The sequence below is a fragment of the Grampus griseus genome, assembly GCF_964374135.1.
Source record: "Grampus griseus genome assembly, chromosome: 1".
Taxonomy (NCBI): domain Eukaryota; kingdom Metazoa; phylum Chordata; class Mammalia; order Artiodactyla; family Delphinidae; genus Grampus; species Grampus griseus.
The window spans coordinates 99,689,788-99,750,735 of NC_139017.1; the positions used below are offsets into that span (position 1 = coordinate 99,689,788).

Consider the following 60,948-nt stretch of genomic DNA (forward strand, 5'->3'; position numbering starts at 1 on the left):
TGCTTTACAGAGTTAGCATCACAAACCTTATCCCCAGCACGCAGTTATCAGTTTCTTCAGTTTTATTCTGTCAGTAAATATTTATTGACCATCTTCCACATGCCAAGACTTCTTTTACTGAGATCACCTGTGTATTTTTATTGGATCCCCAGTTATAGTTTTTGATTCTTTAGTAGAGTTCTAATGGTGTCCCCAATTGGTATTCGACTGTGACTGGATGTCTTATGACCCAAGAAGTAGATAGGTATACTAGGCTTTATTTTAGTCCCAAGTAAACAGTATTATCAGAGGCATGGGTTTCCTAATTTACTGGAGGTTATAGCTAATTTACATTTTTAATCTAATTTTTAAAAATCCACTTTTTAAAATCCATGAAGCTCCTAAAGTACAGTAAGGTGCTAGTCATAATTTTTAAAGAATTAGTTTTCAGATGTACACTAATTTTTCCATACACATTCCAGTGTTCACTGGAAATAATGATGCAAAAAACTCACTGATATATGAAATAATTACAGGATAGACTGCTTTCAAAAAGTGAGAATTCAAGCCAATATACTCAATAACCCCTCCTCCCTGTCATACTAACTCGGAACCAATAGCGTAATTCGTAAAATAAGGAAAAGCAAATCTTTGTTTAACCTAGAGGAATAAATAAATAGAGGCAAATGTTAGCTGAGGGGTTACAGCAGCCTACTGTTCCCTTTCTCAAAGATCATCCCACCTTAAAAAATTTGTCCCAGGCCTCCTAGAAGAGAGCAGTGGGCGGCCCCTTTGTCAAGTGTGTGAGTCCAGGTGGGGAACAGGAACCAGCTGGGGAATGCCCTCCCGCTCAAGGGCTGCCAGAGATGAGATGCACACAGGCCTTTCCAGAAACATTATGTAAGATCCTGGAGGCAGAAAGGAAACCATTGCTCTGTCTTTCCTGTTGGGAAATCTATTCTCCACTTTATTAAACTCCTTAAAATAAGGGAACAGGGAATCAGTCTTCCTTCAACTGCCCCTTTATACTTCACCACCTAACCCAAATCGATCTCTCATTTTCTTTCTCTACTCCTTCCATTTGCAGATCATTTTAAAATCAGAAACTCTGGGGCTTCCCTGATGGCACGGTGGTTGAGAGTCCGCCTGCCGATGCAGGGGACGCGGGTTCGTGCCCCGGTCCGGGAAGATCCCACATGCCGCGGAGCGGCTGGGCCTGTGAGCCATGGCCGCTGAGCCTGCGCGTCCGGAGCCTGTGCTCCGCAAGAAGAGAGGCCACAGCGGTGAGAGGCCCGCGTACCGCAAAAAAAAAAAAAAAAAATCAGAAACTCTGTATACACCAATATACATAAAACCCAGTTAGTGGAGGTGGGTTGCAAGCAACAGAAAAGGGGAAAGAAAGGAGAAAATCCAAGATTATAGCTCAAAAAGATTTCAAGCCTCACCTGTTACAACCCCATTTCTTTCCAGGTGAAAAATCCAAGTCAAGTGACTTGTCTAAGATTATGCCACGTGACTGTTCCCATATAGTGGTATTACTGGGTATAGGACAAACAAAACAGTTTTAAGGATCAAACAAAAGCCTAATTGGCTCTACAGGCACCTATTTATACCAGCCTCCTTCATGTTGTAAAGTATGCTAGTGGGTGTACACACTGAATCCAGACAGAGCAAACATTCGGTTATCACTTATCCCCTTTGACCTCTCACTTCTCATTTGCACAAGTAAATCCAGAGTTAATGGTCTTCTGAGATAATCGTGTTTATGGTATTTTGGTCTAGTGTCCTAAAACGTCTCCCTTCATAGAAATTGCTTTCATTCACTCAACAAAAGTTACTGGAAGCTCACTGTGCACCAGCCCTAGATAGTATGAAGAAAGAGCATTCTTTTGCTCTCTTGCTTATCTGCTCACCACTTTGTCACTGTGCAGTCATGATGCAGGAACCATATTTCTTCCCCAAATCCAATAAATTTGTCTATCAGCTTTTTCATACAAAGAGGTTTAAAATGGTTTAAATATCCCTTTAAGTCCATCCTCTCTGGTAAATTAACAATACTGGTTTAGTTACCCCTCTATGTTCCTCTGTGTTTCGGTGTTCTAGCTTCTTTCTTTCTGTGAATTCCTCTGACTGCCCTCTGAGCTGGCCCTGTTTGAATGGCATGACATTGAGTTCCAAATTAATGGAATTCCACAGAGCACATGAAGGCTCACTGGGAACATTTAACAAAATGAAGTGTCTTGATGAGCTCTTCAGATTCCTCAGAGTCCAATGACTGAAGAGGTTCTGGAATGGAGAACTGAATGTGGCTTAGAAACATAAGGTAGATGCTAATATGACTATGAAAATTAGCATAGGCCCACATACCTAGGACTGAAAGAGATTAAGCTGGGCCTAAAACATAGTTGGTCACTTTATGAGAAAGCAAACTGTTGAATAAAAAATGGAAAATGTGAACAAGTTTTAAAAGGTAATATTTCCAGTGGCTAAGATATGGTTCATCTAAATAGTCAATAAGTATTAGCTGTTATTACTATTTCTCTTCTGAACATTTCAACTTACTGCTTATTAGTGTGATTAAAAATATTATACAATGACTCTAATAAGTCTGTAAAAATTTGCTTTAATTACCATGTTAGATATAATTTTACTTTTAGAAATAATAATGCATTTTATGTTAAAAAAAATTTTTTTTAAATCTATTCTTGCCTCCCCTGCTTCTCAGACCTTATATTAAATTTAGTTAGGATAGGGTCAGAAACCAAAGCAAACAGTCTGTTAGCTAGCTGCATTCTACTGACACTAGGAAAGTCCTACTGTTATGAGAAGTCAACTACAAGTCGATCAGCCTAAAGATTGCGTGAAACAATCCATCTTTTTCAAAATCATCAGAACGCTCTGGAATACCTGAGAAGTATTTCTCTAAGAAATATAAATCAGTAGATTTAATCACACATTCAATGAACATTAATTTTGCACAAAATATCATGCATGTTGCTCTGAGAGAAGTTAGGAAGTACCATGCGGGTGCCTATCCTCATGGAGCTTGCTGTCATAAAGAGTTCACTTCTTCAGAAGGTTTTGATTACACACTTCTTCCAGACTATTCTGAATAAAGATGAGGAGAGCCTTTTTTTTTTTTTCTAAACTGTAAGAAACCTTTGGTTGAATCACTGTCGTATACCGTAGCTTAAAGAATATATTTTCCTTCGTGCATTTTGATATTTGAGAACAATGAATTCAAAAATTATTGGGGGGGCTTCCCTGGTGGCGCAGTGGTTGAGAGTCCGCCTGCCGACGCAGGGGACAGGAGTTCGTGCCCCGGTCCGGGAGGATCCCACATGCCGCGGAGCGGCTGGGCCCGTGAGCCATGGCTGCTGAGCCTGCGCATCCGGAGCATGTGCTCCGCAACGGGAGAGGCCACAACAGTGAGAGACAGGCCCGCGTACCGGAAAAAAAAAATTATTGGGTAAGGTAGGTCTGTAACTGACCACCTAGGGAAACTATGCAAAATCCCTTCAAAATTCCCATCAGGAGTAGAAGAGAAGTGGATTCAGATACAGCACTCTGAAACCTTCCCAAGCTTTCTCTACTGGAATTCTAATTAGTAAGACCCCTTTAAGCAATTTTAAAGTTGCTTAATTTAAATATAGGAAATGTTTCCTTGAGCTCTATAATAACTTTGGCAGAACTGATCCTATTTCTTGAGATTAAACAGAAGAAAATTCTTTCCTCAGGAAATTGAACCACACACAATAAGATCATTCATTAGAATGTTCATATAAATTCAAAATATGCCACAGGAAGAGTGTCTTCTTCATAAAAAGTAACACCCTAGAAATGCTAAGGAGGGCCATGACTGGTTTTTAGTCTTGAGTTTTGGCCTTTGTGTGTTACAAGTTCTCCAGGAAGAATTACTGAGGTGATAACTCATTTTGACAATGAAACCAAGTACAGGATAACTAAAAAAAATGAAATCCTTTTTCCTAAATAAAAAATATCTTTCAGTATTATTTGCTTCGTCAAAGTTTGCTTCTATTCATGCAATAAAGCTGTACCTTCTGTAACCTCATCTACTCCACTTTGTACCACTTAAGACTTAGCAAAAGGAAAATCTCAGAAACTTTGTACCAAAACCTGCTACTCAAAAGTCCGACTGGTAAGGGGACTGCGGAGGCTATGCTTCTAAAATTTTTTTACTGTCCAAGAGCACAAAGAGGAACACTCTTCAGTTTCTTGCCACCCTTCTGTAAATTTACGTCACCTCACTAAATTTTTTTTTTTTTTTTTTGCGGTACACGGGCCTCTCACCGTTGTGGCCTCTCCCGTTGCGGAGCACAGGCTACGGACACGCAGGCTCAGCGGCCATGGCTCACGGGCCCAGCCGCTCCGCGGCATGTGGGATCTTCCCGGACCGGGGCACGAACCCGTGTCCCCTGCATCGGCAGGCGGACTCTCAACCACTGCGCCACCAGGGAAGCCCACCTCACTAAATCTGAGAGCTAACTAGCGTTCTGACAGTGTTGTTGAGACTTGCGTGTCAGACTTAGAAATGTTATTGTGGAGGCTTACTTGGATGGTGAGATTTCAGAAGCCTATTTCCCTGCTAAACACATGTATTATAGAGTGATGGATAACAGAGATTCAAAGGATTGCAGTGAGAGATCAAGTAGTTCACCTGTAACATCTATCGCATTGACAGCCGACTTTATTGAAGTTTCACCATATTAACTGCCTCTCTGGACTGGCTTAGCCGGCTAGGTGATTATCAATTTATCGCCAGTCAAAACACAAATTGAAAAAAAAAACAAAAACAACACAAATTGCTTCAGGTACAGTGTCTGTGGCATAATCATGTACCTTGAATCCGATCAAACTGAAATGATCCTACTAGGACGATTCTTGTAAGAGCAAGGACGAAACATCAGTTAGGAACTTCTCTGATGAAACTGTGTCTAATTTGTGGTTTGATAGAACATTTTTCCTAGTTCCTAGATCAAGAATGCACCACTCCAAAAGGAAATGAAGTCAAAGCCTGAGAGGTAGAATGGGGAGAATATTAGAGGCTATTCACTCCCTCTTCCTGAGCTTTGCTGACTCTAACCACCCCTCAAGTCCACTCCAGAGACAGCAAGTAAAAAACTGACCAGTTCTTGAAATAGACTTGCACCTTGAAACTTCACCTAGCACTGTGGGAACTGACTGAATTACATGTAGGAAATGATCTGAGCTAACCATAGACCAACACTGAGATGCTTACATTACCTCTTTGACTCTGTTTTCAATATAGCAAGAGCTTTTAATTCTACCCTATTTCCTGATCCTATCCTCTAACAAGGTTTAATCTTTCTCCACATTTTGAGTTCTACCAGTAGCCACTCCAATTAATATTTGTTAAATGCAGTAACAGAAGGAGATGATTTTGGCCTTAGGCAAAAATTAATACCTACACTAGCAAACACTTAATGGACACTTTCTATGTGTTGGGTACTAGTTTAAGTACTTTTTATATATTAACTCATTTAATCTTCTTAACTATGCTGTGAGGAAAGTACTATTATTTACCCTGTGCTATCAATGAGAAAATTGATGAACAGAAATATTATAAAACTTGCCCAAGATTATCCAGCCTGCAAGTTGAACCCAGGCAGATGACTCTAGAACCTTAAAAATTCTGAAACCCAGACTTTTCAGTCATATACTGATTGGACTGAGTTGTTCTGTTCCTATTCTAGCTGCCTACCATTTTATAAAATGTATTTTCCTCTAGAGAAAAATAGCGTCATCCAGAGCCTCTACAATTTTTCATGCAAAATGTCTGGCATTCAATAAAAAAATTACCAGATATACCAAGAAATCAGATCAAAAAGAAAAGAAAGAAAGAAAGTAAAAATAGGCCAGGGACTTCCCTGGTGGCGCAGTGGTTGGGAGTCCGCCTGCCGATGCAGGGGATACGGGTTCGAGCCCTGGTCCGGGAAGATCCCACATGCCACGGAGCAGCTGAGCCCGTGCGCCACAGCTGCTGAGCCTGCGCTCTATAGCCGGTGCTCTACAGCAAGAGAAACCACTGCAATGAGGGGCCCGCGCACCGCAAAAAAGAGTAGCCCCCACTCTGGCAACTGGAGAAAGCCCGCGTGCAGCGGCGAAGACCCAACGCAGCCAAAAATAAATAAATAAATTTATTAAAAAAAAATAGGCCATAGATGATCCAGAAACATGGATTAATATGTTTTTAAAAAATAGATGAAAAGATACCCTTACCAGAGAAATAGAATCCATAAGAAGAGAATCAAGTGGAAATTCTAAAACTGAAAAATACAGTAATTAAAACTAAGAACTCAACAGATGAGCTTACTAGCAGATTAAACACAAATAAGAACAGGATTAGTACTGTAAGATACTAAATACTAGTATTCTCTGTTGGCAGAGAATATTCAGACCAAAGGACAAAAAAAAAAAAAAAGAAGGAAATATAGAAAAAAGTGAAAGAGACACATGGGAGACGGCAAAGTTCTAAGTGTAACTGGAGCTCCAGAAGTACAGAAATAGATTAGAGGAGAAATGGAGGCAAAAGCATTGTTCGAATAGGTAATGTCTGAGAAATTTCCAAACAGATGAACAATATCAAATCCCAAGAAGGATACAGACATTACTAGTCTCATCATAGTAAAACTGCCAAATGACAAAGACAAAGAATAAGCCATAAGAACAGCCAGACAAAAAAGCATAGTACCTTCAAAGAAACTACAACAATGATAACTAAGTTCTCAACAGAAACCATAGGAGCCAGAAGAAAACAGAATGATATCATGAAGTGCTGGAAGAAATTATTGACGACTTAGAAGTCTATACACAATGAAAATATCCTTCAAACATAAAGGCATCAAAAAAAGTTTGTTGTCAGCAGATCCCTATTAAAAGAAATGCTGAAGGAGTTTAGACAAGATGAAAATGATCCCAGATGGAAAGACAGAAATGCAGGAAAGAATGAAGAGCAACAGGAGTCAAATATATAAATGACAATAATAACATGTGGTGAAGTTTACATACATATAAAATTAAAATAAATGTATGACAGCAGTATAAATCTGCTGTCAGATTTATGCTGTCAGTATAAATAAATCAAACAGCAGAAAGGGATAAATGGATTTAATGTGTTCTTAAATCCTAGCATTGTCTGGGAAGTGGTAAAACTATAATTTACATTAGACTTTATTAGGTTAAGGCTGTTGTTATATCCAGTAAATAGAATTCCAAATATATCAGTAATTATATTAAATGTACATGGACTAAATACTTCGATTGAAAGACAAAGTTTGTCCAACTAGATGAAAAAATAAAAATTTAATTATATGTTGCCTAAATAAGGACATCTTAAATATAAGGATACAGAAAGGTTGACAGTAAAAGAATGGAGATATATCATGTAAATACCATGATTAAACATAAAAACGGACATTTAAAACTGATGCTTAAAAGTTAATCTACTAGATATGGAGATGAAAACTGGTAAAACTAAACAATAATTTAGCGATGCTTACATTAATGAAAAAGTTATTAAAAGTAAGGGCGAGTAACAAAAAATTCAGGATAGAAGTATGAGAGTGTACTAGGTAGCAACACAAATGAGGAGATTAAGGGGCTTCTGTATCTTTAAGTTGTACAGTACTTGTTTTTCTATTATTCTTTTTTTTTTATTATTGTTGAAGCTGAGTAATAGTATGGGCTTTATTATACTATTTTCTATACTTTTGTAGATGTTTGAAATTAAAAATAATTTTTTAAAAATAATTCAATTACAAAATAAATGACATAAGGAAAGATATATTGTTAAAACATGGTAACATGGACAGAAACAAAGCTTTAAAATATATAAAGCAAAATGGATAAAAATGCAAGGAGAAACTGACAAATTCATAATCAGGAGAACATTTTACAATTTATCAGCAATCGAAGGTCAAGTAGGACAGAAATAGTAAAGATACTGATGATCTAATTATACAATTAGCAAGCTAAACACTTATTCACACTCACACACATTCACATGTATTTGCACCTGACAGGCTACATATTCTTTTCAAACACTTGAACATCCCCCAAATTGGCCACATATTAGGTTACTCTATATGCTCAATTATTGTTTTTTGTTGACTTTTTTACAATTAGAACATATTTACCTGATACCTGTATTCAATACAATCAAAAATATGTTTAAAAAAATGAAAAGAAGCACTTATACTTTACTCAGTTGTGGCAGGCCTTTTAAACATATTATCTTGTTTCATCTCACACAAAACAATGAAGCTGGTATGAAAGCAGAAGGGAGGTTCAGCCACTGGCCTCAGGCCACTGAGATGATGAGTGGCGGTCAGGACTTGCACTCAGTTCTGCTGGATGCTAGAGCCTGGTCATGTGCCTTACTGCACTGCCTCACACAATGCCAATTCGTATTTTCAGCATGCCACGGAATAACTCCGGGTTATTGGAGATGATCCAGCCAATATGAATGACCAGTTCTTGCTGAATGACCACCTCCCTCTCATCATGGGTATTACACTTGTAATAGATGATGTTCTTAATCACTCTTGGAGACAAAGGATTAGAGATAACCTCTTCTTCATGTCCAAAGGCACCCAGAGTTACCTGTTGGCCCTGCACTAAAGCATTAGTAATGGATGGGGCCAGGCTGTCCACTAGTTTACTTAAAAGGCTTGCTGTATGGCGCACCACCAACTGACATTTTTTGCTGCCAGCTCTTCTATAGACTCTCTCAATGGGATCAGAAACAGTACCTTCCTTTGTGTTAAAGTTGGGTCCTTCTCTTTTGAGCAGTATACCCAGCAGGATGACTTGGCTAAGCAGACAACTATAGTCATTCAGTTTTTGAAGAATTTCATGGGTGGGTTTGTTTTTCCATTCAGTAATGGTAACATCTGGCTGCTGTTCTTGTTCAGGAGCACTGGAGGTGCTGCTTTGTCATTTGACTTTTGAATGTTTGGGAACTTCTAGTTCCTCAAAACTCTTAAATTCTGGAAGCTCTTCTGTGTCACTGATTCGTAAGAAGTTGTTCTACCACAGCTCCAGATATTAGTGTCTGTAGATGATCAACGTGAACTTTAACTCCTCCAACCACTCCTTTCTTAAAAGCTGCCAGCATATCTAATATGGGATTGAATTGGCTACCTCTTATACTGTCTTCCTGGATGAGAACAAGGAAAAGTGGATGCCCATGCATTTTCCAGTATTGCTTAATAAACTGTAGTGCATTCTTTATGTCATCTACCAGCAGTAAAACATCTTGAGACATTTAGAAATCACTTAGGTCAAAGATGATAGGGTAACAAACCACAGTCTTTCCTAGAATGCAATAAATCTTTGATGTATGGAGGCAGCCAATGGGCCTAACTGGCCTTCCGCAGAGTCCTGATTTTTCATTGACCCCCAGATGGAAATAAGCTTTCACAAGCTCCTGCTGGGCCCAGATCTGAATGGGTTCTACCTGTTGAGGAGTTTGAGTCTGAATACCATATGTGTTGAGGAAAACTGGAAGGCATTGGCTTTCTGCTATAAGCGCTACATAAACAACCAAATCATTTTCCAGTGGGCCCTGATTGGAAAACCTCATGCTTACATTACATTGATTCTGTAGTGGGACATAACACTGAACAGGATCAATGTCTTTAGGACTAATTAATTCATCAGCCAGGAGTTTTGTGATGACATAAAGGGCTTGTCCCCCAAGTAATAGTTTTCCATCACGGCCACAGTTGCTAGGAAATCCCTTCTGACTACCAGGGTTTCTTTTTTCATATTCTACAAAATCAGCTGGAACACAGTAGTACTTTGGTATGACAGGATAACCTTCTGTGGTCTGATGAAGTACTGGAGTCAGAAGATCCTGATATTCTTTTACTTGCTTGGGATTGCCTCTAAAAACACCATCAATCATCATGTAAAGGAAAAATATGGGAAATTCACATTCAATGCCATCAAACAGCTTAATTTCAGCTGGTCTGCAGTAGCGTCTATTAGGATCTTCCAATGATGTTCTATACCCATCTCTCAAGAAATGCTTAAATCCATATCTCCCTTTTAATTTTCTAACCACTTTATTGAGTGTCTGGCTAAACAGAACCTCATCGTCCAAGGCAAACGTAGGATAACTGATGCAGGGGAGCAGGGCAACATCTGTGTTATGAGATCTTGATTCTCTGGGTAACAGTGAGCACAAAGTTTGCCAGTTGCGATTGTGAGCATCGAGATCCACAAATATAACCGACCAAGAACAGGCCTGGTTGCCAAAGAGGTTGACTCCATTAATTGCTTCTACAGCTGCTTTTGCTAAGACAACAGAGCTCGAATGCAGCTCCGTGCTGCCATTATTATACTCGCTTCCTCTCTCCCAGACACCAAAGTCAGGCACACAGTAAACTCTTTCCACACAAAATACAAGGTTCTGAATGAAAGAGACCTCATCAGTGTTATAGATAATCTGGAGTCCTGAGGAAATCATTTCCACAAGGTAAAGGAGATAGAGTGATGCTGCATTTATCTGAAGATGACCATAATCCTGATAGGAGAGAATCTCATCCCTGTATGTACATTGAGAACAGAGTGAAGACAACGTGTTGGGCACGGATCCTGCTTAAACTGCTGGACCTTATCGACCTGACGCATATAGCAGTAGACAATTCCTCTCATACATTTTATAGCCAAGTGCTCCAACTCACGGGTCCTTCCCTTGTCATCATCAATGCGACTGATACAAGAGCCAAAGCCCAGGGCACAGCAGGGCAGTATAGACTGTCATGGATCTTGGCCTCCTGATCATCACCACATGTTTTTGTGGGAAAGAGACCTGCAGTTGGGCTTCGATACAGCAGCAGTGTTGACTTGACAATTCTGTACTAGTGACCCAATTTATCCCACAGTTTCATTATCAGGTCTTGGAACATTAATGCTTTTAAGAGGTTCATAAACTGAGCCAGACCTTAAGAAAGCTGGTAGAGAAGAGACAACTGCATCAGGTGAGCTGGCCATTTCAAATTGTTGACTCTAATCATAAGCATCACAGGCTAAACTATAGCAATTGGTCTGGGCTCTTCGCTCCAAGCCCTTCCAGCTCACTTCGGCCATGCACCCTGCCATTGCACTCGGGCCAACGCCTTGGCCTCCCCGGGGCCGCCTGTCAGCTCCTCCCAGCCGGCTGCTATTATTCTTTAAACTGTACACATATGTGATACATTATCTCTCTTTGGAGTGTATGCTTTATGTTATAATAAAATCACTTTTTAAATAGTAAAAACAACAAGCCTCTTAGATAGCCTCATCCACCAGAGGGCAGACAACAGAAGCAAGAACTACAATCCTGCAGCCTGTGGAACAAGAATCACATTCACAGAAAGATAGACAAGATGAAAAGGCAGAGGGCTATGTACCAGATGAAGGAACAAGATAAAACCCAAGAAAAACAACTAAATGAAGTGGATATAGGCAAACTTCCAGAAAAAGAATTCAGAATAATGATAGTGAAGATGATCCAGGACCTCGGAAAAAGAATGGAGGCAAAGATCGAGAAGATGCAAGAAACATTTAACAAAGACCTAGAAGAATTAAAGAACAAACAAACAGAGATGAACGATAAAATAACTGAAATGAAAACTACACTAGAAGGAATAAATAGCAGAATAACTGAGGCAGAAGAACAGATAAGTGACCTGGAAGACAGAAAGCTGGAATTCACTGCTGTGGAACAGAATAAAGAAAAAAGAATGAAAAGAAATGAAGACAGCCTAGGAGACCTCTGGGACAACATTAAATGCAACAACATTCGCATTATAGGGGTCCAGAAGGAGAAGAGAGAGAGAAAGGACCAGAGAAAATATTTGAAGAGATTATAGTCAAAAACTTCCCTAACATGGGAAAGGAAATAGCCACCCAAGTCCAGGAAGTGCAGAGAGTCCCATACAGGATAAACCCAAGGAGAACCATGCCGAGACACATAGTAATCAAATTGGCAAAAATTAAAGACAAAGAAAAATTATTGAAAGCAGCAAGGGAAAAACAACAAACAACATACAAGGGAACTCCCATAAGGTTAACAGCTGATTTCTCAGCAGAAACTCTACAAGCCAGAAGGGAGTGGCATGACATACTTAAAGTGATGAAAGGGAAGAACCTACAACCAAGATTACTCTACCCAGCAAGGATCTCATTCATGGAGATTCGATGGAGAAATCAAAAGCTTTACAGACAAGCAAAAGCTAAGAGAATTCAGCACCACCAAACCAACTCTACAACAAATGCTAAAGGAACTTCTCTAAGTGGGAAACACAAGAGCAGAAAAGGACTTACAAAAACAAACCCAAAACAATTAAGAAAATGGTCATAGGAACATACATATCGATAGTTACCTTAAACGTGAATGGATTAAATGTTCCAACCAAAAAACACAGGCTTGCTGAATGGATACAAAAACAACACCCATATATATGCTGTCTACAAAAGACCAACTTCAGACCTAGGGACACATACAGACTGAAAGTGAGGGGCTGGAAAAAGATATTCCATGCAAATGGAAATCAAAAGAAAGCTGGAGTAGCAATACTCATATCAGGTAAAATAGACTTTAAAATAAAGAATGTTGGTCTTCCCTGGTGGCGAGCAGTTGGGAGTCCACCTGCCGATGCAGGGGACACGGGTCCGTGCCCCGGTCCAGGAAGATCCCACATGCCACGGAGCAGCTGGGCCCATGAGCCATGGCCACTGAGCCTGTGAGCCCAGAGCCTGTGCTCCACGAGGGGAGAGGCCACAACAGTGAAAGGCCCGCGTACCACAAAAAATAAATAAATAAATAAATAAAGAATGTTACAAGAGACAAGGAAGGACACTATATAATGATCAAGGGATCAATCCAAAAAGAAGATATAACAATTATAAATATATATGCACCCAACATAGGAGCACCTCAATACATACGGCAACTGCTAACAGCTATAAAAGAGGAAATCAACAGTAACACAATAATAGTGGGGGACTTTAATATCTCACTTACAGCAATGGACAGATCATCCAAAATGAAAATAAATAAGGAAACAGAAGCTTTAAATGACACAATAGACCAGAGATTTAATAGATATTTATAGGACATTCCATCCAAAAATAGCAGATTACACTTTCTTCTCAAGTGCACACGGAACATTCTCCAGGATAGATCACATCTTGGGTCACAAATCAAGCCTCAGTAAATTTAAGAAAATTGAAATCATATCAAGCATCTTTTCTGACCACGACGCTATGAGATTAGAAATGAATTACAAGGAAAAAATGTAAAAAACACAAACACATGGAGGCTAAACAATACGCTACAAAATAACCAAGAGATCACTGAAGAAATCAAAGAGAAAATCAAAAAATACCTAGAGACAAATGACAATGAAAACACGATGATCCAAAACCTATGGGATGGGGTTTCCCTGGTGGCGCAGTGTTTGGGAGTCCGCCTGCCGATGCAGGGGACGCGGGTTCGTGCCCCGGTCCGGGAAGATCCCACATGCCGCGGAGCGGCTGCGCCCGTGAGCCATGGCCGCTGAGCCTGCGCATCCAGAGCCTGTGCTCCGCAACGGGAGAGGCCACAGCAGTGAGAGGCCCGCGTACCGCAAAAAAAAAAAAAAAAAAACCTATGCGATGCAGCAAAAGCAGTTCTAAGAGGGAAGTTTATAGCTATACAAGCCTACCTCAAGAAATAAGAAAAGTCTCAAATAAACAATCTAACCTTACACTTAAAGGAACTAGAGAAAGAAGAACAAACAAAACCCAAAGTTAGCAGAAGGAAAGAAATCATAAAGATCAGAGCAGAAATAAATGAAATAGGAACAAAGGAAACAATAGCACAAATCAATAAAACTAAAAGCTGGTTCTTTGAGAAGATAAACAAAATTGATAAACCATTAGCCAAACTCATCAAGAAAAAGAGAGGACTCAAATCAATAAAATTAGAAATGAAAAAGGAGAAGTTACAACAGACACCACAGAAATACAAAGCATTATATATTAATAAACTTGCCTTAATTGACATATATAAAATTCTGCCTCTAGGGGCTTCCCTGGTGGCGCAGTGGTTGAGAGTCCGCCTGCCGATGCAGGGGACATGGGTTCGTGCCCCGGTCTGGGAATATCCCACATGCCGCAGAGCGGCTGGGCCCGTGAGCCATGGTCACTGAGCCTGCACGTCCGGAACCTGTGCTCCGCAACGGGATAGGCCACAACAGTTAGAGGCCCGTGTACCGCGAAAAAAAAAAAAAAATTCTGCCTCTAATGTATTAAAGGGACATAAGACATTTACCAAAACTGACTATATGCTGGGCCATAAAACAAGTCTCCACATTCCCCAAAATTTCAAAATATTGAAAGCATTAATGTATTCTCTGACCCCAGTGGAATTAAGCTAGAAATCAGTAACAAAATAACTAGAACATCCACCAAATATTTGGAAATTGGTTAAAGAAGAAATCAAAATGGAAATTAGAAAATATTTTGAACTAAATAATAATGAAAATATGATCTATCAAAACTTGTGAATACAGGTTCAGTGGGAAAACTCAATGACAGTGGTTACACTGAGAATGAGGGAAAATGACTGAGAAGCAGCCTAGTAGGGGCCTCTTGGGGGCTGGTAATGTTCTAGGTCTTACTGGAGAAGGTGACTACTTGAGTCTTGTCCCTCTGTGAAAAATTCACCAAGCTGTACATTTATGATTTGGGCATTTTTCTACATGCCTGTTATATTGTAAAAAAATTTTACTTAAAAAATAAACAGAAATTATTCCTGGCTCCTCTTTTTCTCACACCTCACATCTAGATCATCAGCATGTTCTGTTGGCTTTAATTCAAAATTAATACAAAATCTGGCCATTTCTCACTACCTCCCAGCTGCTAATCTTGTGTAAACCAACAGCATCTCTTTCTTGATTTATTTCAGAGTTTTATGTCAGTCTTCCTGCTTCTGCCCTCGCTCCCTATAGTCTATTGTCAATTCAGTCACCACAGTGAACTGTTCAAGCTGAATCAGATCATCTTACTACTCCACAAAATTGTCCAACTGCCTTCTCATTTCATTCACAATAAAAGCCAAATAATTGTCATGACCTTCATCTCTGAATGATCTGCACTACCATCCCCTTACTTCATCTCCTACCCACCCCCACCCCACCGCTGATTCACTCTACTCCAGTCTTAACCACCTCTTTACTCTTCACAGAACACACCAGGGACATTCCTGCCCCATGACATTTGCACTCACTGTGTCCTCTGCTTGGATGTTTCTCCCCCTAGATTCACAAAGCTCATTTACTCAGGTCTCTGCATAAAAATCACCTTTGTCCCTGACCATTATCATTGCAATTCCCTCCACCAACAACTTCCAATTCCTCTTCAGTTCAATTCACCAAACATGAATCCAGTGTCAATATGAGCAGGTACTGGTCTAGTGCCGAGGACAAATTAGTAAACAAAAGAGGCATGATTCCTGCCCTCATGGGACTTACATTCTAGCAGGAGGAGACAATAACAGATTGAACGAGTGTAAGAGAAAGACGAAGGATGACTTCCAGGGTTTTGATTCAAACAGCCAGAAGAATGGAGTTGCCATCTGCTAGGATAAGAGAGACTGAACATACAGCAAGTTCAAAGAAGAAAAAAAATCAGTTCCGCATTAGGCATTTTCTGCTTAATTTTCCTCCATAGCTCTTATCAACATTGACATACTATACATTGTACATATTTACTTGTTTATTATCTATGTTTACCCACTGGAATGTAACCTCCAAGAGGGCAAAGACTTGTTTATTTTGTTCACCGCTATATCGCAGGTATCTAGAATCAATTTATCTGTTCCATAAGCATTTATGGAGTGCCTTCTAGATGACTGGAACCGTGCTAGGCTAGACCCTGTATGTTTTCTACCTGTAAGGAGCTTAGAGTATAATGGGATATACAGACAAATAAACAGTCTGCATACAATAACTCTAGGAATCCAGGACACCATGGGAGTGTGCAGGAGGGGTATCACACATAGACTCTGAAGGGGAATTCGAGAAGCTTCCTGAAAGAAGTGGTATTGTAATATTGTAACCAAGAGTCAAGTTATCTACTTGAAAGGGAGAAGGGCATTTCAGGAAGATGGAACAGCATGACCCAAGCTTGGAGGCCAGAGGGACCATGCACTACCCAGGAAGTTGCAAATTCACCTGGTATCTTAGCTGTACCCTAGAGAACATATCTGTGTCAGATGGGAATTGAAGGAGTTATGTCACCAAAAAACACACTTGGCTGAGCAATGACTCTACCAGAGATCCCAGCCAAGGCCAGCAAACACAGGCACCTGCAGCCAGCAGCAAGAGCAGCGATGGCCACCATCCTCCCCACCCACCAGACAGCTGCGGTGGCAGCAACAGCAGAGGGTTCCGAGATTCACTACCCACCAATAGCACTTCGTCAGGCTTGACCATCAAGACCAAGGGCAAAATGGAGGTCAGTTCCTCTACAGTTCATCCTTGAAGGTAGTGTCTGTGTTCCCAGTTCGCCTGCAGGCAGAAACAGGAAGACGGGACAAAGACTAATTTCATAAAAACAGGTAAACACTCCTGAGGAGTTTGAGGAGGGAAGAAACTGCATAGAAAAGACTGGAATTTCTGTTCACAGAATGGGAGGTTGGTGCCATTTGTAACTTTGTTTGAACCCACAGAAGACAGGGAGAGTCTGGTGACATTCAAGTTCTACAAGAGCATGCATTCTCAACAGGGGTGATCTTACCCCCAGGGAGGTGAAATTGGTTCTTGGGGTGAAAATATCTTAGGTATTATAATGGTTTGTTGCCCTCCAAAGGCTGTAATACATAAACAGATGTACAGTCTATCTATGGTACTAAAAGTACACCAGAGGATGGAGAGTGGGCACGGGGAACAGCCAGGAGAGTTTTAAAAGTGTCTAAAAAGGCTACTTAGGGGGCTTCCCTGGTGGCGCAGTGGTTGAGAGTCCGCCTGCTGATGCAGGGGACACGGGTTCATGCCCCGGTCCGGGAAGATCCCACATGCCGCGGAGCGGCTGGGCCCGTGAGCCGTGGCCGCTGAGCCTGCGCGTCCGGAGCCGTGCTCCACGGCAGGAAAGGCTACTTAGGAAGGTTGGAATTTTTTTTTTTTTAAGGATAAGCACTTAACTAGAACGAAGCTCTACTTGAGAGATGGAGACCAGGAAGGTTTAAACGATGTGTTCTTCTGGAATAAGAAAGAGTAGGGGGCAGGGATAGAAAGGAGCAAAAAGGAAAGCATTCTGGGTTGGTGGAAACAGCATATGCACAGGCTTCGAGTAAAAGGAAAAGGTGAGCAACACAAAATGCAATAGAGTGGCCGAGTAAGATAAGGTCCGGGCAGGCTTTATTGGATTTAGCAATTAGGAGGTCACTGATCATTTAACCTCTTTGCACTTCAGTTTCAATACTTGTTAAATTAAATTGAAAAATAATCTCCAAGGCAACTTACAGCTCTAAAGACTCTCTCACCTGGGCTGGGTCTCTTTACACACAGAAACACACATAAAACATATCCATACACTTCTTCATACTCCCAACACACATGTTAATCTATTTCGATAATCTAATTTTCCTATCTCTCTGCAGCTATATTCGCCTTTGGAGATTAACAGTTCTCTTTGTTTAATTATAACAATCCTTTTAAAAATCGGCTACAAGAGTGTACAGTTCCCTGATAAGCTGAGCTGCTGGACAATAAACTGGTCAATATCAGTTCCTATAAACATTCCTAATGCCTTGTAAATACCTTTTATAATGCCATAAACTCTTTAGAATGTGGATACTAGATTTTATTTCATGTGGAAAAAAAAAGATTTTAAAACACAGATTCATTCAAATGGGGCAAAAAACTATCTCCTTTTGAACTATCATTCGTTCATTAGGCAGTTACTAAGTGCCTACTGTGTGTCAAAAAGTACCATATGTGCTTGGGAAATTATCAGTGAATAAGACAAACAGTTCACAGCTTCCAGGAGTCTAGGGTAGAAAAGCAGGGGAGTAACTGAGAAGTTGATAATGTTAGCACACCTCAGTCACTGCTAGCATCTGGCCATGTGGGTAACATGTTTGAACCTTAGACCTATTCCTGACAACAGAGTCTGAGGAATAGAAGGATGGACTTACCAGGGGGAAAGATGGCAGCACAGACACAGTCACTCAAAAAAGGGGGTTTTCTTTACCGTTTGGGGGCCATAGACCCCTTCTCTGAATCATGTCTAAAATAAGATTATAAATGAAACCAATTATATTAAAATACAGTTATCAATTGTAAAATTTGTGATATAGTAATGTATGTCTGCTTCTTTACTAACACAGTAAATAACCAGATGGAGTGGCTGTCATAATAACGACTGGTAACTTTGAAGCAGCGGGGAGCATAAATGACATGTTGAGGTACTTACAACCTTATAATGTGTTATGAAAATACCTGTGGTTTCTATTGATGACAAAGTCACAGCTACTATTAATAATACTGTGGTCTGTTGCCTATGTTTATAATTGAACAGAATGTTAAATTTCAGTAGCGGTTAATGAAAGTACAGAATTTTTTTACTATCTAAATTCACAGACTCCCCTGAATTCCATCCAGAGACCCCTTGCAGACTGCAGCCCCCTGTTCTGGAACATAAAGCTAAATCAGGATTTCTGCTTTCAATCACATGGCTCCACAGTCACTTCTAGAGCTTCGGCTCCATCACTGGGATTTCCCAAAGAAGTAGCTAGTCCATTATTTGGAGCACACTGCCATCCCATGGCTCCTCCTGAAGAGTTTAGCATTAATAACATCCACAACAAAGCAGCCTTTTAGGGCATTAGACCAAACCTGCAAATTAATGCACCGGCTCATCACAATTCATTAATCAAACTCAGACTGGATTTAACAACAGATTATTAAAGATCAAAATTATACCCACAGAAAAAAAAGGCAGCTCCCAGAGGGTCAAATGTAATGTGAATGGTTTTGCATAAAACCATAAACTTGCTATTAAATTAAAAACAGGAAAAATTATGTCCACTGCTTATCTTCAGTCGTTTTTTGTTTTTTTTTTTTAGGGAATGTTACGCTAATTTATTTCTTTGCTGTTCCTGGTTACACAGTAAAAGACTAAAAGGTTAAAATGCAATGGTTCTTTTGATGTTTGGTTGAGCAACTTACACTAACATCTACTGACTGAGGTAAAGAAATTAATGAAATTACTCCCATAATTCATTACTAATGGAACACTGTCAATGCTTTCAACTGACAGTTCACACAAATCCGCCTCAGTCACCGAGACACCTCATGGTGACTGACAGTAGGGCTCACTTCTGATAATGCTCCACAAAGCAGAACTCAGCTGCCTTGTCCTACAATTTCCTGATCCCTCACCTCTGTGCTCTTGCTTTTCATGAGCAGGTCCGTTCTGTGAACAAAAGCAAGAAGGGGGAAACAATGATTTGAATTTTTCTCTCTCTTCAGGGAATTTAGGCAGACCTGCTGGGGATTCCCAAAGACATAAACATTCAGAATGCTCTAATTTGGCAGATCACAGTGCTGCAACCAACTGTGCAATGAATTTTTTTTAAAGGTTAATATTTTAGAGCAGCAAACAGAGATAAAGAGCATAACAATAATAAGAAGGATGGGGAAAACTCATTTAAAGAACTGTATGATTTTGTGACATCTATTCTCGTTCCCCATTAGGACTGAACCATTAGTTCTTTCTGTTTTTGCAGAAACAGAAGCAAAAATTACTAGCACACATGCTGATTAAGGTAGGTAAGTAACATTTCTGGAAATACAAAATGTTTTATTCAATGTAGGTACCCGTTTGATATTTATAGGGTGTTTTGGTCTTAGTAGTGTCTATTTTAAACTGTAAATTCCTAAAGGGAAGGGACTATGTCTTTGTTGTATATCTGAAGATAATGAATAACTTCTCTTTGAAGTTATACCAAGATGGTACAGAATGATGTTATGGGTGAGACAAAATATACCAAATGATCATACATGTATAATACATTATTATACGCATATATAATAAAGTCCAAAAGAGTCAACATATTCAAAACACTTTATAAATACAGGGAGTGTCTAACGCAGCGACTCAAGTGTGGATTTTGCTTGTGTTGTTGTAGTTACATCCTAAGCAGCACGTACACGTTCCAATTTTGTCGTCCCCCTCTCTCAATCCCTGGCAATCTTTTCTGCCAGCTCAAGATCACAATCCATCTTAACACAGCATTACAAACGGCCTCCATCAATCACTCAGTGATCACTTAAAATGAAATCTATTCCCTCTACCCAGGTACAGTACCTGGCACATAGTAAGGACTCCGTAAGTATTTGCTGAAATGAAAAAATGAAACTCCCTCTCCTCTTTCCAAATGAAAACATGCTATGTTAGGGCTGTTTTTCCAAAATCAATTTAACCACCACTAATCCCCACGAAGTGTTATCATAGAGATTAACTACAAATAAGTGCCTGATCAAAATATTTTTTATTTTTGCAGTGAGCCTCCAATGTCATGCAGATGCTTATTACTCTCTCACGTGGGAAAATGGATACACCTGCAGAGAAAGCGATATTTATTTGAAAACACAATTGTAAAACTCATATCATAGAAACTAGGGACATTGTAGGCCACCAAGATTAACAAAAATGGAGCAGAGCTTAACTTCTGAGTGGAAGCACTTTGGGCAGAAGAGTTCTGCTGAGACACCATACTTCTCTAAGGTGAAGTAAGTGGGAAAATTGTAATAATAACTACAGTGTAGAAAGCCCGTGCTCGGGAACAGGCATCTGCTTTGTGGGTGGAATGAAACAACAATCCCATCATGTAGACATTAGCATCACCACTTTACTGAGCAGGAAATTCAAAGCACTTCAGCAGCTCACCTGAGGTCACGCCAGGGAGTCACTGAGCCAACGCGAAAAATCATGTCTGGCTCCAAAGCCCCTGGGACATGACTATGCTCTGTGCTGCCGCTCTTCTCTCAGACATTTTCCCTTGTGTGCCCTCCACTAGCACCATCTCAAACCTAAAAATTAATCACTGAAGAAAAGATCTGAGTCCCATACATATCCTTGTACCAATTCTCCTTAGACAGGCCACAAAATGTAAGTGGCAGAATAGCAAAGAAGTTAACAGTGTAGGCCATGGCATGGATGGCTTAGATTAGCTTCCCTGTTCTATACCTTCCTTGCACAGGCCATTTTCTTACCTTCTTTGTGCCTTGGTTTTCTTCTAAATAAAACGGAAGTGGTAATAATGCCAATATTGTGAGGTTATAGTGATAATTAAATGAGTCAATACATGTGAAGTGCTTGCTGCCTGGCACACATAAAGTGCTGAATAAAGTTGGCTGTTATTTTTAGTTCTTTTGGCCATAATGCAATGGACATTTGGACATTGCATATCCACAATTCAGCAAGTTAGTTGACCAGCTTCCAAACACCAAGTTTTATTGAGCATCTAATACATTGCAACCTAAACAACAAAAGAGCCTGAAAGTAGTTCTCATCCAAGACATTAGGTTGTAAATTCTTTGACATAATGGACAATTTGGCAAGTCCTCCCTAAGTCCCTGTGGTATAACGCTGTGTTCCATACCACACAGATGAGCAAGTGGTTGTGAAAACAGAATAAGAGGGAATAGTTTTCATAAATTTTGTCTATAAAATCACTAAAGCTTTCAAATTAATCTATTCTTTTAACATTGAGGAAATAGGGACCTCATACTTAACCTTGCAACCCAGATCACCCAGGCAGTAATTACAATTTTGAGATTTGAACCCACAACAGATGCCTGCTATTTCTATAGCTTTAACCTGCCCTTCTAATAAAAGAATTCAAACATCCTCTTTCATTGCTATTATTTCTTAGATACAACTCGTTTTAACACATTATAACTATTTGACTCTTTTAGCCGATTATATAATAATAATAAAAAATATTGACAGCATAGAAATATCTAAATTCTGAGACTAGCTTGAAACGCCACCTTCCATATGGGCTCCAATGTGATAAAACTAAGTACCCAAGTATTTTATAGTTTTTATTAGAAATGATGCAATGCTGAATTAAAAATCATGAGTCGTTCAGTGCCCACACCCATATAACCTGAAGTAGTCCTTTGAAACATGATATTCATTGAATGAATGTTGAATAAACACTTGCATTCCCTGCCAAGGGGAAACTTTAAAATTACTACAAGCTAGAGGAACCCATGAACTCTGTAGATAACTGCTGGCGATCACTCTCTTGATTCTTTCCTCTTGGTTGGAAAAAGCAAGGGGACTTAGTTTATGGAAGAAGATAATAAGGATACACAGCAATCTAACGTAAACTGAATAAAGTATACATTCATTCTTTCCTGAGAAGCCCAGCTCTTCATATCCTACGTCACCCCCAGGTGAAAATGTCTAAGTGACACTCTGACCACAAGTCAAAAAGCCATATGACCACAGGTGAACTGGGTTTGTTGAGCCTTATCCTAAGCTATATTTCATAAAAATACTCTCTCTGGATCAATGAAATGCAAATGCTAAAATTATCTTGTAGTACCATCAAAATAAAAAGAAACTTGAGAATTAAGTTGTCATTCTTAATTAAAATGAGCTTTTTAATTTCTTTACTCTAAATAACTAAAGTAGATATTAATACTATAAACACTTAACTGACTAAAGAAGGATTCTACCCACACCCCCAGTTAGAGAACACTTAATTTATACATGAGGCAGCTTATAAGTATTTAGCAGTGTGGCTGGGGTTAGCTCTTTGGTCTACTTTTTAAATGATTAAATACTCTCCATCCAAGTGAATAGATGACTTCGGAGTTGCATTTTGCATGCTAAAACCTTCTTTAAACACATAAGCCTTGCTCAAGATTTAAGAGGGAAAAAAAATCTTAGTGACGGTACATTCATTATGTCTTTATTAAAGATGGACTTTTCCATAGGGTTATGTGCAGCTGAAAATGAGCCTCAGTTTAATAACAAAGCAAGCTTTCCTAGTACTACAAATATTATACAATTTTAATGTTTGATGTGTTCCTTAATTATAGAAAACTCTGCAAAGAATAACATCCTTGAAATTTACTATGCAAATGCTCTTAATTTATGACAAATTGCTCCTTAAAACACAAGTATTAAATCTCTATTAGATTTGTCGAGGTAAGGTACTAATATGCATCACTAAGATCTTAAATTTATAAGTAGCAATGCTGTTTGTTTGATGCAAATAAGGATTTCCTTAATTAAAATACACTATCCCCAGCCTCTCAGCAGATTTAGCTCAGTCTTTATATAGGACAGGTTCATTATCTACCTCAAGTTAATAGAAGTATGACCTACTGTGGTTATTTCCTTTAAAATTTAATTTTAATTACTATTTTGTTAATGGAAATAAAGCACTAAAGAATTGTGAAGATGATCCAAAAGCAATTTTGAAAACTTAATTAAAATACCTCTTGAAATCTTCAAAAGGAATTTAGCACTTACATGGTTTGATAACTGATGGCCTTACAAATATAGCATTAGATAACCAACTCTATAAAAAAATAAATCTTTGGATGAAGCATACTTTACAACTATAGTGCTTCCTTAGTCTGCATCTTGAACTAATGGTCCAACTAAATAGGTATAAACGTAAAACTTGTAATTCAAAATTTTAACATTAGGCAAGTGTTCTTAACAAAGAAATGAAATGAATAACCATTACACAATGCCTTCACAATACATAAACCTTAAATGCATTCAGAGTTTTTGCATAAAACCATCATGGTTTAATCCAGATAATTGCAGATGTGTTCAGTTTGTCTTTTGGTCCTTTGGGACCTGAATATAAAATTAAAAGGCTGGTAAGATGTTGTATAAAATTCAATAGCAGAGTTTTATTAGGCAGCTTCCTCTCCAATCTAAATTTCAAAGATTTACACATATATTATTGATCTTATCTGTGAAAATATTGGTTCAGTGAGTAGCCTTTAAACATAACACAATCCATAGACTTTATTGAGATTCACTACTCCTCATGAAAAAGATAAGAATATGAGATGCAGAGTATAACAAAGAGCAAGCTCCATGCAAGAAACACAGCCTTTGTGATGTTCAAAATATATTTAGCAGCTCTTATATTACAAACCTTGCAGTGTTATGGTTCATAATGCAATGTGCATTTTTGTACCAGACTACTTGACTACTTCCAGTAAGTAAAATCCCTGAATTCATTAGCAATAATGACTTTTTTTCCTTATAGATCTATTTAATGGAAAAGGCATTTTGCCAGACACCACCCCCTACCCTGTCAAAACAAAAAACAAAAAAGCAAAAACCAGTATGCCATTCCATTGGCATAAAATCATGGATCTAATCTCTTAAACATTGGAATTCCAACTTCAGAAATTAAAGAAATTTTATTAAAAATGAAAAATAAACATATGACTAAAATGATGGGAGAGCAATTAAGTTGAAGTACCACTGAATTTCTCTAATTCTGTATTAACCTAGAAACATGATTTAGATTCACACCCCCAAAATTTGACCTTACTGAACTAACAAAAGAAATTCTGTAAAAATAGGAGAGTCCATCTTTTGGTTTTGTTCTTTTTTTTTTTTTTAATTCACCACACAGGAATTGCCAATTTGTAAGTGAGTTATTTTCTAAGACTTTATTTACATGTCAGTATTTTTAAAACTAAGGATGAATATTACCCTAGAAGCAATAAATAGGGATTAGGTTTAGCTTAAAAAAATCTATAAAAGCTTAATTTAGCCTTATAGCATAGCTGAAAGACTTACAATGAAATATAGCAGGAAGCAATACTGTTTCAATACTTGTAATTAAAGAAAATGGAAAGTTAAATTGAATTAAAGATAGTTTATTATTCTTAAATGCTCTGAGAATAATAGATTTAATTTGAAGAGAAAGCAAATGTAGATGAGACATTTATCAGAATTCTGAAGGCGACTTCTGAGCTTTTTCAAGGTCTTTGGAGGTTGCTGTCATCAATTCTGTTTCAGGGCTTAATTTCATGTGAACACATAACAACATGTATTACTTGGGCAGTTAAGATAAGTTTAATAACGAGTGCCTTTCCCTTCTCTTGTTGCAGGTATTCTTTAATATTAACTTGATTTTCATCAACAGTAAGAGTAATTTTTAATTAATAATCGGAATGGAAAAAGAGCAATGATGGAGAAAGATTTTTCTGGAGATAACTAAACATACATTGGAAGAAAGGAAAGGAGGGAGTAAGGAACAATGAAAAAGTATTGGGGAAAAAAAAAAAAAAGAATTGGAGGGAAGGGGTAAGGGGCCAATAAAGAAGCATGGACATTGTAAGAAAATAGTAACTTGAGGTCTGTTGGTTCTTGGAATTTTTTATTTGTTTGGTTGTTTGTGTATATGTGTATGTGTGTATAAAACACATACACAGAGAAGAAAGAGAGGGAGAAAGAACAGTATGATTTCCTGATATCCGTCCTTCCATTTAAGTTAGGTTTTTAAATCTCAATTGTTTCTTCTGAGAGCAAAACATGCCAAAGTGGAGGATGAGTCATATGACCCCTTAAATACAAAATACAGTGGCTTAAGTATCTAGACTAATAAGCATTGAGCCTTAGAATAATTCAGAATTTTTACATAAAACCACAGTGGTTTAACTATATTGTTACAAAATATTTTGTTTGTGTTTTGGCTCTCCAGGACCTATGCAAATTATTGAGCTGATAATGAACTGCATAAAATTCAGTACCAGAGCTATATTAAGCAAGAACCAAAAACAAAAAGACGCAGAGCCCTTAACACACTCACATGCACTGGGACTCTCTAAGAGCGTACAATGCTTCCCGCATGAGTCTGAACTTTCCTCAAGGGGTATCCCTCAGTGTTAGAGTTCTGTGAAACACACTCTGGATTAGAGTCAGGAATCAGACAAAGATTAGCACCACCGCCACTATTGTTCAATAGTGATTTGGAGGATCTAGCCAATGTAGTAAAACAGGGTAAAGAAATGCGGCATAAATCAGAAAGGAAGATATGGCATTATCATTCTTTGCAAATGTTATTGGAAAATCCAAGAGAATCAGCTAAAATCCATTAAAACAAAAGAGTTCAGAGGAATGGCAAAATACGAAAGCAATAATTTTCACTTACACTAACAACAATCAGTTGGAAAATATAATAGAAAAAATATTCCACTCAAAATAAGAATTTAAAAGGGAGGGAGGAGATCACCCAAAAGAAAAATGGGCAAAGAATGTTAACAAGCAATTAAGACAAATATGCAAATAGCCAATTAACATGTGAACAGATGTTCAAACTCAATAATAATCAAAAATATATAAATTAAAACAAGATATCATTTTCCCCTTATGAGGACTGAAATGATTAAAAACACGGGTAATACCCTATCTTGACATGAAATGTGGAAGGAAGAGCCACGCTTATACAAGTAATATTACCCAGAATCCACACAGGAAATAAACAGCACGCTCAAATTGGGAAATTTGAAGAGCATTTAATAAAAGGATTATTCATAAGGGTGTGGGCAGGGTGGAGGGAACCCAAAAGGGATAAGGCAGTCCCCAAGGCTGGAGCAACGAAGTTGAGCAGAGAGGCTCACCTACCAGAACTGTGACCTTGGGTCTAGGGAGGCAGCCATCCCTCAGCAATCCCACAGGGAGGACCAGGAGAAGCAGTATCTCAGCTGAATTCTCCTTCCCTCTCACCTCCTGCCACGGCCCCACCCTGCAACCCTTCCATCAGTCGACCCAGCCCTACCAAAAGCCAGAAACCAAGGGACCTGTACTCCCAGGTCAGCCTCATTCTCTAACACCATATACAAAAATAAATTCGAAGTGGATTAAAGACCTAAATGTAAGGCTGGAAACCATAAAACTGCTAGAGGAAAACATAGAACACTCTTTGACATAAATCATAGCAATATTTTTTTTGGATCTGTCTCCCAAAGCAAAGGAAATAAACGCAAAAATAAACAAATTGGACCTAATTAAACTAAAAAGCTTTTGCACAGCAAAGGAAACCATCGACAAAACCAACAGACAACCTACTGAATGGGAGAAAATACTTGCAAATAATATGACCGATAAGGGGTTAATATCCAAAATACATAAACAGTTCATGCAACTTAACATCAAAAAAAAACCTGATTTAAAAAATGGGCAGAAGACCTAAATAGACATTTGTCCCGAGAGGACATGCACATGACCAACAGACACATAAAAAGATTCAACATTGCTAATCACCAGGGAAATACAAATCAAAACCACAATGAGATATCACCTTACACCTGTCAGAATGGCTGTCATCAAAAAGAACATAAATAACAAATTTTGGTGAGGATGTGGAGAAAAGGGAATCCTCGTACTCTCTTGGTGGAAATGTAAGTTGGTGCAGCCACTGTGGAAAACCAGTATGGAAGTTTCTCAAAAAACTACAAATGGAACCACCACATGACCCAGCAATTCTACTCCTGGGGATATATCCAAAAAAAAACAAAAACACTAATGCACCCCAATGTTCATAGTAGCTTTATTTACAATTGCCAAGATAGGGAAGCAACCTAAGTGTTTATCCAACAGATGAATGGATAACGAAGATGTGGTATATATATATACGATGGAATATTACTCAGCCATTACAAAGAATGAAATTTTGCCATTTGCAACAACATGGATGGACTTGGAGGGTATTATGCTAAGTGAAATAAGACAGAGAAAGGCAAACACTGTACAGTATCACTTATATGTGGAATCTAAAAAATACAACAAACTAGTGAATATAACAAAAAAAGAAACAGACTCACAGATATAGAGAACAAAACTAGTGGTTACCAGTGGGGGGATGAGGGGGAGCAAGATAGGGGTAGGGGATTAAGAGGTACAAACTGTTACGTATAAAATAAGCTACATGGATATATTGTACAACACAGGGAATATAGCCAATATTTTATAATACCTAAAAATGAAGTAAAACCTTTAAAAATTGTGAATCACTATATTGTACACCTATAACATATAATATTGTACATTGACTACACTTCTATTAAAAAAATTAATATATATATAAATATTCACATATACTATAATATTGGTTTAGTCGTTTAAAAAAAGAAAAGAAGTTGGTACGAAAAGTTCAAACTATTAGCTGTGTTTCTCTATGAGGAGGATTGGGAAGAAAGCTCAGGGCTCCAGGGTCAGCCAGGTCTGGGTTTGTATCCCATTGACTTGCTCAGTCAGTGTTCTTTTGACTGCAAAAAACAGAAAGAAAATCAAACTGACCTGAGAAAAATGTTTTGGTCAAGACTCACACCACCAAACCATGAGTAAGCCTTCAGAAACACCTGGATCCAGAGAATGGAACCTCATCAGGTTCTTTCTTTCTCTTCCCCCCACCTACTGACTGTCCCCTCCCAGAGTCTACCAGCTCTGCTCCTTAGAGTTGGTTTCATTCTCTCAGGCCCTCTGTTCCCACAAGTTCAATCCATGGTCACTGGCAATACTAAAAATATATTCTTCAAGTTTCATGGCCAGAGAAAGAAGAGCTTCCTGGTGCTTCAATTGAAACTGTCTCAGGAAATGGCACTGGTCAGACAAGCCTGGATCACATGGCCAACCAAGAATGAATCATCAGGGCTTCCCTCCCTGGTGGCGCAGTGGTTGAGAATCCGCCTGCCAATGCAGTAGACACGGGTTCGATTCCTGGTCCGGGAAGATCCCACATACCACGGAGCTGCTAAGCCTGTGCGTGACAACTACTGAGCCTGCGCTCTAGAGCCCGTGAGCCACAACTACTGAGCCCGCATGCCGCAACTACTGAAGCCCGCATGCCGCAACTACTGAAGCCTGCACGCCTAGAGCCCGTGCTCCACAACGAGGGAAGCCACCGCAATGAGAAGCCCGCGCATCACAACAAAGAGTAGCCCCTGCTCACCGCGACTAGAGAAAGCCCGTGCGCAGCCACCAAGACCCAATGCAGCCAAAAATAAATAAATAAATGTTAAAAAGAAAAGAATGAATCATACGGCAAGCCAGGGCAACAAGGCATGACGAGTGGCCCTGTCTGGCACAATGTCAACTCTGTGGCCAAAGGACGGAAGCATTCTGTTTGGCCCTCACCGCAACTACAGGTATCAGATAGAGGAAACACGATCTCCCCAAAAGAGAAATATTCTTCTGGACAATAAAAAGGTAAATAAACACTACATATATAGTAACCTTGGACAAATTACTTAACATCTCTGAACCTCAGTTTCCTCATATGTATGGATAAAATGAAGGAGGTGATGGTACCTATATCATAGGTTTGTTGTGGGATTAACATTGTGGGTTAATTTTATTCTTATTACTTTATCATTCTCTTTATCTTTGTATTTCCATATTATTTTATTTTTTAAAAGAACATGTAGTACTTTTATTTACGAATAAGAAAGCTATTTCCATTTTGAGAAGAGAGTTCAACAGTATAATTAAGGAAAAGCCAACAGGCAAGTTAATCATTAATTATTTAAAATTTGCGTTTTATATCTACCATTTACAATGTAACTGTCATTACAGTTACCACATTCTGTGTTTTACATTATCAAGTTTAATTCTCACAATCACTCCATGAAGTAGGTACAATTCCCATTTTAGTGACCAAACTGAAACTCAAAGAAGTAACTTACCCAAGTGTTGGGCTGCACCCCTCCAGCCTACAAGGCTTGTACTTGCCCAGCTTCAAGATGGAAGAAAGAGTGGGGAGTCAGCGACAGAGATATCAGTGGTTTAAAGGATGGGGGAGCTTACACGTCTGAAGCAAGGTCCTGGAGCAACACCCCATCGTGTGCGGCAGACTGTTGTCAGGATATGGTGGCAGTCTTTGGGGAAGGAGAGGTTACCAGTTATAGGGGCAGTTGATGTCAGGTTGGCTCATCAGTTACCAGGGAAACCAGCAGAGGGGCACGCCCCTCACCCCCACTTTGATAAGAACAATCACTCACTGGGGCCTGGGGCAAGTACTCAGGAAGGTCAGTCAGGTGCATAGGGTGTAGGCGCAGCAGGCACTCGTCAGGCAGGGGATGCACAGAAAGCAAGAGGACTGCCATCTTGAGTGGTCTGACCATACACCAAGGACACAGACCAGTAATTAACAGAGCTGCTGGGTAAACTCAGGATTGTCTAAAGGGGTCTGCAAACTACAACCTGTGGGCCAAATCCCACCTGCCACCTGTTTTTCTATGGCCCATGAACTAAGAATGGCTTTTCCACTTTTTAACTGTCAAAACAAATGAAATAAATACTTTGTGACATATGAACATTAAATGAACCTCAAATTTCAGTGTCCATAAGTAATGTTTTGGTGGAACACAGTCACACCCATTTGTTCTCATCTCTCTATGGCTGCTCTAGTGCTGCAGTGGCAGAAGGAAGTAGCTGGGACAGAGATCACACGGCCCACAAAGCCTAAAATATTTACTATCTGGTCCTTTACAAAAAAAGTGTGCCAACCCTGGTCGAAATCCAAAATCCACTGTCTTTCAAGTACATCTCACTGCCTCTCCTTGATAGTGCCTAAAAATTATCTGTTGGATGCTGTCATTAGGAATCTCCGGTGGCCCAAACAAGAGAATTTCAGTGCAAGAAAACAGAAGAGCATGAGCAATTCATCTTGTGGGGAATGCAGAGAGAAAAAGGAGGCAAAAGAGCGTCTGCAGCCATACCACCCTAAATGCACCAGTTCTCAAAAGCTAAGCAAGGGGGGCCTCCCTGGTAGCGCAGTGGTTAAGAATCTGCCTGCCAATGCAGGGGACACAGGTTCGATCCCTGGTCCGGGAAGACCCCACACACCAAGGAGCAACTAAGCACGTGCGGCACAACTACTGAGCCCGCGTGCTGCAACTACCAAAGTCCGCGTGCCTAGAGCTCATGCTCCGCAACAAGAGAAGCCACCACAATGAGAAGCCCGCACACCGCAATGAAGAGTAGCCCCCGCTCGCTGCAAGTAGAGAAAGCCCGTATGCAGGAACGAAGACCCAATGCAGCCATAAATCAATCAATCAATAAATAAATAAATAAAATTAAAAAAAAAAAAAAACTAAGCAAGGTCGGGGCCTGTTAGTACTTGTACAGGAGGTAAAAACTGCACCAAATGATGACATCTGCTCAGGACAGAGTAGGGGAAAGAAACAAGGTTACCGGTTCCCACATGGAGCGACCATCCACTGACAGCACGCTGTCAAGTTGAATGCCTGAACTCAATATCACATATTATTCACAACACCTAGTGGGGTAGGAAACTTTTTGTAATAAAAAATTTAAACGTAAACCCTGCACTATTATACATTTACACCACCCAAAAGCGACAAAAATAAAAGGGATGGGGGTAAGAAGTGACCTATTAAAATTCTTATAATCAAAGCTAAAAAACTTTGAATCAGTTTGTAAATATCAGAAGATAGTCTGCTTTTCACTATACATAAAAAATATGGACTTCCAGATTCAAAGCGATCCTAGGGGGGTTTCTAATATACTCCCTGCTTCATTATACCATTGCTACATTACACCATCCTTGGAAAATAATTGTCTACTATTTTCTCAAAAATCTCTTAAGGCTGTACGACCACATGTGTTCACACAATCTTTTCTCATAACCTTTATACATAAGCGATGTTTCTGATATAATCAAAACATCACCATTGAGAATAATTTTTCAGAGATGGAATAGTAAATCCATGACTTCCTTTTACTTCTTCACTGATCTACTGTGCAGCTTAGATATACATGACTCTTACCCAGGCTCTAAGTTCTTTACTTGAATCTAAGCTAATATGGAATATTTAAAGACTTAGGCTTACAAATTTTATGAATTCCCTTACAGTTTCTGACAACAGATGTCAAGTAAATACAAGGCATTCTCATCATGGTATCACTAGACGCTATTTCTCAAGGTTAAAAACCTGAGTTCCCCTAAAAGAACTAAGGAGCCACTGAGCCACTAGCGAAGGAGGACTAGACTGAAGACACAATGAGAGGGGTGACCACCACTTGTTAGCTGCACGCTTAGGCAAATTACTTAATCTCTTAGCCTCCACTTTCTTTACTGTTGAGTGGTTGTGTGTATTAATGTCTCTTAAAGCCCTCTGCACACTACTAAGTGCTGTAAGAAATGTGAGTTTGTATTATTGTCCTAAATAATTGTCCCTAGGATCTCAAAGACCACTGATTTAGAAACACAGTACATTTCATATGTAGAGCCAGATCATTTTTAAGCTTCTGAGGACTGCTTAGGGCTAAGAAAGCATAGCATATATTTCATGAACAGCATTACAGGTAGGAATTAAACAGGAAAAGGTTGATGGTTTGAGAGAAATAGAGAACATTTTGTTCTCACTCACTCATATGTTCTTTGTCTCATTGGGCTTCATAAAGCTACAGTGAAGTCTTGATTGGAGATTGCATATTACCTGGCAGGTTAACCTTTCTCTTCTACAGGATTTGGGTTCAAAAGATGATGACAAAACCACCATGTGTCTAAAAACTGATCTTTTCAATTCTACTGTGTAAGCAGGTTGAGACTGCTATGCCTGTTAATTAACCCCTCAATCCCCTCAAGGTAATTGAAGCATAAATTTAAGATAAGATTTATACGTAGATAAAGTAAAGAACCCAGAGCATGCTTCTCCCACCCTATGCCCCTTCCTATCTCAGTATGACAAAAAGCAGATTCCACAGCCTGAGCCCAGATCCACTGAGAGGAGTGAGGTGTGCACTTTGAAATAAAATAAAGCATAACACTTCACACAATATTGTCAAATGTATACTTTATAAATGTCTGGTCTTACAGAATTTTCCTGTTCTCCTTATGTATATTTTTGTGTAGAGAAAGGATAAACAGATCCCATTATCTTTTCTCATTTTGTTAAACGTTGTAGTATTAGGCCAATTCTAACATATCAACTACTTTAACTTAGAAATTATTTTAGTTACAGACAATGATCTGTTTGGCTTTGTTCAAAATCAGCTCCAGGATGATCCTTCTTATATTTCCATTAACTATGAAATTAAATAGAGGAGGCAATTTTTAAAAGAGAAATATTACTTTTAGCCTGAAACCCTAAGTATTGAGTTTTGCCTGCAGTGGGTTTTTTTCAATTAAATTATAAACCATGGGTAATAGAGATTTATAATGGGAGTGCTGATACAATCTTAACTATAGGGAAAACATCCTACGTGCTCTGTGCAGTATATGGATGGATTATTTGCATTAAATTATCTTTAGGAAATGCAAACAAAAAAAAGAAAAATGTAAAGCTTGTTGCATTGTTAGCATAAAATTAAAGTCCTTGAATGCATAATTGTTCCATACCCAAAGCACTGACAGATTTTATTCTTAGAGTTCAAAGACCTCCTGATTAATATGCAAAATAGCCTCATTTCATAAGCAGGGTGTTTTTTCCCCCTCTCAGAAAAGAGACAGTTCTTTCCTGGAGGAAAATACTATGAAGTTTAGAAAACACTAACTAATATTGATATAAAAGCCCACACATCTATATAGCCAAAAACAATAACAACTAGGTGCTATTAGAATATTTATATTTCTTCAGTCTGCGCATGACTATAAATTGTATGTTTAACCAAATAATATCTAGCTTAAGAAGATTAAGTGTACAAAATAAAAAGGGAAAACACTGTCTTTCTCTAGAAAGGTTTACCTATTTGTATAGTAACTTTTTAAAACTATTTAAAAGAAAGAAAAATCCAATAAAAAGAGAAATTCTGGATCTAGTAGTATAAATTTAAATTATCTGACTCCAAATCTAAATTTACAAAGCAGGCTCCCTCCAATTTACATGGCCCCAGTCACCAAAGACTTGTAACAAGAAAACGATAATAAAGTTTAAATAAAGTTAAAAAGTACGTCAACAAATAAATGATTCTCCAGAATTCTAATTTTTTCTTATTTTTCTCTAAATAAATATCAGAATACTTTAATCCTTGGAAGTGATTTACTGGGTTATCTTCTTTAATAAATTTCTTTCCAGTGTGGACAGTACAGAACAACTGATTTTTATTCTGAATATTTAAATAATTTAAAATAATTTATGTTCTTTAGAGTATCTGACCCATGTTGCAAATCAAACTATAACCACCACAACACATTGTCAAGTTCGAGAAGATGTAGTAATTTCTTTCGACCAAGAAATGTTTCTTAAAAAGAGATATGAGGTCTTAAAATTCAGTGCAGTCCCAAATGTGTCTCATTCATTTGAACAATGGCACGTCAGTATATGGAACTCAACCTCCAGCTGTAACACCAGGTTCACTACCTGATTAGGAGTAATACTCTCTTAATATGCAGTATTCATATGGCAAGTACTGATTAAGAATCTAGTATGTGCCAGGGAGTGTGTTGGGCTTCCCAGCATTACCATTATCCCATTCGGGCCTCATATTTATATTTCACATTCATATTCACCAACTATAACCTGATACAGCTAGTTTTGAGATTATTCTATCTAGCAGTGTGTTAAATTCTTAGTCAGAATGTTCAGACTATAAACTCATGCCAAACACACTAGGTAAAAAGTTACCCTTTTCAAAAACTCTTCTAGAGTTAGTGAAGAAAGAAGGATACACAATTCATCAATGTCTTTTTCAAGTCCTTAACATGTAATTGATACTCAATAAGCAATTGAGAATAAGTGAATGGTTAGATGACAATATTAAACCATATTCCCATTCTACTCAAAATTCATAAAATTCAGAAATGTTTAAAAGTATACTTTGAAATGGAAGGAATACAGATTACATATTTAAAACTCTACTTTGAATGTGAAAATGGTTTTACTTATTAAGTTGTCTTGTCAATAGGAGACTCTGCTATTGCCTCATTAAATAAGTATGTACAGACATTTATTATATGATAAAATGTCATTACATTTATCATGAGTCAACAAAAAGCATGTTCCAAAAATGACTAGATGATTTAAAACTCGTTCAACTCAGAAAGGGCCCAGTACTCCAACATAATGGCTGAGATTAAAACTGTTTTTATATTTTTGCCACAAGGAAAAAACATCAGCCTTTTTGCTCACTCTACTGATTTTGCTAACCTAAACGTTGAAATCAGCATTGTTACTGGCAAGAAAAAAACACATATTCTTTCATTATTTTTTATATTTTTAAAGTTTTTAAATAGAATATAACAAAGTATTTCACTTATAAAGTACTTTACAGTTTACCAAGTGTTTCATAAAAGCCACCTTCTTTTAAGGGATTTAAAAGAGGCTTCCCTGAGAAATTACTACCCACAGATCACCACCTGTGACAGTTCTATTGTATTTCTAGCTGGTTAAACCACATCTGTAATATAGAATTCAATTCTAGGTGCCACATTTTCAGAGGGACATTGACCAATTAGAGTGTAATGAAAAGCAAAGGTCCAGGGGCATCCCTGGTGGCTCAGTGGTTAAGAATCCACCTGTCAATGTAGGGGAGACGAGTTCGAGCCCTGGTCTTGTAAGATCCCACATGCCGCGGAGCAACTACGCCTGTGCGCCACAACTACTGAGCCTGCACTCTAGAGCCCGCGAGCCACAACTACTGAGCCCGCACGCCAAAACTACTGAAACCCGTGCGCCTAGAGCCTGTGCTCCGCAACAAGGGAAGCCATCGTAATGAGAAGCCCGCGCACCACAACAAAGAGTAGCCCCCACTCGCTGCAACTAGAGAAAGCCCACGCGCAGCAACCAAGACCCAACGCAGTCAAGAATAAATAATTTTTTTAAAAAAAGCAAATGTCCAGGTGGATAGGGGAAGCTATAATTTTTTTTTTTTTTTTTTTTTTTTGCGGTACGCGGGCCTCTCACCGTTGTGGCCTCTCCCGCCGCAGAGCACAGGCTCCAGACGCGCAGGCCCAGCAGCCACGGCTCACGGGCCCAGCCGCTCCGCGGCATGTGGGATCTTCCCGGACCGAGGCACGAACCCACGTCCCCTGCATCGTCAGGCGGACCCCCAACCAATGCGCCACCAGGGAAGCCCGGAAGCTATAATTTTTGAGAAATTATTCAAGCAAATTGGGAAGTGAAGAATAAGGAAAGGCATAATATCAGCTTTCAAATATTCAAAGGGCTGTCATGGAGAGATGAGTATACTAATTCTGTGTTGCTCCAGAGGCTAGAATTAGGATAAAAAGCTGGAAGTAAAGGAAGGCAGATTCCGACTGAATGCAAGAAAGAACTTTTAATCTGCTTGTACCGTCCAATAAAAATAACACCAGTCTCATGAGGGCAGTACAAATCTCTGGAGGTTTTCAAGAAGAAGTGGATGCCTGTCAGAGTTATAATTTTTAAAAACTACTATACCAGGTGGAGAATTAGGCTAAAAATCTCTAAGTTTCTTTCTAAATCTCAGATTCTAATTTTCTTGATAAAATGAAATACATAAACACAGTACAAAACGAGATTTTTATTATATGCTCATTTCTCTAACAGCTAAATATCTTCAATTACATTTTAAAAAATAAATATAAGATTCTGTGATACACAGAATGTTTACTTCCAACCAAAAAGAATCACTTGGTCTTTAAAACATCCAATGTATGAAACAAGTATAACAAGTTTCAGGCAACAGGCCCTGTATGTCCTATTCACACATAAATTAATGCAATCATAAGAAAATATCTTTTATTTGTGAGGAAGCCATATAAAATTGACTATGAGTAAGTGTAAACTTAAGTATAATTTTACGAATCAAGAATAAAGGAAATCCTCTCTCCTCTCTAACATGCCAGAACAGAATGGAGCAGATGTTTTCCTAGGAGACTGTAACAATTGGACAACAATTGTTCACTTGGCTCCCTGAGTCCTCTTTGATCATATATAAGATGAAAGAGCTAATACAATTCTCTTTCAAAGTAGATTTATAGACTTAGGTCCTAGTCCCAGTTTTGCTACCAGATACATGGCCTTGGGTAAGTAACTTAGTTCAGTATCACACTTTAAAAAAAAAAAAAAAAAAGCAGCTGGATTAAAATCATTTTAGCTCTTTCTGGTTCTAAGGTCTATTACTTCTGCATATATGACGCCCCACTTATGCAGTCAAGCACTGTCGACCTTCAGGAACAAACTATAAACCTAATAACAATGTTTAAAGCCTGAAATTGCGAGTACCAATGGAAATAACATAAAGGAAAAAGAGATAAAGTCTAAGAGGACACATTGTGATCAGTTGGCATACTGATGGAAAGAAAATGCACTCTCACTGGGTGATGATGGCTATAAAAGCTAAGCCCTGTGACCCTAAAGTCATAAAATTTGGAAGAAGTGGCAAGAAAGGGAGAGAAGAGACCACGAAGAAGAAAAAAAGCAAAACAAAGGGAAGAAAGGAGAGGAAAGAAATCAATAAGCAGCCAATCTCTTCAATGGCAGGACTTAAAAAAAGCATCAGAAATGGTGAGCAAGAAAAAGAGAGAGAGAGAGAAGAGAAACAGAGCAGAGAGAGCAAAAAGAAAGGAACAAACACGTGCTGGAGCATGAAACAACAGGGTTCCCTTAGTAGAGGTGGAAGCTGAGGCTCATTCACCTCCACAGACCAGGAGAGGGCTTCCTTCCACCGCAGCAGAGTGAAGTCGTGGTGTTGATGACAACCCTGACACACCGAGCTTAGTATGTGTTCAATCCGGTCTGCTTATCAGATGAGTGTACAACAACTTTAAAATGTTTTCATCTCTAGAATGTTTCCAAAAGAGTCTTGTTAATCAAGGAACTGACTTTGGATTGTGAGGAACCTCATCCATCCAAAGTTAACTGAGATGCTCCCTGGTACATGGAGTGAATTTATGGATATATATACATGGATGATTTATAAATAGATATAAATAACTTCATACTTGAGGGCTTAGAACAAAGCTCTAGCCATAAAGAACTCAAATACACTTTGCCCTTCTCTCTCTCCTCTTTCTACTTGGATTTCTTGGGAATTCATATTTGTGTGGGCTGAGGATGTAAATCCAGCAATGGGCTTAATGAAAACCATGAAGTGCACATAAATTAAACTCACAGCAGATTTCTCCATTTTTTCCCCTGTGTGTTATTTTCATAGGAATCTGTGTTTTCAGGAGAACTCTAAGCAAAAAGCTTAAAGTCATCCTAGCTCTACTGGCTATCTTAGCACCATGCAGATTTCCAATAATTATTAGTAATAATTCTGGGAAACAGAAAGATTATAACAAAAATAAAAGCATGCCAAATTAGCTCGTACTTAATTAGAAACACTGGAACATAAACTAAGAATGTGATAAGTTGCTATTCCCCTACAAAGAGTCAAAGGAATATTTATCTATAGGATATGATGTGAGATGGTATTTAGAAATACTAACTTACATGTCTTCTCCCCTGGAATTTTCTTGTATCCTTTCCTCAGCCCCAAAATTAGAGTGTCCCACTTTCTCTGCAATAGAGAATGGCTGTTGAAGCTGGACACAGGTAAACAAAATAATTCAATTCTTAGACAACATGTTTCGAAAGCTTACTTTGAATTAAGAAAATCTAGAATTCTAAGAGCTCCAAGCAAAAGTTTAAGCCTTAAATAACAGAGTTCAAGTAATTCATAATCAGTCACATTTTAGCTTCTATTATTTATACTAGGTATCAAACTTCATATCCATCAGGACGGGATTTGATGACATATGATAGAAAACTTGCAATGTGGCTTAAAGCCACAAAGGTATATTCTTTCACATAAAACACGTTCAGAAGGTAGCTCCTATTCTCTGCTCCACCTTCACCCTCATGCTCACCTTATAACCCAAGATTGCCATTGGAGTTTCAGCCCTCCTGTCCACATTCCAGGCAGTAGAAGGGAGGAAAAGGCAGCAGCTCCCAGTGAGTCAACGCCTTCAAGAAGCCCTTCTGGAAACCACATATGGTACACCTCCATTTACCCAGAATTTAGTCTTATGGTCATACCGAGCTTCAAGGAAAGCTGTAAAATATAGTTTTTATTCTAGATAGCAATGCACCCAGGTAAGAAATTACTTGGAAAATTACTAACGAAAAACTACTAAGAAAGCAAGCTAGAATAGAAATTAGGTAAACACTTAGTGATCTCTAACACCACTAGCTTTTCTCTCTCTGGAGGACATAATATTCTCTGGGCTAGGGGTTAAAGGGGCTTTAGAGGAGATGTTTTGAGTGAGGGAGAGAGAGCAGAGCCTAGAGATAAATGGAACCAACCTGAAAGGACCAAGTGGGCGAAAGCAAAAGTGGTGTTCAGAGACCCCCCCGGAGAGTGAGCCCAGGAACAGACCAGTGAGCCCCAGGGAACAATGTGGGAGCATGGTCAGTGCTTTCTCACTATCCAGGTTCCATGCACGTGAGCGCCAAACTCATGAGTGCAGAGGAGCTGTGTTAGTCATCCTGCCCACTGGTTTCTGGCAAGAGCTTCCCAAGAGCTCAATGGCCTATTAATGCACCAAAAATAAATGTGCTCCTCTAGGCTCTGAGACTTGCTATGGTCTGGGTGAGCAATCTCCCTTACAATGGCTTAGGACAGCCAGAGGACCACTGAAGCAGAAATTATGCTATTTAGCATCAAGATGGGTCCTGTGATCATAGTTTTTTTTCATTTTGTTTTAAGTTTTTAAATATATATTCCTATGTACACAAACCAGTCTTTCCAGAATCCAGAGGGGGAGTTGAAATTCCTCCAGTAACACCATTTGTATTCATTTCGCATAACTGAATATTTACTGAGCTTCCAATAAGCAAGGTTCTATCCTCAAAAACCTTTTATCTAGAAGTGTGGACAATAAAAGTACTTTAAAAACTGTAACATAAAGTACAGTATATACTAAGGAAAAGGACGGGAGGAGGAGGAGAGGAAAAGGAAAGAACTAACCTCAATTAAGCTCCTATTATGTATCTTACACCGTGCTAGGTGCATTTGTACATTATTTAATCCAGTGACAAGTCTAAGAGGTAAGAAAGTGGTATTATTCTTACTTTACATATGGGACAACTGAAGCTTGCTACAAGAATTTAGACCAGAAAACAACTACTGATCCCAAAATGGGGATCAGAGGAAAAAGTTCTGGAAACAGAAAAAAATGTCAACAGATAGCTGACAGAAAAATGGACAAGAGGAAAGGACCTTTCAGCAAGAAGGATGAACCTGAGCATATGCAGAAAAAAAAAAAAAAAAAGAGTATTTATCCAGTTTAGCTAGGGCAAAAGGATATATAGAGGATGAGTGGAAGATAAATCTAGAAATAATGGATTGTAATCAAATTGAGAAGGCATATGAAAATAGCAGAGTGAAGAGTTTGCAACTAATCCAGTAGGAAACAGGATACGGTTATTTGAGGAAGATTTATCTAGTTCAGGTCTACCAATCCTTATCCACAATTCCAAAGTCCAAAAGTTCTAAAAATCAAAAATATGTGGTTTTTTAATAAGGTATGTGGAGACAAAAGCCAATCTGATCTGAACACATTAGGTATTAAAGTTTAACATGAACAATGAGACACCATTTATTTATACCAATTATATCATTATTTATACTACTTAATGTGAGTATTCATACATTTCACTGAAGAAATAACAGTGTTTGATTACAGGATGCTGCCTCAGTCTCCATTAGGGGGATTTTATAATATACAGTATTTTCTCCATATTACCTTTCTAAAACTCCAAGAATTAACAAGAAAAGTCTGTATTCTAAAATATATCTAAAATAAATTAATTAATTAAAATAAAGTAGATCTGACCCCAATTTTTTAATATTAGATATTAGGAACTGTAGCTATGTATAAGATGGGACAGGGGGGAACTGAGGTGAGAAGACTAGTTTGGGCACTTCCAATAGTCCTGGCTAGGAAAAACAAGTAAAGTATGGTGGCCGTGAGAATGGAAAAGATGGGTGAATGTAAGAATCACTGAGAATTAGATCTGGCAGCTAATTGGATGCAAGGAAATAGTCAAAGGAAAATCCTGGGAGTCAGTATCAACAACAATGAAAATGGAATCGTTAATGAGTTTGTTCTAATCATATTGGATTTAAGGCGTTGGCGGAACATCTAAGTTGTCATCTAAGTTGTGATATTACACACAGTTAGAAATGAGTGTTTCAGAGTTCAGGAGAGAGATCAGTACCTGAGGTGTAAATCTGAGACAACCACATAGAGGGGATAATGAAAGCTATGGAAATGGATGAAATTCCCAAGAAACATAGAAGTGAAAAAACACATGCACAGAATTTTGGGAAATCACTAGCACTTTACTACATAGTTCTCTTAGTTGCACGAAAGGTCTACTGCTGAACATTAGCAGAGGTTAATCATCTCTTAATGATGGAGAAGCAGCATTGTCAGACGTATCAGAAATATACCAGATTCTTATAGGAAGGAGCACAATTTCAGAATTCCCTCCTAATAACACTTCAGGGTATCTGCTGCCAACAAAGAACTGAGCAAACATCATTTTGAGATGCCCCAAAGCAGATGAGTTCACTTTTTTCTAAAATCAATATATGTCACTGAGTCTACATTTTTTTATACTCCCAGGCTGGTAGAAATGTAGCTTTCTGTGGAGTGTATTATTGGGGCCAGTCCTGTCTCAAGAGGGTCATTCAAGCCAAGGTAAACTACAATTTGTCGAGTTGTTAACTTATGTGAAAATGGTATCTTTCTTACCAATGCTGCTACAGATTCATATCAGTATTTAATGTTTTGTAGCAGTGAAAACATGGTAGGAATATACTGCAATGAGTTAAGCAGATACGAATGGAAAGCCACATTCCTCACCTCTAAAAGCAAAGCTACAGATGGGATAGTTCTCTAGAGGTGTGATGGCTAATTTTAGGTGTCAGCGTGGCTGGACCACATTGCCCAGAGATGTGGTCAGACATTATTCTGGATGTTTCTGTGAGGGTGTTTTTAGGTGAGATTTACATTTAAATTTGTAGACTTTATGGTAGATTGCCCTCCATAACGTGGGTGGACCTCATGTAATCAGTTGAAAACGTGAATTGAACAAAAGACTGACCTCCCCCGACCAAGAGTGCATTCTTCCAGCCTCGGCCTCCAGACCTGAACTGCAGCATTGACTCTTTCCTGGCTCTCCTGTCTGACGGCTCTGGGACTTTAACTATAACATGGACTCTTCCTGAGCCTGCTGGCCCACTGCAAAGTTTGGATTTGCCAATCTCCATAATCGCTTGAGCCAATTCCTTAAAATAAATAAATATATATCCTATCGGTTCTGTTTCTCTGGAGAATCCTAATACAAGAAGGATAGAAGGAATAAAGCTACATAACATCAGGTGATCTGAAGAAACTGGAGAAACTGAAATCTGTGATCCGGGTTGTCTGGAAAAAAGCAATGTAGTCAAAAACCAAATGGTGAAAAGCAAACTGATTGGGGCATTAGATTCGTTAAAATGGCAAACTGATCAAAAATAAAGATGCCACTCCCCAACTTTTTTATTTCTTGATAATTTTTATACATCACTGGCAGTTTTGCAACCTTTAGACATTTTTGTCTTTTTCACAAGATGAGGGATTTGCTCCTATTTTTTTTAATTTTAAATTCATTTTCCTGACCAATCAAATTCAGACTTTTGCGCATCAAGTGACAAAGAAGTCAGCTATCCTATGACAATTCCAAGATTTCAACAGCACCTTTTTATATAGCTGGATTTGTACAATCATATAAATGTTACATTTTCCCTTTTCTTTAAAAATAAATGGAAAACAGCAAATTAAAGGGCCAAAAATAATGCTAGCAAGCAAAGGTCTCATAAAGTTAAGCACAATTGTGACAAGATGGAGATCACTTGGCATGCAAAGAAAGGTGGACGTACAGCTTCTGTCATACAATTGTTAATCTTTACTCAACTGCATGTTAATTATGAGACAGAGAACAAAATTAAGAATATGTAAGAAATGCCACATTTATATGATCAAATATTGTTTGATAGACAGAGGTAATTAGGAATTTTATAATATTTTTAGCTTTCCAGGACTGGAATGCCCCTTACAACATGTATGTCTATTATTCAACTTTTCACATATGACCCCCTCACATATTTTAAGAACATAGATATGTTGACAGGATAGTGCTTCTCAAACTTCAATGTGCATACAAAACACTTGGGGTCTTGATAAATTGTAGATTCTAGTTCCGTAGGTCTGGGGTAGTGCATGAGATTGTGTCTGTGAACCACACCATGAGCGGCATGGTTACAGGAGACTCACACTCAAAGGTGCATACAAACATTGCAAAAATTACTCCGCCCATGGTTCACCAAAAGTACCACTAGATGAAAAACCAGTAACTGATATTACTCAGTCGAAACAATTGATTTTAAACCAATTTTTTTAACCAATCTGCTTTTGGAAAAATTATTTTAAATTATTTCATTTGCTGCCAAAACTTCCATTTGTTAACTTGTTGTTGGCTCATAGCTTGCCCCCATACATGGAGGGCAAGGAGAGACCCAAGAAAGAGGCAGATCACTGCAGATTGGGAGGTGGTGGTTTTAATAAGCAAGTGAACTTACAGACGAGGCTTGTGTTGGATGGCCATAATATGAGTAAATCTCTGCACCCCACCAGAATCTTAAAAGTTTACATAGAGGCCTTAAGTGGGTTCAGTCACATATTCAGTCCAGGTGCTCTCAACCACCTTACTGTCTCAAGGCTGCATCCCTGAATGGCTCCTAGTGTAGGAACGGTGGGCAGAATATACGTTCCAAGGACAGGGGAATGGTGAGGAGCCTCTGATTGCCCAGGTCCAGCTCTTGGGTCAACCGGCAGTTCATATCCTCTCAATGACCTCCTCCAACACTAGTGGAATTCATTTTTTAAAATCCTTTTTCCCAATAGACCTATAATGGCAGCAAAGAGGAGGCAAGGAAATATAATGACTTTTTCTAATATATCTCTCAAATAGGCTCCTTCCTCAGACTTCCTTAATTCACAAGTCAGTGGTACCATCATTCACCCAGCTACTAAAGACAAAAACCTAAATATTGTCTTTCATTTCTTTCTCCTTCATCTTCTACATCCAATCTGGCATCAAATATACTCAGCTCTATCTCCAAAAATGTATCTAATATCTGACCACTTTTCTCCAATGCCATCACAACCAAGCCACCATCATCCCTCAGCTAGACCACTGCAACAGGTTCCTAACTGGCCTTCTTTCTTCCATTATTGCTCTCCTATTACTCATTGGCTCTGTAACAGCCAGATGATCTTATTAAAGTGTAAATTGGATATCACACCTCTTTCCAGTGCAACTAACTCCCACTGCAGTTAGCAAAACAGAAAAAGGCTTATATTGGGTTTAAAGACTCAACAGGATCAGGCTCCTCTATCTGTCTCTCTCCAAACTTATCACTGTGCATGTAGATTGTAGATGTCACCTCATACATCATTCTTTCCCATTACAGGTCACTCTTGTTTTTGACTATTTCAAACAGGCCATGCTCCTTCAGGCCTCAGCTCTTTCACACTTATTGTTCCTACTGCCTGGAATTCCTGCTACCTCCTTTTCCTGTGGTTGGTCCCTTTCATTCAGCTATTGGTTCCAATGGCATCCCCTTACAGAAGATTTCCCTAACCACTCTGCTTGAAATAACCTACCTTCTCCACGTAACTTACAATTTTGTCTGAACCAAACTTCAGGATTAGAGAAATTGCTATTAATTACAAAGATTTAAGAATTACCCTCAATATTTTTCTTATTTACCAAAAATATAATAACTGGCGTTTTTTAAGCCAAGCCTACTTTTATAGGGGAAGAAATACAGAAATATGCATTAAAGTAACTTATAGCTTAATGAATTATTATAGGGACTTCCCTGGTGGCACAGTGGTTAAGAATCACCTGCTAACACAGGGGACACGGGTTCGAGTCCTGGTCCAGGAAGATCCCACATGCCGCGGAACAACTAGTCCCGTGCGCCACAACTACTGAAGCCCGCATGCCTGGAGCCCGGGCTCCACAACAAGAGAAACCACTGCAGTAAGAAGCCCACACACTGTAGCGAAGAGTAGCCCCTGCTAGCCACAACTAGAGAAAGGCGACGTGCAGCAACGAAGATCCAATGCAGCCAAAAATAAATAAACAAATGTATCAAAGAAATAAAAATAAAAAATAATGAATTATTATAAAAGAAGCGTCTGAGAAACAGCACCCTGGTCAGGAAGTAGAACATAGCCATTCCCTACCCACCCCCCAGAAAAAACCCTCTTTCCAACCACAACCCCATCCTTTCACCCTATAGGTAACTGCCATCCTGACTTTTATTATACCAACTTCTTTTCTTGTCTTTTAGTTTCAGCACTTGAGTATGCATCCATAATTTAATATCATTTTGCTTGCTTTTGAACTTTTACAATAATAAGGCACCTTTCGTGTTTACTTCATTTGTTCAATATTGCTTTTTAAAGATGAATGCATGTTGGCTATAGTTCACTTATTTAGTTTGCTGTGCAGTATTTCATTGCATGAATATACCACAACTTACTTGTCCATTCTATGTTGATGGGTGTTTGGGTTGCTTCCTTTGGGCTATTAAAAATAATATTGTTATGAACATTCTTGTACAGGTAACCTCACACATACATGCACACATCTGTAGGGTATATGCCTAGAAGCAGAAATACTGGCTTATAAGGTATGGAATTGTCAGTTTTTCTAGATTATGCCAAACTGCTTGTTCAAAGCATTTGGGTCGATTTATAGTCCTGCCAATGGTGTATCAGTGTTGCCATTACTCTACTTCTTTGTCAGCTCTTGCTACTGTCCATCTTTTAAATTTTAGGTATTCTAGTGGGTGGCTAGAGGTGTCATTGTGGTTTTAAGTTACATTTCTCCTGATTACTAATGAGGTATTATTTCATCCATGAAATCATGAAGTTGGACATGTACAAGTGAAGTGATATGTACAAGATCAGGCTCAAGCAGGTCCTGGTCATGAAGCTGCATGATCAAGTGGCTCAAATGCCTATAGCGACTACTCCTGCACTGCTGCTTCTTCCTTAGTCCACATCTATGCTGTCATGGGGATACCCATAACTTATTTACTGTGGAAGAAAGAACTCAGGCCTGGTATAGGGATGGTTCTTCACAATGTGCTTTGGCAATTATCACTGCAATCTAGAGTGTCTCTGAAAGGTAGTGAAGAGAAATTTTCTCAGTGGGCAGAACTTTGAGCAGTACTTCTGGCTGTCTACTTATCTAGGTAAAGAGATGTCCACAGGCGTAGATCTACAGTATTTCATGGGCAGTGGCTAATGGGTTGGCCAGGTAGTCAGGGACTTTGAAAGAATAAGATCAGAAGCCTAATGACAAGGAAATCTGGGGCAGGAGTGTGTGAATGGACCTCTCGGGATGAGCACAAAATGTGAGGGTATTCGTGTCCCATGTGATGTTCACAGGGCAACCACTGCAGTGAATGTCTTCCTTGCTCAAACGGACAGGCTGACTCATCCTCTGGATGTAGTCATCCTCTTTCCCTAGCATCCCAGTGCTTGCTCAGCAGTCTCATGTACAAAGTAACTGTGGCAGCAGGGACAGACGTTATACACGGACTCAGCAACATGAAATTCTTCTCACCAATACTGATCTTACTATTGTCACTGCTGAGTGCCTAACCTGCTAAGAACAGAGACGAATCCTGAGCCACCAGTAGGGCCCCACTCCTGGGAGACACTAGCCACCTGGTGGCTAATTAATTACATTGGATCTCTTCTCTAGTAGAAGGGTCAGCAACTGTTCTCATGAAAATATTAATTCTGGATATGAATCCTAAGTCTCTTCCTGTAAGACTACCAACCATAATCTTACAGACATGGTTATGTCTCACAACATAAATTCTAAATGAGAAATTCATTTCACAACAAAAGAAATGTAGCAATGGGCTCATAGCTATGAAATTCATAGGTCTTTCCATGTACCAAATCACCCAGAAGTGGCTGGCTTGATAGAATAATATAATGACCTACTAAGACTTTGAACCAGTCACCAATATATGATGTTATTTCTCCCACTGCCAGAATACATGGGTCCAGGAATCGCGGAATAAAAATAGGATGGATTTCTCTCAGTATTATGTTTAACAACCCACTCACAGAATTTTTTATTACCGTCCCTATAAAGGGGCTATGCTGATTTGGTGGTCTTAGCTCCCATGGAAAAAAAATATTTCTACCAGGGCACACAAAATGGTTCAAGTGAATTTGAAGTTGAGACTGACACCTGAATATATTAGGGTCCCTATGACACTAAACCAACAAGCAACAAAGGAGGTTCGTATAATGGCTGGGGTGGTTGATCCACATTATTACAGGGAAATTGATCTACTGCTACACAATGGGGTCAATAAGAACTATGTCAGGAGCCCAGGCGTTCTCTGGGTTGCCTCTTAATATTCTCTTATTCAAGAGTGAAAGTTAATAAACAACCAACTCCTAAGGACTCAGACCTTCCAGGATGAAGATTCGCCCACCCTACTAGGTAAAGAGGCAGCCACGAGCAAAGCCAAATGGAGCAGAGGAAGAAGTTATAAATATCAACTACAGCTTCAAGACCAGTTATAGAAACAAGTACTTAAGCAAATCTACTTCATCGTTTGCGGATATTTTTGTACATATTAACTATTTTTTCCTTCCCCTACCCCCTATCAAGTTACATAAGAAATGTTGGTCGTAGTGCATTGACAGTTTAATTGAGGTGGGATTGTGACTGAACCAGGATAAGTAACACCGCTAAGGATAATAGTAACTGATGGAACTTTACTTTTTCCCCTTTTGGGGGAGAGGTGAGAGTTTTTCCTTTGTACAAAAGATAGTAAAATCTGCATAGACTGAAGCATAAACTGTTGCTGTTGTACAGAAATTTAAATATGGGTAGAAGGCTGTGCGTGGCTGCTTAATAGCTAAAAGGGAAGGTCGTGCTCGTTACTCGCCATAGGCACTCAGCTCCCTCTCCCTCACTTACACACCCACCGTCCTGTATTCTGCTCTGTTCTCCTGGGGTTGGGACACATGCAAACTACATTTCCCGACTTCTCTGCCAACTGGACTCCTGTTAGGTTTGGTCAATAGGAGGCACCACTGGGAAGTCAGAGGCAGCAGAGGTTCTGGCACCATGGTAGTTGTTGGCAATCAGCAGGGGTGGAGTGACTGTGAATGCCAACACACCACAGATAGTACCTATCAGCAACCTTAGCTCTGGTCCAGGCAGTACCACTTGAGCAGATCTAGGATCAATTACAACAGTCTCCAATAGTGCAGTGGCGGGTACAGGCTCCTAGCAGTTTCTGAACTCTGAGAATATCACCCTCCCATAGAACAACCTAACTACATTTACCAGTTCTCCAGGAAAAAATCATCAACACCCTAGAATGACATAAAACGAACAAAAAAATCCCCTCTAATTAATGGAATGATCAAGAGGTAGGTCTAATTTAATTACAAGGGTGTCTGAAAATGAGACAATCAGACGGTACTGCCACAGTCACAGAGCAGCACTTTCAAGAAGCGCTACTGGGCGTGCCACAGCATCTCCTTATTTCTCTCTCCCATCAGTTATAATTTATAATGACATCACTGTACCTCAGATTACAGTGAGGGAGATTTGCCTGGCCTTTCTTCTATTACTTGGCCCCTTATTTTAGGAGCACAGGTGGCTTCAGGAACACAAATATCCTTTCTCAAACATAAATGCCTGTCTATACTTTTGGTACAAATTTTAACACAAGCTTTTATTTTATGGCTTCTCTCCTTATGTCATAATAAATATATTCTGAGATTATCAGACTTTAACAAATTTCATCAGAAATAAAAAATAGTATCTCCATATGATTTCTTCCCTCTGGTAAGCCAAGTTCATTTTGTGTAAAACAATTCTTCCCTTGTAAGTTTTAACTTAAATTGAAGAATTTTATTTTAATTTGACTCTCCAGTCCTATCACTAGTAAGTATCATGCAATTCTGGGACCCCAAAGAAAGCAATTGTAAATCAAGTTCTGTAGAACTTCTTTAGTTTGTATTTAAACTAACCATTTATCCAATTCCACAATGAAATCAGTGTTACAATTTTCTTAACATTCAACTTAAAACATTAGACAGAATAATCTGAATGGGGGAAAAATCATTATCAAATGCTAAAAATGTAAACATGAAGGAAGTAAACATGAAAACAAATCTCTTTTTAAAAATTCATTTAATTACAAGAAAATTAGGCAGAAAATTGCACAGTTCCAAACAAATCCTCTGTATAAACACAAGGGCTCATTCACCATCATCTTTTTGTATTTATCTCTCAAATAACATTCCATCTATTGAACCCAACCTATACTGGCAAAATTAGAATACATGGATATTTTTACTGTTTAATATTCCATAAACAGAACTGGCTTCTGTCCTTAAGTTATGATGGTGTCTGTCATTTTGCTTCAGAGAAAACTCTAAAATTGTTCCCTTATGAGTATTTCAATCAGCCACTCTCAAAATCCAACGCAAAAAACAAAAACAAAACAAAACAAAAAACGCTGTTGTTTCACTAAAAGATACCTGTCTTCCACTTCACTTTACCAGCCTAAGTACAAATTCGGAGAAAAGCTTCTTAAGTCCTGCAGTTTCAAATTCCTTTTGTAACTCATCCAACGATGAATACTCTTTGACTTCAAATGCCAGAAACCTGTATTATACAAGAGAAACTCATGAATATGCCTAAATTTGTCAGAGTATAATTATCGATTCAGTTGCTTTTCCATCTGCAATAGTACTAAATTATACCTTTTGTGTTCTGTCTGTACTTTTGTTTCAAACAGTACACTAATCATTTTCTCTTTGCATTTCTTTCCACTTGAGTCCACATCTACTTTGCAGGTTTTCTGAAGAATCAGGTACTCCTAAATGACAAATCAGTACGTTAAATACGTGTCTTACTCTGAATCTCAAAGTCCTAGTTTGAAAGGAGCCATAAACCTATAGGCTTATTTCCACGCTTACAGAGTACTCACTTTCTGAATCAAGCAGTAAGAGAGTTACACAGTGTTTTCACATACTTTGAAGCATAACATTCTGGTGAATGCTGGAGTAAAGAAGGGTCTAATCGAACTACGTAGGCTTAAATCTAAACTAGATCTGATTCTGGGGTTAGTTATCTAGATCTTCTGTGCCTCACTAACCTATTCCATAAAATGGTACTCATAACATCTACCTTATGGGAAAGTTGTGATAATTAAATGAGTTCATACATATAAAGCACTTAGAGGAGTGCTTGGCACAATAGTGCTTAATATAGTACCAGCTACTCTCATTATTGTCACTTCCTCAAGGTCAGAATGAAGTTAACAGGCACACAGTACCGAACATTCCAAATTGATGGCATCTATAAATATGTACCTGTAGTTCTCAATCCTGATATACAGTCTTATAAAAATTTAAGGGATATTTACATTAAATGACATTTTAGGGACAGCTAATAAAAAAGAAAGAACTCCTTAAAAAGTACTCTACATTACCAGAGGTCAAGCCATATGATTAAATAAATTAATTAACTGATGGATCCAATCTGAGAAACAACATCTGCAAAACAGCTACACTTAGCCTAATATGCCTGAGCTGGCTTAAAGAAAAATCTGAGCCTTTTGGGGATATATGAGCAAAGAAATTAATTTGTATTCATTTTGTCAGCCAGTATTTTATCCAAAAGGATCAAACTTTATAGATATACTGTAAATCACCTTAAAATTTGTGGTTCCGGGGCTTCCCTGGTGGCACAGTGGTTAAGAATCTGCCTGCCAATGCAGGGGACACAGGTTCGAGCCCTGGTCCGGGAAGATCCCGCATGCCAAGGAGCAACTAAGCCCGTGTGCCACAACTACTGAGCCCGCGCGCCTAGAGCCCGTGGTCCACAACAAGAGAAGCCATAGCAATGAGAAGCCCACACACCATAACAAAGAGCAGCCCCCGCTCACCGCAACTAGAGAAAGCCCACACACAGCAACAAAGACCCAATGCAGCCAAAAATTAATTAATTAAATTTTAAAAAATATATGTGGTTCCTTGGTCAGACCCCAACCCAATATCTTTATTAAATCTGAAAATCTGTTGTACCTATACACTATAACCCAGCACTACTCTGGTCAACTGAAGTTATTAACCAACAAGTTTTGGGATAAGAGCCCATAACAAAAAGCTAGGTAGTTATCCTACAAATCTTTAAGATGATAGGTTATGCAAGATAAATCTGTTTCAAATAAATTCCATTGTAATTATTCTTGACCCAACCCACTTGAAAGCATAAAACCTATTAAGTGATTTGCAGCTCTTTTAAGATTTAAAATATAATAAGCAGCTTTCTTTGTCTGGTCCCACATAAAGCAGGTTAGATGAGTTTAGAATGAGAACTTGAAAACTCTGAAGAAGACGATGATTTTGAAAGCAGCTGCTGAGACAAGTCAGGTGGAAAGCAAAAGTTAGGGAGGAGGTGACAAGCTGACAGCCCTAATGATTCTACTTCCACTCACACTAAATCCTGGTTAGGAGGGAACAGCTCCTCTTTTCAGGTATAACAGATACCAAGTTCAAGCGTCAGAACATATCTTTAACTTCCAAAAAGTTAAAATTTTTGCAGGCTACCCACAAATATACACCTTGCTGTGTGCCTAACTAAGGAAAGAACTATAAATACACACAAACTTTTAGTGCAAATTTATAAAATTTAGGCTCAAAGCTGATTACGGAAACAAACACTCATGTACCAGAGATTTTTTTAATAACCTATCACTTTCATTAAGTGGCATGATTTTTAAAACATAATCTTCTACTTATTCTTCAAACTTTTCAAGTCTGTAGTTGTAATTAGAAGTTAAAGACAGTCTTTAAAAAGAAAGATCCATTAACATGGTAAGAGTGAAAGCAGAAACATCTTAATGATTAATCTGTCCCATTGTTATCAAACACACTTATAGACACACCATTTTAGCAGAAAATAGCCAAATTCATATTCAACATTAAAACTTTTCGGCACCTTGATGTTGTTTCTGTCTCCCTGCAGTAAAATCAGTATTACTTTACCCATGAACATCAGTCTTCCTGTCAGCCTTAAATCGGAAGCCCACTTCTCCACACTTTTGACATATTTGGTCTTTGCTCTCATATGATCTAAATGCAAAAGAGTCATCCACAATCCATCATCCACAGTCGTGCTTGCTGCAGAAGTGCACTTTTCACTGCCACCTCCAGCTTCTGGCCGCTTGAGGATGTGCCTGAGATTCTGCTGAATCCAGAGAACTAGCTCATGAACCATAGGTTCCGACAAAAGGGTCTCTGCTTGCTCCAGTAACTTCTCCTTCACAATCTCACGCTCAGCCCTGGTCAGGTGTTCGGAGTTAACCACAATACCAGGCAGACACGACGGGTAATTAACCGGTAAATGGAACACCAATCGTAAGGGTATATCAGCATCCATAAATCCTTCTGCTCTTGTGAGAATTCTGAACACAGTTCCATCTGTCTCTGGAAAGCATCCAAAAATAATGATTAGCTGTACCTAATTCAATTTGAATGGAACACTAACAAGTTAGAATTTTTGTTTCAAGTGTCAATTTATTTTTCATGTGAAAACTAAGTTATTTTATGAAGAGATACATCACACTAAGAAAGCCATGATTTACAGATTCTTACTTTCAGCCATACATATATAGTCATAGAATCATGCTCACCAGCACCCAGGATTTCACTGGCATTTATAATTGCCATTATCCCATTTTTATTAAGGTTACCAGAAAGGTTTCTCATCATATGATGTTCTTCCTCCCCAGACTTAGTTGATAATTCAGAAATTCCTAATAAACTCATATGAACATTCAAAGAAACAGTATTGTGTATTTATAAAATCAGTGATTAGTTTAAAAGTTATACACTAAATCCGGTGAAAGTCATGTTGCAGTGAGTCTGAATCAAACCAAATACTGGATCCCGTGTGGTTGCAGGGGTACAGAGCAAACCATGACTGTGCATACACAGTAACTGCCTGGACCCGCTCTTTTTCACTTCAAATATATTCGTATCAGTGTAACATGAAGGCAGCGGGAGGAACTAAAATTGGGCAGACATCAGTTCAGCTGTTTCTGGCTCCATAAGGAGGAGGGGGAAAGGGGAAAGCGCACACAGGATACGAGATGAAACACTCTGCTCTCTTTCAGATTTGCTCCACTTCACCCCTCTGATGTGTTCCACACCACTTCACCCCACTTTTCAAAAGTTGATAAAACGTCAGGCTGATTCATTCTGCAGGGGGCAGAAGCACACAGATCAGAAGAGCAGAGTAGAACCGAACTGGGTGCTGACGAGGCTCTTTGAAGCTAACTTGCCTCCGTCTACCCTACTTCTTTCTCCACAGCCCTTGTTTCATTCTCCTTCACAAGACAGGCAGTCAGATTGTTCTAATTTTCATACCTGGATCGCTGCTCAACACCCTCAACAATGGAAACCTGAGTGCATTCCCATTTTAAAGAACCTAACAGAACATTAAAATGGCTCTCTAGCCATCCAATTCCATTTATACAGAAGCTGTTGTTACAGACGTGGATTCATATAGGACCAAACACATCCATTACACCAGGTTTTTCTTTAATAGAACCTTCAGTATCAGCTGCAAAGCACTGCCGTTTTAGGACACCACCCCGAAACCCAGGCAGTAACCATTACAAAGATCACATTAGGCGGCTTCCCTGGTGGCGCAGTGGTTGAGAGTCCGCCTGCCGATGCAGGGGACAAGGGTTTGTGCCCCAGTCCGGGAAGATCCCACATGCCGCGGAGCGGCTGGGCCTGTGAGCCATGGCCGTGGAGCCTGTGCGTCCGGAGCCTGTGCTCTGCAACGGGACAGGCCACAACAGCGAGAGGCCTGCATACCACAAAAAAAAAAAAAAAAAAAAAAAAAAGATCACATTAGGGCTTCCCTGGTGGCGCAGGGGTTAAGAATCCACCTGCCAATGCAGGGGACACGGGTTCGAGCCCTGGTCCGGGAAGGTCCCACGTGCCGTGGAGCAACTAAGCCCGTGCGCCACAACTACTGAGCCTGCGCTCTAGAACTCGCAAGCCACAACTACTGAGCCCGTGTGCCACAACTACTGAAGCCCGCGTGCCTAGAGCCTGTGCTCTGCAATGAGAAGCCACCGCAATGAGAAACCCGTGCACCGCAACGAAGAGTAGCCCCCGCTCGCCGCAACTAGAGAAAGCCCGCGCGCAGCAACGAAGATCCAACACAAAAATAAATAAATAAAATAAATAAGTTTATTTTAAAAAAAAGATCATATTAAAGTGATGTAACTTAAATTTGTATTACATAAGTAAAATATATGCTGCATAAAGGAAGATTTTCCAAACAACTTAGTACATTCCTCTAAAATCCATCACCAGCTTCTCAAAACCCTTCTTTCTTCTATCCTGTTACTTATCCTTTGTAAAAAATATTTTATTATTAAAGTAAGCTCCCTAGATGTCAGTTAGATCACTGCACTTCACTAGATAAAATGGGCATTATAAATAGACCTACAGACATGTGACCACTAGGCTAAAAAAACCCTCCAGAAATCATCTAGAGGGTCCACTTTCCCTCTCAAGGGGGAGGTATAACTTTTAAAGCTCTTCATTCATCATTCAACAAACATTCACTGAGTACCTACTAGGCCCAAGGCACTGTTCTAGTCTGAGAGAAAACAACGGGTAAGACACAGATCCTGTCCTCTTAAGTCAATCCAGTTTCATAACATGAAATAGTGGACAGAGCCAAAGTGATCTTCCTCAACTTCTCTTCTACACCTAAAAATGTCTTTACTTATAAACATACATACATATAATTTCTATAAACCTGTATTTTATATATTTTTTTTATTTCCATGGAGATAACTCTCCATGGGAATAGCATTTTTTAACGTTTTCTGAACAAAAGGTGCCTCCCTGCTGACAACTTGACTACAGCCCCGTGAAAATGATTTCAGACTTCTGACCTCCAGAACTGTAAGAGAATAAATATGTGTTGTTCTAAGACACCACATTCGTGGTTATTTGTCACAGCAGCCACAAGAAACTAACACAGTATCTGTGCTCACAAAGCAAGGTTTTCCCCGCAAGCAAGGCTCCCTTTCTGGTAAAAACCCTGAAACCTAGAGTGTTCTCCAATCTCTGCCACCTAAACAGCCACCTATTCCTCCCCAGGGCAGTGACCTAACTGACAGAAACAGGCAGTCCAGGGAGAAGGTCTGGAAAGCCTACTGAGCTGGCTCTTCAAATCCTTACCAACTTTCATTCTTCTCTCTTAGTGATTTTCTGGCCCTAGTCAGCAAAGAGAAAAGCAACAGGAGAAAATCCTGACTTCCGCCTTAGAAAACCGTGAAATTATTAGTTATAAGCTTAGAAGGAAAACTGCTTTAATTTTATCAAGAATTGGAAAGGATTAACAACCTTCCTACTTGGTCTTCTCTTTGACTCCCTCCGTAGCTACACACACACACACACAGACACACACACACACACACACACAGGAGCTGCAAGCTGAAATTACACAAAATGATGCTATCTCTGTAAGAAAATGAAAATCCCAACAACATACCCCATTCTGATACTTAATGCAGGAATAAAATTACGTATTCTTTTAAAAACTCATTTTCTCCCTAAAACTCTAGAAGTATGTATATTACCCTTCCATTTCTCATCTGCCTTGGTTTGTACATGCAATTAAACTGGCTCTTTTTTCCTCAGAATTTTTCATGTAATCACATGTACTGTCAGTCTGATTTTGGGGGGTTTTTTTCCATTAAAAAAAGAAAACAAGGTTGTCCCTATCTACTTTATTAACAGCTTAGAAACAGAGTGATTAACAGAAAAATAATGGTGTTCTACATCTAATGCTAATCTCTGGCCTTCCCTGGCACCAAAAAACTCTAGTCATTAAGTTTAACTCACAAACTCATCATTCTCAATAAAATCTATGCCCTAGAAAATTTATGCCTGCCCTACAAATCTAAAATTTTCATGAGTTCCAAGACTATTTTCATCTGTTCTAAAGATCCTACCAAAAGATGTAAGTTTTGCCTCTGGTTGAAGCTTGCATACATATTCCCTAGTTTGGGTTTTTTTGGTTTTTTTAAATAAGTCATTGTACCTTAAAATAAGTATATCAATTTCATAACTAAAATAGGTTAGTTTCAAACCTTATTCTTCCTTACAAGTACATGAAGGAAATTATGCTCCTTACCACACTCCAAACAACAGAAATTCAAACGAGAGAAACTGAACTGAACCCCAAATTCCATACTGTTATTTTTAAGACTTCACTCTACTTCATAATCCCACACAATAAAAATTCAATAAATGCTGTCCAATAACAGAAGATAGTGGAAAATGTAAACAAAATTTAAGAGGATGAGTTCTTCAAGATTCATTTAGAGCCCATTAAGAAATCATTTATATACCATATACGACTGAATTTCCCTATACTTGCTTTTTTTTTTCTTTTTTGCAGTTTTATATGTCCTCAGGGTAAGACTTTGTTCAGAAAACCACTAAAAAGCCCCCAACACCCTCTCTTACCTCACTGCACAGGATTTTTTTCCTCTCGCTCTCAGGTGGCTCCCCACAAGTATACATCCACCAGTGCTTCTTTTTATGTTACAGCTGGAATTTTATACATGTTAAACGTGGTTACAGAAAAAAAAATAAACGAAAAATAAGTGAAGCTAAAAGTGGCGATCCCATCCTTTAGACGTGAAGTTCAAGGCTGATTTGTTTTTAGAGACGACCTCAGTACTGACCATCAGCAGGACACAGGGCTGAGCAGATTTAGAGGGGTCAGTGGGTGACAGTCATGGTTCATTTTGCAAGACGGCCCAATCCAATCTGAGCATTAGTGTTAGCAGAATACAAAAAGCTACTCTGAAGCTACTGTGCGAACATATCATATGATATTGAGTCTTACACACCTCCCATTTTATAACTGTTTTATCTGTAAGATGATTTCCAGAAACACAACTCCACATATAATGAGCACTAACTATGGCAATATAATCTCTGTGACCTTCAATTACCTCATCAGGAAAATGAAGATTTATAACAATACCAAATCCCATCTACCGCATAGGTACCTACACAGGCATGCACACACACTCCCCTTCAGAACTATTCTGAACATAAGTGGGGTCATCCCCGTTTCTCTGCTCTGGGTGCTCTTCTTGCTCTCTTCTTCCTGGACAGGTGTCATCCTTGCTCTCTAAGAACTGTTTTCCTGACGCAATGGCCGCATCTCTGTTAAGCAGCATGACGCAATGCAAGAGTCCATATACTCTGGAGCCTGGTGGTTACTCAACCAGCCTGAGCATCTGTTACCTTCTTTATAAAATAAAGTTAAGAATACCCCTCATCGGGCTTCCCTGGTGGCTCAGTGGTTGAGAGTCCGCCTGCCGATGCAGGGGACACGGGTCCGTGACCCGGTCCGGGAAGATCCCACATGCCGCGGAGCGGCTGGGCCCGTGAGCCATGGCCGCTGAGCCTGCGTGTCCGTAGCCTGTGCTCCGCAACGGGAGAGGCCACAGCAGTGAGAGGCCTGCGTACCGCAAAAAAAAAAAAAAAAAAGAATACCCCTCATCAAGTAAGATGCATTTAAAGTATCAGGTCTGTGGTAGGTGACCCCATTAAACCTGGCACCCTGTCTGACTGCACTGCACAGGGAGAAGCAGAATACCCCTGGTTTGATCTGCCCACAGCCCTCCCTAGTGGACAGGAATAGGAGCTTACATAACTTGCACCCATCAGAGACAGTTACACCTGATGCCTCTTATGAGCTTTCTACAACCATCACAAAGAGGCCACAGTGTATGTAAGTCCCCTGAAATTCTCAGCACAAATTAGTCCAGCTAAAAGAATCCAACTATTCAAACTCTTCAATCTTATGACCTTCATAGATGACCCTAGGGTTAGCAGCCTGAGCCTGCCTGGGCTATCTCGTACCAGAAGTGCAATCCTACCCAATGTTAACCTGATTCCAGTGGCAACAAGGAGCAGCTTATTTGAGGGGAAGGCCAGGAAGGAACTGATGGTGTTCAGAATGTTCTTACATCCTCCAACCCAAGCTGACAGTGACCATGACAGTGGTAGCCAGCAGCCCACTGTATATTTACTGAGGTCTATTAAAGAAGTCCTTACCTTACCCTTAATTCCCAGATGTGAACATCAAACGTCCCAATTTCAATCACTGAATTGTTCTATTCTCCAATGAACCTTTCAGCAACAAAATGTCCTAAGTTGTTACACTGAATTCTTTTATAATTCAATTACTTATTGATGCCAAAACACTGAATTAAATTAATTAGGAGGCATGGCTTGAAAGTCATGCTCAATTTAACAGCAGATAAAGGGTCCACAGTGCTCTTCATATTAAGAAATTGCTCTTTCTTTCTTTCTATGCTTACTTTTTTGGGTTTTCTCTGACCTGTCAGCAGTGTCGTATGCTCAACCATACTCATGACCCAGACCACCACCATTCCATCCTCTTTCAGGTGTAATGGGAAATCATAGGTTCATTTTCCCAGGATACTCCTAGTTGAGCCATAATAAAGGAATTTAAGAAAACTGATGATCTCTTCAAACAGCCTGCCTCAAGCATAAGTAATTATCAATAAAGAGAGCCAGAGACAGCAAAGTAAGATGATGAAGAATAACAAATGCTATCCAATCAGAAGAGAGGTGACGAGAAGATACTAAAAGTGAGTAAATCCTTTCATATGGATTTTAAACAATTGTTTCAGAAAGCTACAAGACAGGCTAGGCACTGAAAAGAAAGCGGCTTCATTACATGAATTGGTTCACAGTGCCCAGAACATAACAGTGCTCAATGAACGTATAGACACGGGTGATCAAGAAAGAATAAATGAAAAGGAGCCAACTCCTGCTCTGTAGGTGAATAACACACCACGTAGATACCAGGAATGGATCCTAACCCTTGATGGCTTTCTCACAACATTCAGAACATTTTAGACTACCTTCTTAAAGGTCAACCAATTTATGGTCAGAAGGACAATTTTAATAGTAGCTGAAACATAACAGAAGTTTAAATCTTATGCCAAAAAATTCACAGAATGTATTTGAAAGCTATGCCAAAAAATTCACAGAATGTATTTGAAAGCTATGCCAAAAAATTCACAGAATGTATTTGAAAGCTAAGTAAAAACTGAAAATTATGTGCATCACTGCACTTTTTCATAAACTGAAGTTTTGGTTTTTACTTAATAGACGCCATAGACAGGCAGAGAAGAAGTTTTCACTATCATGAAAATATAGCCAAAAGAACCGTTCTAGACTGTAAGCTCCTAGAGGCCCTGAGCAGTCAGTGTCTTTGAAACCCTGTCAGCGCTTCCGGGGACTCAATAAATGAGTTGAATGATTAATGCGCCCCCAAGAGCCTGTAATTGGCAACCACCTTTCAGCCGACTAGAAAAAGCAGGAGAAAAGCAATCAAACTGAGAGTCCTGACTGAGCACTGGTCGAATTCAAAAATTCATTTAACAAACATTTACTGCATACCTACCACGTGCCTGGCACTGTCGTAGGTTCCTGGAGTTTTGTGATTACAAAACGGACAGGGTCCCTGCCCTCTTGCAACTTGAAACAACCAAATACCCATATAGTTAAACTGTGGTGGGTGCCCTGAAGGACATAATGCGTGGTGCTTACAAAGCACGTAGTTCAATTTGGGGAAGCTGGATTTAAACTAGGGGTGTCAGGAGAAACCTCTTTTCACGGTCAGATCTGACGGGTAAGTACAGGACGGCCAGGGAAAGCGTGGGGGGGGGGGGGACGCTTTCCAGGAGGGCGCGGCTGGCTCGTAGCGCTCAGCGAGTTGAGGAGACAGGCGAGTCAGAGGGTGCAACGGCAGAGTGGGGACGGGGGGTAACGGCGGATGGAGGGGGAAGGGCGAGTGCGAGTGCGACGGGAGAGTGGAGGGTGGGACGGACGAGTGGGTGGAGCGGCGCGGGAAGCAGGAACCGGTCCACGGGCCGCAAGAGCCTGAGCATTATGCTGTCCGTTCACTGCAGAGGAGCGAGCAGGGGCGCGATACTATTCACGTTTTGGGGGTCGCCGCACTCTCCCGCTAGCTTCCACACACGCCCAGTCCCGGGGCGTGTCGTTCCCTCATTCAACTACCCCGGCCCCCAAGTGTGGGCCCGGGGCGGGAAGCCCAGCCTTGGTGGTGGGGAGCAGAGGGTGCCCAGTCCGTCTGGCGCGGGGGTAGTCACCTGAGCGACTCAGCACTTCCCACTCGCCGGGCCCGCAGAAAATCGCACCCAGGGCCGAGAGCTCCTCCCGCACCGGCTCCGCCATGGCCGCGCCGCTCGGCTGGCTCAATACCTCCCCTTCCGCCTTCCGCCGCCGCCGCCGCCGCCGCCGCCGCCGCCCCCGCCGGCCCCGAGCAGCGCTGCAGGGCTGCCACCGGGGGCGCCCCGCGTCTCCGCAGCGCGCGGCGGGAGGGAGGCCCCGAGAAGCCCCGCCCACAAGCTCCCGCTCACTTACTCCAGACGCGAGGCTCCGCGCCGTCTCGGGGGGTTTCTGTCCGAGGGGGAAGGCCCCGTGGTGTCTGCCAGAGGTCACCGTGCCTCTCACCCGCTGCTTTCCTGACGGAGGGAGGCCTCCCAGCAAAGCCCGAAATTCTCTAACTTTAGCTCGGGCTTTGAACACTAGCCCTTCCCGCCCAGACTTGGCCTTGAAAGGAACTTGGAGGTTAAGAGGAGAAAACAAGCAGCGAAGTGACCAGAAGAGGTTAGCCTCTGTCTGGCTCAGAACTAAACTAGGTGTTGGGGGTACTGCAGTTAACAGAACAG

The 60,948-nt window shown here is 39.6% G+C and overlaps 1 protein-coding gene and 1 pseudogene across 3 annotated transcripts; both read right to left on the reverse strand.

Annotated features, from left to right (window-relative positions):
• Window positions 1–8,409: 8,409 nt before the first annotated feature.
• LOC309828281 (phosphorylase b kinase regulatory subunit beta-like) lies at window positions 8,410–11,127 on the reverse strand (annotated as a pseudogene). Its single transcript has 2 exons — window positions 11,052–11,127; window positions 8,410–10,979 (listed from the first exon to the last, which is right to left on the reverse strand). The product of its transcript is annotated as a phosphorylase b kinase regulatory subunit beta-like (transcript).
• Window positions 11,128–49,321: 38,194 nt separating this feature from the next.
• Window positions 49,322–60,457, reverse strand: RWDD3 (RWD domain containing 3). 2 transcript variants are annotated; one of them, XM_082679040.1, is made up of 4 exons: window positions 60,367–60,457; window positions 52,104–52,591; window positions 49,862–49,977; window positions 49,322–49,763 (listed from the first exon to the last, which is right to left on the reverse strand). In XM_082679040.1, the coding sequence occupies exons 1-4, from the start codon at window positions 60,449–60,451 to the stop codon at window positions 49,649–49,651; spliced, it is 804 nt and encodes a 267-aa protein (XP_082535166.1). In that variant the 5' UTR covers window positions 60,452–60,457; the 3' UTR covers window positions 49,322–49,648. The 2 variants fall into 2 exon arrangements, with proteins under 2 accessions (XP_082535166.1, XP_082535167.1); XM_082679041.1 differs by having other exon boundaries at window positions 49,636–49,763; window positions 52,151–52,591.
• Between the last annotated feature and the right edge of the window lie 491 nt (window positions 60,458–60,948).

Coding starts and splice junctions, on each gene's coding strand:
- RWDD3 (XM_082679040.1), bottom strand. CDS start 60,451: ATGGCGGAGCCGGTGCGGGAGGAGCTCTCGGCCCTGGGTGCGATTTTC. Junction 52,592..60,366: donor GGAAGTGCTGAGTCGCTCAG/GTGACTACCCCC, acceptor GATGCTTTCCAG/AGACAGATGGAACTGTGTTC. Junction 49,978..52,103: donor GAGACAGAAACAACATCAAG/GTGCCGAAAAGT, acceptor TTTGTCATTTAG/GAGTACCTGATTCTTCAGAA.